Source organism: Castanea sativa, chromosome 3, assembly GCF_040712315.1.
Source record: "Castanea sativa cultivar Marrone di Chiusa Pesio chromosome 3, ASM4071231v1".
NCBI classification, from domain to species: domain Eukaryota; kingdom Viridiplantae; phylum Streptophyta; class Magnoliopsida; order Fagales; family Fagaceae; genus Castanea; species Castanea sativa.
This window is the reverse complement of record NC_134015.1, coordinates 16,220,856-16,292,944: the sequence shown is the minus strand read 5'-3', so window position 1 is coordinate 16,292,944 and position 72,089 is coordinate 16,220,856. Positions and strand designations below refer to the sequence as shown.

At 33.8% G+C, this 72,089-nt stretch overlaps 3 protein-coding genes and 1 pseudogene across 3 annotated transcripts; 3 read left to right on the top strand and 1 right to left on the bottom strand.

The window, feature by feature from the left end:
- The first annotated feature begins 3,037 nt into the window (after positions 1-3,037).
- LOC142629605 (acetylajmalan esterase 1-like) lies at positions 3,038-5,546 on the top strand. Its single transcript, XM_075803618.1, has 5 exons — positions 3,038-3,390; positions 4,083-4,301; positions 4,406-4,554; positions 4,663-4,936; positions 5,033-5,546. The coding sequence occupies exons 1-5, from the start codon at positions 3,108-3,110 to the stop codon at positions 5,242-5,244; spliced, it is 1,137 nt and encodes a 378-aa protein (XP_075659733.1). The 5' UTR covers positions 3,038-3,107; the 3' UTR covers positions 5,245-5,546.
- Positions 5,547-11,956: 6,410 nt separating this feature from the next.
- LOC142629965 (pro-hevein-like) lies at positions 11,957-13,825 on the bottom strand (annotated as a pseudogene).
- Positions 13,826-35,223: 21,398 nt separating this feature from the next.
- On the top strand, positions 35,224-38,312 carry LOC142628594 (uncharacterized). The gene is made up of 4 exons (XM_075802658.1): positions 35,224-35,676; positions 35,729-36,403; positions 36,974-37,506; positions 38,012-38,312. The coding sequence occupies exons 1-4, from the start codon at positions 35,224-35,226 to the stop codon at positions 38,310-38,312; spliced, it is 1,962 nt and encodes a 653-aa protein (XP_075658773.1).
- A 29,638-nt stretch (positions 38,313-67,950) lies between these two features.
- Positions 67,951-70,979, top strand: LOC142629740 (chitinase-like protein 1). Its single transcript, XM_075803777.1, has 3 exons — positions 67,951-68,473; positions 70,050-70,209; positions 70,513-70,979. Exons 1-3 carry the CDS (start codon positions 67,963-67,965, stop codon positions 70,919-70,921), a joined length of 1,080 nt encoding a protein of 359 aa, XP_075659892.1. The 5' UTR covers positions 67,951-67,962; the 3' UTR covers positions 70,922-70,979.
- The last annotated feature ends 1,110 nt before the right edge of the window (positions 70,980-72,089 follow it).

The window sequence follows — 72,089 nt, the reverse complement described above, 5'->3', positions numbered from 1 at the left end:
TTAGATTTTTTTTTTTGAGAAACCAGACCCACAGGCTTGCTAGATTGATAAAAACAGAGATTACAAAACATCACGAGACACCAGACCTAAAGCTCATTGCCAGACTTAGAATTTCTGGCAAGGAAATGGGCAACTAAATTTCCTAGACGTTTTACATGAACAAAGTTACAAGAGCGAAAACCACGAGCAAGAACAAGGGAGTCCGTAATGACAATACCAAATTCGGGATGGTTAGACCCTCCACCACACAGAGCATTTGTTACTATTTCTGAATCACCCTCAAAAGAAGCATCAAAGATACTCAATTCCTTAGCGAACAGGACAGCTCATCTACAGGCAAGAGCTTCCACCGTGGCCACAACGAGAGGGAGGGGAATTCTCTCCATTAACGCACCAATCACGCTACCCTCAACTTCACAGATGACCACACCCAAACCCGCCGCCCCAATTTCCTTGAAGATCGCCCCATCATAATTGACTTTGTAGCTCGGGGAGATGGAAGGGATCCACCTAAGTCGCCTAGCTGGCACAGAGGGGAAATGGGTTTTATTTGGTAACTGGGCAGCAGAGAAATCACGGATTAGCCGTATGCCCTTTGGTCAAATATCTTGGTAGCAAAAGGTGTTGTCTCGCATACGGTCCGCATTTCTTTTCTCCCATAGCAACTAGAAAATCACTGCCAAAAGGTCCTTGTTGGAACTACCTTGGTATGTGAAAACCAATTCAAGTAAGTCTGCAAATTTGGAAAATTTGTACTTGAGCAGATTCTTCCATAAACCATCAGCTTCCCAGACGGTCATAAGAGCAGGGCAACCCCACAATGCATGAATAGTATCCTTACAAGCAGAATTACAACCAGGGCAGGAGACCGATTGGACCACTTGCCGTCTCCACAGATTATATAAAGTAGGGATTGCCTCATTTGCTGCCTTCCACATCAGGTGCTTGATCTTGTGAGGTACCTGAAGGGACCAAATACGCTAATTTAACACTATTTTCTTAGAAGAATTCAGCACTCTTTGAAGCTTTAAAAATCATATATATGGTTTTTTTTTTTTAATGTAACAAGTTTTTAGTGAAAATATTTTTGGTCAAAACATTTTCAAGTGTTTGGTGTAACATAAAATTTTGGATAAAATACTATTTTGGTTCCTAAACTTTAACAAAATTTTGTTTTTCATCCTTAAACTTAAAAAGTTCTTTCTACAAAGTTTAAAGACAAAAATAGGGGTAAAAAAAGTAATTTTTCAATAGTTTTGGGACCAAAAACAAGTTGTTAGTAAAGTTTAAAGATATAAATAAAATATTTTTATTAGTTTAGTGACAAAAGATAAACTTTTCAATAGTTTAGGAATTATAAAAGAATTTCTTGAAGTTTAAGAATTAAAAACAAACTTTAGGTAAAATTTAGAGTTTAAAATAGTATTTTATCCTAAAATAATAATAATAATAATAATAATAATAATAATAATAATAATAATAATAATAATAATAATAGTATTTGATAAACATAAAAATTGCTAAAATTACTTTTGGTGAAAGTCAAAATTAGTATTTCCTCCGAGTTTAACCAAAATTACTATGACCGAGTTTAACTATAATTGAAATAATTATGTTCGAATTTAACTATAAATAAATGGGTTTAGCTTAACTCCAATACTTTTTTAAAGAATTTGGCTTACGTCAAATACTTTTTTAACTGAATGTCTCATTTTGTTTTAAATACACAATGACAAGTGGCAGTGAATTTTAATTTCCACATTTTATTTATTTAGTGGGTAATGTGACAGTTTTTCAATAAAACAAAAGGAGATCCTATTAAAAAGTACTGGAGATAAATCATACCGTTTTTTAAAAGGAATCTCATTTTTTTTGTGAGAGATGCTACTGTAGGAGGCAAAAATTATCAAACCAATTACAAATTATGCCACATCAAAAGTTTAATGACAGATTCTAAATTAATATATTATTAAATTAACTGAGTCAAATGATGGCATGTGTAATTCGAATTTATATTACATTGGCATATTGAAATTTGCCATGTGTCACTAAAGCTGTCTTTGCTTCCTTCTTCACATATGATTACAATGGCCATCTTGCGAAAGCATTTTGTGAATGTTGGAGTCCAATGACAAATACTTTGCATACTTTTGGTTGGAGAAATTTCTATTACAACGTGGGATTTGCATAAGCTTGGTGGGCTTCCCATTAAAGGACTTTTTGTTGATGAAGTGGTTCCCACTGCAAAGGAGCTTGAAGGAGTTAATGATCAAGGGATAAATTACTTGCCTCGAAGTTGTCGCTATTTGTTTATAGTCTACCATCATCTCCAACATCGAATGGAGAGGCAAAGTAAAGTAAATGTCAATAATTGGATTGCTTTTCGGTTTAAAGGAGATGAAAGACATCCTACTCCGAAGAAACAAGTAAAGAAAGTACCCCATCCAAAACGGTGCCAAAATCCATTGGGCCTTATTCTTGACCGTGGGCCTTGGAAAGACAAAGAACACACAGCTCTTTTTGATCTTTGGGTTCCTGAAGATCTTAAGAAAGAAACTTATTTGGCAGCTTTTCTTGCTTGCTGGGACCGTTCAGTCCATCTTCCAACTAAAGTCATGAAGATTCTTTATTCGAGTCAAGTTTAATGAAAATAGGATCAGAGGATATTTTTTTGTAAAAGAATTGAAATAGAGATTGTACTCATTATTCATCAATACAAATTTATATTTGCAACCCATATTTCTTTTTAATTGTTTAATTTTTTTGCAATTAGAAAATTTTGTGTTTACAGCTACGTCCACCATATTTTCATATCTACTGCTGACTAAATAAAATATACGGATTAAAATTCACTACTACTTACCATGGTATATTTAAAATAAAAATATATATTCAGTAAAAAAAAAAAATTTACTTAAGCCAAACGCTAACTAAATTACTATCGATAAAGTCAAAATGTCATTCAAAACTAGAGAATCAGAGTTAACAGAAGCTAGCATTTTTTTTTCCTTTTTTTTTTTTTCTGACGTGAGAAGCTAGCATTAGTAGCATAGCCTAGCATTTATAATCCTCATAGTTTCATAACCGAGTAATTCTGTTCTTGAGCAATGGCTAACACCGTTGCAGTTTTCTCTTTGCTTTTCACTCTCAGTACTACTTTCTCTCTTCTTCTTCTTCTTCTTCTTCTTCTTCCTCATTGCATTGATGCTCATCCCCTTAAGGTTTGCAAGTTTGATGCAATATATCAACTCGGGGACTCGCTCTCTGACACTGGCAATTTAATTCGTGAGGTCCCAACTTCGATGTGTGCTCGGCTTCCTTATGGCCAAAACTTTGTCAACAATGCCACTGGCCGGTGCTCCAATGGGATGCTAATGATTGATTATTTTGGTAAGAATCTAACTTCTTGTTGTTGATGTTTATTTATTTAATTTTGTTCTCTTTTACTTCTTGTTGGATTTTTTCAAAAGAACACAGAAATTATTTTGTTCCTTATATGTATGGATATAAAGGCCAAACTTGTTGATTTTTTTTTGGGTTCTTTTTATTAGTTGCCGTTGGCTTTCAAAAGAACCCCAAAAACAATACTGTTTAGAAAGTTTTCAAGCTCCATATATTTCAGAAAGAATGTTTTCCTCTCTCTCTCTCTCTCTCTCTCTCTCTCTATTCTTTAGAATGTCATTCAATACTGTTTCAATGACCCATATATAAGAATTTTTCTCTCCCAATCCTGTTTTGATTATATCTGAGTTCTATCATTATCATACAGGATATAAGTGGGGTGGGGGATTAGTTTGTGATGCTTCTTCCTTGTTGATTGCTCACTATAAAGTTTATACTACATGCATGTTTGAGCCTTGAAAAAAATCCTCTGTTCTGTGTTTTCCGCCTAAGTATTATTTCTTATGGTTGAATTTTTTACTGGTTGTGTACATTATGGCATTATGCAAGTTGATTTTAGTCTTTTGTTTGACTTGATTGCATATGTTAGAATTCAGAACCACCTTATTAACCAATATTAGTGTCAAAGTAATGTTACACTAATTTTTTTGTTGTTGTTGTTATGTTCTATAATTTCACAGCTCAAGCAGCTGGACTTCCTTTTCTCCCTCCCTACTTGGATCGGAACACATTGGTTAATGGCAGTCATGGGAAGAATTTTGCAGTAGCTGGTGCAGCTGCTTTGCCCACAGAGATTCTTGTAAAAAAGAATATTTCAGTCGTAGCTACTAATAGCTCTCTCAATGTTCAACTGGATTGGATGTCCACATATTTCAATGGGATCTGTCTCAATGCTGAAGGTTAGCCTCTCATTTGAAGCATATATAATACCAAGTAAAATTTATTGTCTTCATATTTTCAACTTTTTTTTCTTAAAAAAAAAGTTTCTTTTGATGTTGAATAGATTGTGCTGAGAAGCTTAAAACAGCCCTATTCATGGTTGGAGAAATTGGAGGGAATGATTTTAACTTTGCATTGGCTCAAGGAAAACCAATTGAGGAGGTCAGAAACCTGGTTCCAGAAGTTCTCAAAGCAATAAAGGATGCTGTTACAGTACGTTTTATTAGTAAACAAAATAAATTCCTTTTTTATATATATATTTTTCATTCAAAATGACTTGATTGATTATTGAGTCCTAATTGTCTATAATATTGGTTCCAGACGGTCATTGGTTATGGTGCTACCCGAGTGGTTGTTCCTGGTAACTTCCCAATAGGCTGCTTACCAATCTATCTTACGGCATTACAGACCAACAATTCTGCAGCTTATGACGAATTTCATTGCCTAAAGGGATTGAACGATTTCGCAATATATTACAATGATCAACTCAAAGAAGTCCTTGAAGGTTTGAGAAAAGAAAACCCTAAAGTTATTGTAGCATATGGTGATTATTACAATGCTTTCCAATCGGTTTACCGTAATGCTTCACTTGTTGGTGAGTCTCTCTCTACTTCTAATAAACTTCAAGGATATTAATAATAAGATAAATCTGATGGAGATTTTTTTTTTTTGGTTTGCATCCAATGTATAGGATTTGATATTGAATCTTTGCAAAAAGCTTGCTGTGGTGCTGGAGGTGATTATGACTTTACATTTATAAAAGGGTGTGGAGATCCAGATGTACCAGTTTGTCCAAATCCAGATAAACGCATCATCTGGGATGGAATTCATTTGACACAACAGGCGTACAAGTATATTTCTGACTGGCTCATCCGTGACATCTTGCCCAACCTTCATTGCTAATTTTAATTTGGTTTAGTTTTGTGAGGCTTGCATAGAGTTAGCAAGTAATATAGTTCTTCTTACTTGGTTCTTGTAGAGAGTTTTATTATTTCAAGTTCTGTTTGTTCGACTAATGTTATACAATAAAATAAAGCATTAATGTGCGGCAATTGCCGAATTCACTTTGAGCATTGTGACTGTAATAGAGCAAGGAAATTAATCAAATTTCCTATTTGGTGCATCATGTAATGCCATAGACTGTCAATGGGGATATCTGTATGACAGTATCAGAAATCAAATTTATTTGTTTGCCTTTACTTTGATTAGAAGTGTTTATACTTTTCTTTGTTGAAAACTAATAGCAAGTCGTTTGTACAGTGATAATAATAACTCTTTTTCTTGATTCTGTTTTTCTTACTCTGAACTTTGTGATTTTTACTTTGTTTAAATACATTGGACCATTCAATTAAGAGTAATATAAACCTAAGGGTACTCTCTCATGCCTTAATGAGTCCTCCCTATGTTCTGAATACATGGGCTACTGAAGTGTGAGCCTAAGTAGTAAATGGGGCCTGAGGTAGAGGTCTTTTAGACCAAGTTTGAACTAGACCAAACTTATAGAACATCTCAATATGAAACCCCCGTTTAGAACCAAACCAAGTTCCCTTTTCCAATATGCATCTTTTAAACTAGTGGAAACCAGAGTCTTCATTGCACATAGTGGGATCTTTTATCTTAAGCTAGTCGCAACCCCGCATATTTAATTATTTTGTAATGAAATATAATATATAATTTATTTTATAAAATATTCATAAAATCATATATTAAGATTAGTAATTTGTAATAAAGCGTTTTCTCATAAGATAATTTAATTTTAGATGTATTAAACTATTAATTAAGAAATTATATATATATATATATATATATATATATATATATAACTCATTACCAAGCCAAAAAAGGGCAAGGATTTTTTTTTTTTAAAATAAAAAAAAAATCATATTGCTTTCCTTTTCATAGTAATGAATTTTGTGTTCTCTATGAATAAAAAATTATATGAATTTTTTACTTTTTTTTATATTAAAATTTTCGTCTACTCATATTATGAACTAATTTGCTAGTGATAGAATACATAAGGGGTTTTAAGTTTTTTCCAATAATGATAGTTAGAAATGAATGATAAAAATAGAGTTTTCCCACCATAAAAAAAATAATAAATAACTTTTTTTTTTAGAGAAATAATTACAATACGCTGCTAACTCCGCAGCTCGAACTCTTTCCCTTCTAGACCCCCAAGCACTTTGTACATGAGGAGGTGCCAATTCAACTACAAGAACTTTGACAATTTAACTTATTCTTCATTCCAAACCAATCTATCTCTTTTGAAGTATACAAAATAGGACCTTGATTTCTCTTCTTGCATACAATGCTTATATCATTACATTCATAAATATATACCAAATCAAAACATACCCATATGAAGATGCTTTGCAAGAAAACAAAATGTTATATCAATCATCGCTTAACAATGATTAATTAGACTGATTAGGAAAAAAAGTTGTTATTGATAATATATATATATATATATATATATATATATTGAGATAAATTTCTCTTGAAAATTGTAAAATTGTCCACCCAAAAAGATTACAAACAAACAATTATTAGCAAAATCTCCTAATTAAGTTTCTATATGCACCCTTATAATAATAATAATAATAATAATAATAATAATAATAATAATAATAATAATTGTAGGGAGGTCAGCGTTGATGAATAAAGAAAGAGGTTAAGTTACAATGGTCTGAGGACGTGGTCCAATGATAGATGTCTCCTCAGCTGAACGAAGCAGAGGTCAGAAGATATGGTCTGCCACTCAGAAGCAACGTTCTAGAAGATTCTATTGATAAGGATATGCATCGTGAGAATACAAGACAAAAGAAAGTTATGAAATCTCTAAGAGAAAGTTGCTACCACCGCATTAAATACTCTGTAGCTAATTCTCTGGCCGCATTAATGAGGAAGTGGTACTTGAACAGTAGTTTTTCAGCCTTACAGCTATTCTCAAATACTTCAGAAAGGTGCTGATGAAACAAAGATTAACACCAACAATCTGAGCTATATGTGGTGGGTAGAGATAGAGGGGGAAGATAGTATAAAATAGAGAAAAGATCTAGAGAAAGGGGGATCGGAGAAAAACACTGTAGAGTCAAGAACAATACTTGTAATCAGTCCCAAAAAAATCAAATATAAGAATTAACCATTTTGGATTGTGTCTGAGGACGATTTTCTTTTGATAACATCAGTTTATTCTATTGTCATTTTTTACTCACTATGATCATTGTCTTAGCTTACTAGAACCTAGTTTTCTAATCCACTCTCTACAAAATCATTGTATTGGGCTCTTTGGGCCTATTCCCTTTCTTACTTTGGGCTTAGGTACAAAAACTGTGTCCTTATAATAATAATAATAGTAATAATAATAATACAATTGCAAAAGCTAAAATATGTCATTCATCCAATTATTTTTGTTTGCTTAATCTTTGCTTTTGTCTAAATAGGTGGTAATATAGGGTACTTCTAATACAACTATTAAGAGCATTTTCTCTACAAAAACTACAAATTTGTTCACCCAAAATTATTAAAAAATAAACAAAATTTAAGTCTCATAGTTTAACATCTAAATAGATTACTAAAAAAATCAAATTCTAACTTGCAAAACAACTAATTATTAACCCAAATTAAATCAAACCAATGGGATAAAGAAAAGGAACTTGTGATTGGGAATTGGAATACCAAAATACATAAATATGCATAAAAGTTGTCAAAAAAAGAAACAAATGTGATGTGACAATTAAATTAATAATAACAAAAAGTACCATTACTTGAAAAAAAAAATGGTTGGAACAATAAAAGAATCCACCAAAAGAGAAACAAAATGAGAGAGAGAGAGAGAGAGAGAATTGACATTTTTTGTCATGAACAACTTGGAAGGAATATGGTTGAGTGGTGGAAATGAACTAAAAAGAAATTTATAAGAAAATTAAGATGGAATAGGAAGGTTGAAGTAGATGAAAGGTTGAAAATTTCAAATGATAATGATTGAGAAAATTTAGAATCGGTAGAATCTAGAAAATTGAGAAAATTTAAAAATTTATTAAGGAATCAAATGAAAATTTTAAAAATACAATGATTGGAGGAGATGAAAGATTGAACTAAAAAGACAATGAAAGAAGATGAAATGTTGAATAAAGTAAAAAAAAAAAAGAAAAAGAAATGATGAAGAGATTTGTAAAATTTATTGCAAAACTTCCATATTATATAGAGTATAGATAGATATGTATAGATATTGTTTTTGGCTTTTGATTATTTATTGATATTTTTTTAGTTAAAAAATATAAATTAAGGTAGATGAATATGTAAAGACAAAATTATATGTAAAGTTATAACCGTACAATACGAATGCGTAAAATCAAATTATTTATATATTTAATATTGTCAATAAAATTTAGGAATAAAAAAAATAAATAGATACAAAATTGTCAAAAAATAAATAAATGTGGTGTGACAATTAAATCAATAATAACAAAAAGCACCATTAGTTGGAAAAATGGCTGAAACAATAAAAAAAATCCATCAAAAGTGAAACAAAATTGGAGAGAGAGAGAGAGAGAGAGAGTGTTGAACTTTTTTGCTATGAACAACTTGGAAGAGGTGGAAATGAACTAAAAATAATTTTATAAGAAAATTAAGATGGAAGAGAAAGGGTTGAAGTAGATGAAAGGTTGAAAATTTCAAATGACAATGATTGAGAAAATTTAGAAATGGTATAATTTAAGAAGATTGAGAAATTTTGAAAATTTATAAAGGAATCAAATGAAAATTTTAAAAAGATAATGATTGAAGGAGATAAAAGATTAAACTAAGAAGATGGTGGTTGAAAATGATGAAAAGTTTTTTTTTTTTTTGAGCAAGGAAAATGATGAAAAGTTGAATAAAGTAAAATTTGCAAAAAATAAAAAATAAGAAAGGATGCTAATAACGTGGTACAAAAAAAAATTTGTAAAATTTATTGCAAAGCTTCTATATTATATATAGTATAGATAGATATGAGTTTATTCATTGATTTTATTTTTTAGTTATAAAAATCTAAATTAAAATAAATGAATATGTAAAGACAAAATTATATGTTAAGTTAAACCATTCAAGATGAATGTGGAAAATTAATCTATTTATATATTTAATATTGTTAACAAGATTTAAAAATAAAATATAAATAAAAAAATAATAATTATATAACTAAGGTAGTACAACATGAGAATAATAATAATAAATATTACGTTTCAAATTTTATATATTATATAAAAATATGAGTAAACACTAAACTGCTTCTACTTGTACTTTGTAGAATGCGCAAAATAACTCTAATTGCACTTATCGTGCAAGTACTACGTCGGTGGCTGTAGATATAGCCATATAGTCCATTAGAACAAAACTACACTAACTCTTGTTTCTTCTCTCTTAATTTCGTCTCTTACACTCACAAAAAATAAAAATAAAAATAAACCGGAGTAGTGATATCGTGATAGGTTTTCTATATTGATGTGTTATAAATCACAAAAAAAATAATTATGATATACTATAATTATATTAAGTAATAAAATTCACTCATCACAATCATTCTCACGTTAGCTTGTCGTCTTTATGTTGAAGTCAATTTTGTAGGAATTTTTCTATAAAAAAAAAAAAATTGTAGGAATTTTAATAATTTAAAATTTTTAACCTACCCTTCTTAGGTGGGCACCATTAAAATAGTGTCGGCAGTCAAAAAAGAAACATTTATTTCTTCTGAACATTTGTTCAAGAAAGTCGAAGGTAAGAAGTATACGAACATCTTGCATTAATCACCGCAACAAGAGGGTAGTTCTTGTCGTACGTAGTTCTTAAATGGCCTTTAGTCTGACCCTTTCCAGGCATCGGTGTATGGTTGTTGGAACATGCCTGCATCATAAATTCATAATCTAGTCCTCTCCGTTGCAACTCTGAAGTCTGATCTACATTAATTCTTACTGTACGTTGCTCGTGCTCTTGTTTTTGTAACTTGAACAAACATGATTTTTTGGAAGAGTTTGGGACTCCCCTAAAAACTAACGTTGAAACCCTTTAGTATAAAGTCAGTTTAGTTGAATTAAATTGTCAATGATCCATGCATCTAGTGCCACTGCTCTATGTTGGAATAAAAGAGATCTTAAACTCTTAATGGACCATGCTAGGAGCTTAAAAAAAAATAAAGGCTAAGTTAGTCGTTATGATATGCATAATAAAGATATGTACATCTCATAATTTAGAGTAAGTTGTTAGAATTTAAGGCATTACAAATTTTATTACAACAAGCCATCCCATGAGTACATTATAAGTTTATATGAGATTATTTTGTAATGAATTATCTTTATAATTCATATATAATAGTAAATAGGTAGTACTATATTTGAGAATTAGTTATATTACATGTCATTAAATAGAAAGAAAAATTGAATTATTATGATTGATATGATTAAGTATGCCGTATGAATGAATTCACAAATGTTTAAGTATTTTGACTAAATTAACCCCATAATTATTTTCTATATTTTTTTTATTGTGTGTATTATTAAGTATACAAGTACATATTGGCTGAACAAACTCACAAATATTTAATTATTTTGACTAACTCAACCGCACAATATTTAATTATTGTGTTTTTTTGTTGAAAATTTTACACTTTTCACATTAACCTTTTATTGTGTGCTCAATTTTCTATATTAATTATTAAAATCAAATGAAGATGAAATTGGAGGATGAAATTGATATATTATTTTTTTTTTTATGACAGAGGGATGAAGTTGATTTGATTTTGAAAGTCTAAATTGATACAAATAATAGTTTTGAGGATTATATTAAATTTTACCCCATAGTTGGAGGACCAAATTAATAATCTAATTAGTATTATTTTTTGTGTTGAGAAGAAACATGCATACTGCATTAATTACTAAAGGCTTTTGGGTTTTTTTTGGTTTTTTTTTTTTTTTGGAGTGAATATCAAGGAAAAGGTAAGGCCCATATGATCTCCCCCACTTATACAGCATGCTTGCGCGGTTGCGCCTCACTATCCATAAACTAAAGAATTATATAACTTCAAGAATATATACGAATGTGAGTGTGATTTAACTTAATTTCTTTATAGTTCATGAAGCTCTGAAAGTTGGATTGCTTTATTTTTTTTTTTTAAGGGACTCTAAAAATGCAATTATGATAGTAATTCTTAAGGATCCAAGTGCATTAAAGTTTAAACTAGGAGACTGAAAATCTTGTTGAGTATATTCACACTAAGCTTTCTTATTATTGTGGCTGGGCTTTTCGTTTTGCCCTATAAGAACAGCAAGTTGTATAGCCCATAATCTTGCAGCCTGTGTTGCATCTCGTACTACCTGGTTGGGCCTTCCCTCATTTCCTCTATTCTTCTCTGGGTCTTCTTTTGGATGGGATGGGTATGGCCCATTGGTCTTTACTTAATTGCTTATCTTCTTTCAATAAAAATATGTGTTCATGAAAAAACAAAAATATAATTGGGTACGCCTAAACTCATCATCATTAGGAGAGGGGATTTTTAAGTGAAAGACTGCTTTTTCATGTTGTGCAATCCACAAGCCCAATAGACCTCTACTAAAGAGAAATACACACATAGCCTTAAAAATAAACAAAACACATGCCAATCGATCTTATACATATATGATTACATTATAATCCTAGCATATGATAAACTTTCAAAATGACTTGAAAGAAATCAAGATGACAATAATTATTAGTTCAATCCAAAATTTCAAAAAGGGAAAATTAAAGATTAACCAATTGCCATCTTATATTTTATAGCTACTCGCACCAAAACACGCTAGCCTTATAGCCATTTGCGCCCTTACTAACAAACCCATTATAAAGTCACCTTCTTACATTTATGCATAAAATCTCTATTGATCATTGATAATAGAAAGTAGAGGGTTAAACCCATCGCCACAATCCACAAACTGGTAATTCACCATAAGGTGGCCTTGAGCATATCCTCTTCCATCTGTGTCCAATCGTTGGAAAACCCCAACATCCAAATCCAACCCTCCATTGCTGCACTGATCCACAATCCTCACTGTTGTCTGTGCCCCGGTCCACGCATTTGTCACCTAAATACAAGTCAAGATAGGATCGAGATCATCAAGTAGTAACCATTATGGATACTCTTGTTCTTATTGAAGTGAAACTTTATGTTGATTACTACAATCAATACTCCAGTTCAACACCAATTACTATTTACTAGTGCCTTTGAATTTGGGTTAATCCTGATTTATTCTAATTGGTGGGCTATCAAGTGAGTATTTAACAATCTATCATCTATGTATTTAGGTTCATGAACTAAGATTCAAAAGGATGATGTTTTTAAAATGCAAATTTCCAAAGGAATAAAGTTTATCTTTAAACATGTTTGGATTTAATTAAATCAGTAATATTTTTAATCATATGGCATATTAAATAGTTACGTGATTTAGTTAAATGATTACATAAGTCATATGATTTAGTAGGAGATAATAAGTTGAAGAAAAATAGAAAAATCCTCCAAACAATTTAGAGGAGATATTTACTCTTTTCAAAGGTAGCAAAAAAGAAGGGTACACAGTAACATAACATAATTCTAACAAACTTGTGTCTCTGGAGTGATAATGCTAGTAGCACACATTTTGCTATAATTATCCTAGCAGGTTGTGATGCTATCACATAAAACTACTATTTTTCTACACCAATCCTAGTCCATTACATAGAACAATTGTATTAAAATATGTGTGAAAATTTTTGGTATTAGCATTAATTATTAGTCTCTATATATAGATATGCCTGAGCAACTGGGGTGTACAGCAGCAAATTAAAAGTAAAAACTAATAAAAGGTTAAGATAGACAAGAAACATCGACCCTTTTTGTGGGTAAGATTCGTTGAATGAAACAATTGAACACGGTTTTGAAACAATTGTCTATCAATAACCCCATTAGCAAATAGCTAGCCTACCCATATTTTAGTATCAAGTTAAAGAATGTTGCAAGAAAAAATCAGTTTCATTTCTTACCTTCAAGCACTTGCCACAAGAGGCCTGGCCACGAGGTCCAGCCGGGCCACAGAAAGCTGTCCATCCATACTTACTACGCCATGCATAGGACTTGCTAGCATCCCAAGTAGAGCAATATGCACTAACAGCATTTAAGTCCCACCCATGTTGCTCAGGATTATAATAATGATATGTTGCACGCACATTAGATGCACTCTCTCCACCACCTCCGCTGCTGCCGCCACCACCTCCACCACCACCACCGCCGCCGCCTTGACAGTTACTTTGGCAGTTCTTGGAGGGTGAGCAGTAGTCATCAGTTGTGCCACAATAGCCATATTGGCTACAACATAGGTTGTTTGAGCAAGTCTTTCCACCTACTTGCCAACCACACTGTTGAGCTATATATTGCATTAGCTACTAGACACAGTAAAACCACCGAACACATACCAAGCCTCTCCATTTTTCTTCAATTAAATTCTTGCACATCATGGTCTAAAGATGGGTTGGGGTTATATATGATAAGGGTGCCCAAGTGAGAATTACCAAAATACCACTAAAATTGGATACACATTAGGACCAAAGTGTAGTTTTGGTGTACTTATGGGAACTACATACTCATCAATTTTGCGCCATAGCAATCCTCAAGATTGGTGGAAAGTGATTATTAAATTGATCAAGTGGCATGGAACTATACGGTGGACTTAGTCAGGAAGATAATCTGAGGCGGCTAAGCCTAAGCGTATGGGTTGTTGTCAAAACACATGTGAGGCGGCCACAAATAAATGTTAATAAAGAGGAAAAGGCCAAACTTTGAAAGTCAGAAGATAAGGTACCTGGCCTGCTTTGTTTCATCATGATTCATGTTTATAGAATTATAGATAAGCTTTCCTACTCACCTTTAAGACTTTTTTGTCTCTCTTGGTGGGAACACAACGAACCTTTGGAAATGAGTAATAAGTAAATTTAGATCTCTGGCATCAAAGAGTGCATGTAGCATATAAATACGAATATTCCACACTTTGTAAATAAATTGGAATACTGTTGTGTTTCTTTAAAAAAGAAAAAAGAAAAAGAAAACTGTCATTATTACGATAATTATTATTATATAGTTATAATGGGATTATGCAAAACAGAAAATGAGAAATACAAATCTAAAAAAAATAGGCAAAAACAATGCATGATGTTAACACTTAACAAAACGGGGTGGAGGTGTTAAGGAGGCAAGTGATGGTTGACCTTGTTCCAATCATTAAGACGAATACCATATGCATTAACAGCTTTTGTTTGGCATAGAGTACAGATGTGAATAAAGTTTCACATTAAATAATAATAAAAAAGAATAAATGATTAATATAACACAATTAGACTCATACACTAATACACATTGGGTTTAAGTTTTTTGATTTTCTATATGTTATAATTTTTTTTATACAAAAAAAAAATTACTATAAAATTTATTATTTTTGTAACTAATTTAGAAATTTACTAAAAATTATTGGGAGCTATACATATCTGTCCGCATACATAGTGAGGGACTAATAAAAGTTTCAAATAAGTTTTTCTAAATTCATTGCGTTTTGCAGCCAATTGAAGGCATAATTGGAACTTGTTCAACAAAAACCCCGTTTTGAATTAATGTCTTAAAAAGTGTAAATGCTATCCCTTAATTTTTTAGTAGCATATGCAGTTGGAACTTTTTTTACATGAAATAATAAGAACAACTTAATTAAATTGGATGTTTAACTTGTATATGAGATTAATTAATAGTATAATATTTCAAGATTATTCTTTTGTTTTTAAAATGGTAATTACATACTATCACATGCTGGGTGATTATCTTGTTAATTTATGCACGTGTACTGTGAAATGCATGTTGATTGTATGCTAGAAAATGTTATAAAACATACTTGAAGAAGAATCACTAAATTTAGGTTTAGTTTAAAAAGATTAGCTAAAATTTTACCCTCACAATTAATATGAAATGCAATATTTTGAGTGGAAGTGCACTTCAATTACACACATGTACAGGTCTTTTTTCTTTTTCTTTTTTTGGGAGGGAGGGGTATAATCTCATTGTTACAAGTGAGATGAGGGATTTAAATCCTGGATGTCATGAAAACAGGTGTCAATTAGTTGAGCTATATTACTCTTGACATGTACAGGTGTTCTTGAGCATGCAAGAAGAGATGTTTCTAGTAAAAATAGAGTTAAAGTGGTGCATAATTATGAAATAAAACAAATAATATTGTCGTCAGTGAATCTTGTTTATTATTGTTAATATTAAGTTCATAATTTAAATAGTATTGCACCCCAAAAACCTGGTAATGGTGAGATTGTACTTAAAGCTTGTGAGAAACATAATAGGAAGTTAGGAGCGAATTTGTGATCCCCGTATATTTTTCTTTTTAATTTTTGCATAAATATTCTGTTCACGTTGATATTGGATGATTTATGCTTTTATTCTCTATTTGTAATTATTTTAAAAGGAAATTAATCTACATAAAACCAAATAGTTTACCCCTGACTCACCCAAGGCTGTGGAGTATTTCTTAGCTGGATTTATATAGGATTTAGAGAAAAAATGTCAATTGATTTGTAGAAAGTTTCAACTATTAATGGACTAATTTAGAGGTCTACAGACTAATAAGCTAGCATGATTCGATAGAATTTTGAAATTAATACATCTGTGCAGAGCAAGCCAACGTGATTGGCTCTTTGTCCCAAACCTTAATTTTTTCCTCAAATTGATAGAGTACTTAATGCTTGAAACATTTTGGAAGACACATGCATATTTGTTAGGAATCACAGATTGCTTATATTCTTCACCCACATGCATGGCCTAGAACCCAGATTTGGACCCTATTTTCACAGATCTTTCTCTTGGTACTGAGGTTTTTCTTGCTCTTAATTAGATCGTAGATTTGCAAAGATCTCTGAACATTTTCTCCAACTTTTGTCATCTTTGACACTAGTGCCACACTGAGACGCAAAGAAAATTTAGAAAAGTTTGGAATACATAAAAAGAGTGAAGTTGATGAACTACGTTGGGGTCCTTGGGACTATGTATATGTGTGAGGATACGTATTACAAAAGGGTTAGGTTTTATGTTCTACCACTGCTAGATCAAATTATATGTAGACTAGATCAAATTATCTCTAAAAACAAAAGGTAATATAACGTATTTATAATATAATATATTTAAGGTGTTATTGTTATTATTATAATAAGGTCTTATCAAATAATAATAATAATAATTTAATGGATACCTTTAGGGCATTGATTTAAGAAATATTTTTAAAAACTTTTTATGAGAGAAAAAAAAAACTGCTTTTTTTTTTTACTGTTTTTATATTTTCCATAAAATTAGAATAAAACTTTCTTAAAATTGTCAATTAACAAATTCTCTAAGGGCACAACTTAACCAAAGACCTCTATTTTCTCATAAAAATCTTGTAATTCAAAGTGAGACTAAATGCATTTATGCGTACCCAAATGATTTTACTGAGCATTAAAAGACTCAAAACACCAAGGAGATATATTTTATGAATGGTTGATGAAAATTGGTGGCGCTACATATGTTGTTCTTCTCTAGTTTATATTTATTAGTATTGGATGGTAGCAGCTCAAATGGAACTTAGCTAAAATAATCCAATTAAACTGTAGATTTATATTGAGGATATGTTTCATTCAATTACTCTAAGGATATGCTCATTATCCATTGTAATTTTTATTAAGTGATATATAAATATAAATCTTAAATTACATCTAGGCTAAATAAGAATTGCAATGTGACTATAACTCATTCATCACAAACCGTGCACTGCATATATGATATATCTAGAATAATTGTGCACTATATTTTGATTTAAATGAAGATAATTTTATCTAAAAAATCTTATCTCCAACGCATTTAATTATATCTTTCCAACTTCTAAAATTCTCACAACTCAACAATAAAAAAAAAAAGTAAAAATTACATGAATTATAAACAAGTAGTTGATATGAGGTAAAAGAAGTTTACGTAAAAATTAATTAGGAAAACACAAATGGCTACTTTATCCACACACAAAAAAAAAAAAGTTGATAAGAACAAAATTTAAGATATATTTTATCAACCTAGAAATTATAGAAGAAGAAATTATATATATTTTTAAAATTTAAAAATCTAAAAAATTTCTGCAATATGGTGAAACCACTTAGCGCAACCACGGCATTTAAACTCAACTTTTATTATATAGTATGTGATTTAAGGTGTTATTGTTATTGTTATTTTTATAATAATAATAATAATACTATCAAATAATAATAACTAGTCGCTAACCCGTGCGATGCACGGGATTGTTTTAGATCAAATGTTAACATGTTCATGTTAAATGTTTCTCTAATTTCAATTATTGAGAGCTTAATAGTCCCCCATATAAGATCGTCCCCAAATCATCAAATTATTGTAATAATATTAATATTTAAACCAAAAAAAAAAAATCAGCAATACAAAAAAACATTCGCTCAGCTAAATCAAAAACTTTCATCCAACCTAATCAAGACATTCCTCCATTTTCATGCACGGCCAAGTCTACCTTAGGTTGAACTCAAAATGATTTCATTTCTTTAAGTGTTGCATAGAATTAAAAAAAAAAAATTTCTCAATATTATTCATTGAACATCAAGGAAAAACAATAATCCTAGTACAATGCTAACTACCTTAAAATTTACTAACAGCTACTAGCTAACTATTACGTTAGATGTACATCAATGATTATTGTATCTCTAAATGTAGAAGCACTTAGTTGATGCAGCCTTAATGCAACAGTAGCTCTTTAACAATACAGTTGAGTATGACAAACTTGTTACCAGGTATTTTTCCTTCTTGGCCTCCTACTTGACATTTTGTTTAGCCTCCTTCCACAAGCTTCTTCCCAATGAACTTTTTGTGTGCCAACAACATCAAAACCTTCAAAGCAAGCAAACATTTTTAGACAAATCCTAGATATCAAAACCTTTAAAAAACAATACAAATGCAACATCTATAAAATTCCATGAGAAAAATATTGACACCTTTTTTTGGATATTAAATAATAAAACTTTAAAATACGGCCTTAGGTACCCGTCCATTAACTTATAGCATTAGTAGCAAAAGTTACAAAGAACAATATGTCAAGCACAAATTATTCTCATATCAAGTCATTGACACAAACCTTAAGCTAAGAAATCACTCTGCACATACCCATCTTTTGCATGCCCATATACAACCTCCTTCACTCTTCAGAGCATAAGGAACCATATAATCGAACTACATAAAATAATAAGGATGATAGTCTGACATCCACCATAACAATGTGCAACTTGCTATCTACTTTCTCCACCACTTTTGCACCTTCTAAAACACAAAAAATACCCAACTTATTAAAATGAAGTTGTTTAATGAAATATCTTTTAAATTAAATTATTAAAACAATAAAAAATGATTGAAAAAGATAACTTTGTGACCAAAAATTCAAACTTTTTAAAAACTCAAACTTTTGCACTCACCAAGGGCCATCAAATTGTTATGTTTTGACTTAGCGTGTAACACCTCTACCGAGTATTGTCTTTATAAAAAGCGCAAATCATGAGTCCAAGGTTGAGGTCGATCTGATAATAGCCTAGATAAACCGCTTTGTGAACCTAAAAACACAAAACAATGAAACAAAGTCAATCATTTTCAAAACAATTAAATAACCAAAAAGAGTCAACAATTTCATTCAAATGAATAAACAACCTTTTGAAAAGGTAGTAGATGAAGAGGAATAGTTCTAAATCAAAACCTTAATTAAAACAAAATCTAACCCAATCACCTAAATCAAAACCAACCGATCAAAATACCAAAAACTAAATCCTATTAAACCCCCCAAATTTAAAATAAAAATTTTACTTTTTAAGCCTCTATATGTTTTGATGAAGATTTGGTCTTTCAAAGATGGAAAACTCATAGCTTGTGTATAATTATCTTATGGGTAACATCTAATACAACAAAACAATAACTAACTGACATTGACACCCAAAAATCTATTATGTATTTAGAACCTTATTCAAAAGTTTTGAATTAAAAGAACACAATTTTAAAATATTAGTAAACCAAAGTGCCAAATTGGACCTAAAAACCACAATTTCACTCTTACTAACAAATAAAGATATCAAGCAAGGGGAAAATCCTAAAATTAAAGTAAAAAAATTGCTAATCATTCTTTAAAGCCCATGTAGAATTTGATCTTCTATGACATTTCCCAAGATTCAAAAAAAAAAAAAAAAAAAGAATAGAGAGGAAAAAGGAGGTTTGGTCATGTTGCTATAATCTCTAGTTTTAATGCCTCTAAATCATGTTACTTGCTGATATTTAGTAGCGTATCATTCTTATCGTCAAAATTAATACCTCTAAATCATGTTACTTGCTAGTGTCACAATTCACATTCTGTACATAAATATACTCTATTCAGTAGAATGGAAAGCTATTGCAATCAATTTTATTCTTTATTTAACCAAAGCTGACATATATAAGCTTTTGGGAGCGTTGACATTATTCAAATATTCTGTGGTACTATGCTGAAAGTTACTGTGCTGAAATTTGAGACTCTAACGTCAAATAGCAGGAGGGACATTCAATTGTGTTCAGGTTGTTTGGTGAGAGAACTGTGAGAAAAAAACAAACTAAATTAAACATCCCCAGGAAACAAACAAAGGCTTACAAAAACATAGCCTACTTACGAAGAAATCACATATTAGTGCATGGCTCATAAAGAGCAGGGTCCCATTATTCCAAGCTTTCTCATTCTGCAAAATAATGAGAAAACACAAACTAAGAAAAATCTTATCTAAAAATAAAATTGAGTTAAAACATAGGTAAAAAAAATTTAAGAACTAATTTTTCAAAATTTAAGGTGTTATTGTTATTGTTATAATAATAATAATAATAATAATAATAATAATAATGTTTATTTCGATTAAAAGCAGATGACACTTCATTGAGATAAGTTAACAAAAATTTTCATAAATTTACTTGACCATAATAAAAGAACTAAATATTGCTTTAACCATAATATGAAAGGAAAATTAAAATAGAGGAAATTCGTATTGTGAGTAATTTTAATTGAGGAGAAAGTTAAAGCAATCTAAGTTGAATAATTTTAACTTAAATGATTTTTGAACACTATATATTTATTTTAATGAATTTAGCTTTTAATAATAAAAAAATTCATCAATTTTTGCGCAGGAAAATTTGTTTCTTTTGTTCAATGGGTGCAAGAAATATAAATACATATCGTATTCAAAATTTTCACATAATAATAATAACAATAATAATTATTGTTATTGTTATGATGATAATGATGTAGTTGTAGTTATAACATTTCATGTGAATTTTTTTATCTACTTTTGGGAAAAAAAAAATATTGAGCCATTTCATTATTGTTTCATTGTTTTGGACAACATTTCAATAATTGGTAAATAGATTGCAATATTTCAATGTCAAAGTATGTTTTAAACTTATTGCAATACTAGTTACTAAAATGCACAAGAATAGCTAATAGATAATTTTCAAGAAAAAAAAAAGGGCCATTATTTTTGAGTTAGAGTAATAAGTAAAAATGCATGAAATTAAAAGAAAATGATATTGAAAGAAATAGCATAAAAGTTTTATTAGTTAAGCAGTAGAAAACAAAGTTGTTTTATTTATTAGTTTTTGTAGGAAGGAATAAGAGACAAAATGTGTTTATTGAAAGATCATAACTCCTCAATATAGATATTCCAAAATGTTCCTATTGAATGAAAATATATCTATTGAATAAAAAGGTGTTTACTGAAGGGTTATAATCATTTTATTATAAATAATGGTTCATATTCATTTGGTAAATTTTTTTCAACTTCTACTTTTTCATCTTTCTTAGAAACACAAGAAACTTGTGGGTCTTCTTCGTAATTGCTATTTGTAAATCATAATAAACTTGGTTGTATCATGGGGCCAAATTTGTAATAACCCTTTAACAACTCTTGTGTTGGGGAAAATATTTTCTAAGAATAACATTCAATTGTGCCACCAAGTCAATCAAATTTTATGTTTTTCTATTAGATTATTTTGTTATTTCATTATATTAGTTATCTAAAAATTCCAACTATTTGGACAATTGATTTTTTTGTAAGTCATTTTTTTTTGGTTAAGCAGTGAAAAGGTCCAAGAATCAAGTCACACTAACGGTAACAACAATAATACTAAACTATTTCCTAAAATGTCTTACGAATGCTTTTTGATCCTCTCATATTTCTCAATGTCTTCCATATGCCTTACTGAGTTTTTCTTCTCAATGACAATTTTTTGTTTTAATATATACATCCTATGTGAAACACTAAGTAGATACAGAACTTTAATGGACAAAATGAAAAACACAACTGTTCGGTGTTTTTAAATATATACATGACATAAATTGTATAATCACGTGACACAATAAGGAGTGATCAACAAAAATCAAACGTTTTGTTTTTATATTATATATAAATATATTACTTAGAATAGTTTTATCTAATTTGTTATTGTGAGAGATCATGCCCAAGGCTCGTTAAAATTTTAAAATTATTTCAAACACAAGAGATTGAAATACTCTTTTATCTCTTAAATTCTCCATTTATAGTAAATGTTGGATATTATTGTGCAGAAACTTTTACAAAAATAAATAACTAAATAAAAAAGAAACTCGTCTAATTGAAATGGCTATTAAGAAGATTTCCACACATGCAAACTAATTGTCATCATAATACAAAATAACAACACTCTAGCTAGTTTTTTACTCCAAAACAAACAAAATAAACTTAGGGCATTGAAAGGAAAGAACTAAAAAATTAAACAATAAAACTTCCTAGTTCCTATAGTATACCAATTAAATTTGTTAGTATTGAAAACAACATGGGGAGCATTCCTTAACTTCTTCTTCATTAGCCGACTTCTCTTCCTTGACGAGTTGTAGTATCGACTCAAACAACCATGTAGAGTAAGGCAAAGTGATTGGCTCTTTGTTCCCAACCTCAATCTTCTCCTCCTCCTTAAGTTGACAGAGTAATGCTTGAAACATTATGGAAGACAAGTATTGGTCAGGAATCACATATAGTTTACGCTTTTCACCCACATGCATAGCCGTGAGGTTTTTCTTGCTCTTCATTTGTAGATTTGCAAAGAGTCGCTGAACTTTTTCTATAACTTTCGTCATCTTCAACCCTAGTGCCACACTCAAACGCAATGAAAATTTAGAAAAGATCAGAATTCTTAAAAAGTACGAAGTTGATGAACTACGTTGGGGTCCTGGACTCCTGGGGACTATATATATATGTGTGTGTGTGTGTGAGAGAGAATACGTATTACAATAGGATTAGGTCTTGTGTTATACCGTTGCTAGAGCCTATATGTCGGTTTATATCTTTTTTTTTTTTTAATGATAAATGAGATTAATTGCCATGTAATATATGTTTTATTTTATTATTTTAAAAAAAAAATATGCAATTTTATCATTGTGGTTTTGATGACAACCGCCTAATCATGCAAAAAGACATAAAAACCTAGAAGCTTCAGACATAAAAACGTAAATCTTTTATTATTTATAAGTGAAAAGGAAAACAAAATACATACAAAAAATAAAATGATTTTGTATTTGTTGGCACTAGACCATATGCTTTAAGCCTAATAGGCTCGTACACAAACAACCAGGGGCGGAGCTATAGCAATGGCCTCCCAAAATTTTAAAAAATTATTTTATATTAAGTATAAGTATTAAAAACTTTAAATATTTAGGTACAAAAATAGAAGTTGACCTTCCTAAATGTTGAGAAATTATAAGGTCCTTATGGTGGACAAGTAACGTGGTCCATCATTCCACTAAAACACTCTCACCTGTTTAAAATTACTGAATTAGAAAAAAAAATTAAATTAAAACTGATTACTAACTTAGCAATTATAAACAAGTGGGGTTTTTTTAATGGAATGGTGAGCAAGTGACGTGGTCTACCAGAGAACTTTATAATTTCTCCTAAATGTTTGAGTTAGTCCAATGATGCTCTTAAAACCCAATAAAATTTATCAATTAGTCTAGTAGTTATAGAGACAATGTAGTTTTTGTTTTCTCTAATTTATTTTTTGTACATGTTTAATATCAAACTAAACAGCTTTTGTATACTTGTTGGAGTTTAAAAGATGCTAAGTTCCCCTAAAAAATTATCTTGCGAATATACATATGTGAAAATTGTTAATTTTATATACAATATATTTATAAGTTATGACCTACTCTAGTATCAAAAAATTAATGTTTATATTTGTGTATGTTCATTTAAGCACGTGTGTGATAGTTTATCTTGACTCGAGACTAATATATTAATACCAAAATTTGGCTCCCCCTAAACAAAAAATCCTAGCTCCACCCCTGCAAATAACCCAGTACTAGAAAAACTCAAACTAGATTTTATTGTAGGAGGCTATTTAAACGTGTTTTTCTAAGCAAAAAGTATTGACAAGTGTGCCTTCTTTCGCTACATATATATGGATCTAGGTTCCGTTTGGTTGAGGGATGGGAAAATTGAAGAATGATTAACTCATTTGTTTGGTTGTGAAGAAGAAATTAGATGATGGAAACATTAATTTATATAAATTTATCATTATATCCATTTAAAATAACACAAAAGTAATATATTATATTTCTATAAAAGAATTGTGTATGAATGGGCGCTTCATTTTATTTTTAAAATAATGAGAGTATGAGAAAAAGAGAAAAATGCAAAGAAGAAAAAGACTTTTTTGTCCAAAATACATATTAGTTTTTGCTTCTCTTTTCTCTCTTATTTTCTCCCCCATTTGGGAAGATTATGTTTTAGTGGCTTTGAGGAGAAAGCATACGGACTCCACCAAAATCTCATTCTTTCTCCTCTCTACAAAACAACTAAACATACAATTTTCTCTCCACTTTTCTCTCACTCATTTTCCATTCCCCAATAATCATTCCATCGAAATAGGGCCTAAAGTTTTTGTCCAAACTAAAAGGTAATTGTAGTCAAGTATGCAACTATATAATCATAAGGGCATATTTTCATATTTTGCTTCATTGGTATTAGAGCCACAGGGCTCTCTGTTGGGATTTTTTTTTTTTTGAAATTGAAATTGAATTGTCAATTAATCAAAGACAGAATAGGTACAGAGCAGAAATAAAAACACCACAAACCAACAGCAGGACAAAGCTCCAACATAGACCATAGGCAGCAAAGCCAAAGAGAAAAGGAAAAACCAATAAAATAAAAACACTAGATCCCTTCTAGACTACACAAGTTTGCTAGACTCTCGGGGACCACACCAATCCATTTGCTTTCCTCTCCTGATCTTTTGGCTTGTTGACCTAGCTCATGGGCTATTTTGTTGCTATTCCTGCAAATGTATCTAGCTTCTGCATAATTAAAGCCATTCATTCCTTGCAAAATGCCATGAATTATATGACCTGCAACTCACCACACATCTTTGCTGCAGATTGCTTGAACTGTTTGCATTGAATCTCCTTCCAAAATGATTTGATTTAATCCAAGCTCCTTCGCAAGAACAATGCCTTGCTCCATAGCAATTGCCTCAGTCTCTTCCACTGCAAATCTACCCGAAAGGGGCATGCTCAAAGCTACAATGACTTGATTATCCAATCTCTAATTATAACTCCAACTCCTGAGTTACCTTCGATTGTTGGTACTACCCCATCCACATTTATAAGATAAACATCTTTAGGAGGAGGTTTCTAGGCCCTATCCTTTGTCCCTTTTGGCTTTATTAATTGAATATTTGCCTCCTTGAAGTCTTCTATCAGATGGATAGCCAATCCCCAGACATGCTCAGCAACTGCACCACAATTCTCATTCACCACCTGGTTCCTGTTATATCAAATTGACCAAGCCACCCTAAAGAATTTCTCCAGGTCACTTTGAGTTCCTTAGCTCATTAAGTTAAGAGCCAAATCAGTGACATCCAAGCTACAATCAAGAATTCTGATAGGGCAGTCAATTCATTTAGCTCACACTACCATAGCAGAAACACAACTTAGAATGGCATGCTCAACTGTCTTAGGATCTTTTTTGTAGATGGGGCACTTGACATCCATTTGGATTCCTTTTTTGAACAAATTTGTCAATGTGGAGATTGCATTCATATGTAATCTCCAAGCAAATATTCTAATTCTCTCCGAAATATTCAAATGCCACATCCTCTTCCATAGCAGAGCACATGTCACCCAAAGAGGATTCACACCAGTCTTCTTTTTCTAGGATCCTTCTAGCCACATAGTAGAAACTTTTCACTGAAAATGACCCTTTTTTATTTCCCACCCAAATTATAGAGTCCTCGGGAAGATGATAACTAATGGGGATGTTAAGTGTTGTTTCCACCTCAAAAGGTAGGAAAATATTTTTCAGTCTATCCCTCCTCCATCTTTTTGTGTCCGTATCTATGAGTGCGGATACCATGGGAAAATCTCCAAAGTCTTTTCGTGGGAAAACAACCTTGTATGTTGAAGGAGTTGGCAACCACTTGTCATCCCAGATATGGATCAACTTCCCATTTCCAACTCTCCACCTTGTACCTTGTCTCAAGACTTCTAGACTTTGATGTATGCTTCTCCAATTATAGGATGGGTTGCTCCCTATTTTTGCACTTAGGACATCACTATCAGGGAAGTACTTTGCTTTGTACAATCAGGTCATGAGTGAGCATGGTTCTGCTAACATTCTCCACCCTTGTTTTGCCAACATCGCCAGGTTGAAAGCGTGGAGATCCTTAAAACCCATATCACCTTCCCATTTTGATTTGCACATCTTAGACCATCCAACCCATGCAATCTTAGGCTCTTGCTACCTTTGTCCCCACCAGAATTTTCTCATCATTCATTCAATGTCTTCACATAACCCTTTTAGGAGCAAAAAACATCTCATTGTATATGTTGGTACTGCCTAGGCTATTGCTTTTATCAGAATCTCCCTTCCACCTATGTATAGCATTTTTTCTTTCCATCCCATTAGCTTCTTTCCCACTCTCTCCTTTACTTCATTGAAAATTTGTTTCTTTGATGTACCAATTGAGGATGGAAGTCCCAGGTATTTTTTCGGATGGGCATCAAGCATTGGGCCAAGAATTTCCTTCACTTCACTTCTTGTTCCTTCATTTGCATCTTGACTGAAAAAGACAGATGACTTGTCTGTGTTTATTTTCTAACCCGACACCTCTTCATACCTCTAAAGGATGTTACTAGCTCCCTACTTTCCATTCCTGATGCTTTGCAATATAAGATGCTATCGTCAGCAAACAGAAGGTGGGTTATTCTTAGGCTGCCTCTACATATTGAGATTCCAAAAAGCTTTTTGTTCCTGGCTGCCTCCATTATCAAGCCTGTAAAACCTTCAGAACAAAGGAGGAATAAGTATGGGAAAATGGGATCTCCCTGACACAAACTCTTGTAGGGGTTATACATCCGTGAGCCACCCCATTGATAAGCACAGCATAACAAATAGTAGATATGCACTTCATAATTAGATTAATCCATTTATCGTTAAAGCTCATTTTCTTCATTATTTTTTCTAGAAATCCCCACTCAACCCGATCATAAGCTTTGCTCATGTCGAGTTTTACTGCCATATAGTTGTCCTTCCCCTCCTTTCTTTTCTTTAAATAGTGCATAATTTCAAAAGCTACAAGAACATTATCAGTTATAATTCTGCCAGGAACAAAAACACTCTTTATTTTATGAAATAATGGTAGATAGAATAGGTTTAAGCTTATTAGCAAGAACCTCGGATATTATCTTATATGAAACATTGCATAGGTTGATGGGTCAAAAATCACTCATTTTGGTTGGGTTTTTTATTTTGGGGATGAGGGCTATATTCGTTTGATTCAAATCTGCCATTGGTGCATTTGAATTAAGAATTTAAGGATTTTTTTAAACATATTGTCACCAATGATATCCCAATACTTTTGATAAAAGATAGCAGGCATACCGTTGGGTCCTGGGGCTTTTGTTGGATGTATACTGTGGATGGCTTGGAAATTTTCCTCCTTGTGGAATTCTTTTGTAAGGTGCTCATTCATCTCTTCAATGATTTTCCTTGGCATCAGTTCTACCACCTCATTATCTCTAGTTGGGGATCAAGTTGTGAATGACTCCCTGAAGTAGTCAATTGCTACATTAGCAATGCCCCTCATTCCTTCACACCATTTTCCTTCTTTGTCCCATAGCCCTTTAATTTCATTCTTCTTCTTGCGCTGGGATGCTTTGTGGTGGAAGAATTGGGTGTTCCTATCCCCATTTTTGGTACCACTAAACCCTTGATCTTGGATGCCACTTTGTTTCTTCCACATTTGAGCTCATTAATTTCCTTGCTAAGCCTGTCTATTTCTATTATGTACTTATTGGTTTCTCAAAAAAAGTTAATGGTTAAAGACAATCTATAGTTGATGGCCTTTCCCATACATGCCTGCTAGTACGTGGGGCCCTCTTGACTATCGTTGGTTGCTCAGTTTCCGTTGTTTTGCCATAGATAATTAATTAAAACCTTTCATTAGTTTTTTTACGCATTTTAAAAATTACTGCAAGTTTTTTTTTTATTTTATAAAAACAATATAGAAAAAATTAATGAAAATTAATGATATTGGGAGTTGAGAGAAAACCATTGGTATATGGATTATGATATTTTTACGCTCTAAATTTTATTAGTTTCGGTAATTAATAGAAAAAATTAGTGAAAATTACCATAAATTATTAAAAATATATAAAAGCATTACATATATTTAGGTGATAATTTTATAAACAAAGTACATTTATATTACCAATATCCATTGAGCAAACAATACATTATTCCAAACAACAAGGTATAAATTCTTATTGAACCAAAAGTAAGCAAGTAAGAAGAAAAAAGAATGGAAAAATGCTATGGTGAATAATTCCAATTTGTGAAAAAGTCCAAGCAATATAAGCTATCATATTTTTAACCAAAGTATTCTAAAGCACTACACGTTTTACTCAAATGAATTTTTGTGGCTTTGCTAAAAAAAAAATTTGTGGCTGATAAAAAAATTCGTAAATTTACCCAAGAAGATTTTTCGTCTATTCAATGGGGTATAGGTAATATAACGTATATCCCTAAAAAAGAAATATAACGTATTTATAATATATAATAATATATTTAAGGTGTTATTGTTATTGTTATTTTTATTATTATTATACCAATAATTCTAAGGGTCTCAAAAATAATAATAATAATAATAATAATAATAATAATAATAATAATAATAAGAGAAAATTTAACAAATTCCTTAAGAGCATTGGTTTAAGAAATATTTAAAAAAAAATATTTTTAGTAAATAAAAACATAACAGATATAGAAACAAACCTACGTGTAAGTCCTACGTTTTTGGTAACACTAAAAACAATAGAATTAGCTGAAGTTGCCTTATGATCCACTTATTCAGTGATTCGTCTCACTATTTAGTTTAATTGAAGGTTTATAGGTATTGATAGAAGTACAATATTTTTTCATGCTCATAGTTTTCAAGCTCATTTTCATTTCATCCATCTTTTACTATCTGCGACCCAATCTCCATATCAAATATGTATAATAGATAATCTTTGTTTCAATTGGAAGCAGAGAGCCTCATTGAGATAAGTCAACAAAAATTTTCATAAATTTCTTTGACCATAAAAAAATAACTAAATATTGCTTAACCAAAATATGAAATGTAAATTAAAATAGAGAAAATTCCTATGGTGAGTAATTTTAATTGAGGAGAAAGCTAAAGCAATCTATGTTAACTAATTCTTACTTAATTATTTTTGAACACTATATAATTATTTTAATGAATTTAGCTCTTAATCTAAGGGCTTTGCTTCTCCTTCTTCACACTCTTAACACTTAACAGTTTCACACAGATGGTTTAGATTGTGAATGGTTAGGTGGTTGCCCCTCTTTGAACCCAATGATTTCTATCAACTCAGCCCTTTAAATCAGCCACCCATGACCCTTCTCTTCTAAACCCTATACCCAAAGATCGATATTAAAATAAAAGAAAAAGAATTTAGCTCTTAATGAAAAAAAATTTCTTCAAATTTACACAGGAAAACTTGTTTATTTTTCTCAATGGTTACAGGGTCAGGTAATAATATTTCATATTGATATTTTTTTTTATTATATCATGTTTATTGTTATTGGTACAGGGTCAAATTCACGAAGGAAAACTTGTTTATTGTTGTTGTTATTATTATGATGATGATGTAGTTAATTATAACATTTCATATTGATTTTTTTTTATCTACTTTAGAAAAAAAAATTATAGAGCCATTTCTAGAGTACATTCTTTGTTTTGGGCGACATTTCAGTTTAATAAATAGATTGCAATATTTCAATGTTAAAGTATGTTTTCAACTAATTGCATGTGTATGTGTGTGTGTGTATATATATATATATGTTCGTGCGTAATGGCTATCTGGATTGATAATATTTGTGATAATATTATGCAAATAGGAATAACACATGAACACACAAATATTTATGTGAAAATCCTTTCTTCTTGAAGCAAAAAATCACGGGATAAACTTCGAATCAACTTTACTATCATCAAATCAATTACAATATCTCTTGTGTATGTCTCACGGCTAAAGAAAAATCTCTCTTATTTTTCTTTGTTCTCACATAGACTCTTTTTGTGCTTTGTGTCTCACAGCCAAAGAAAAATCTCTTTATTTTTCTTTGCTCTCACACACACTCTCTTTGTGTCTCACGGCTTATCTCTCATACACACTAATTATTTATCTAGAGGGCAGCAACACTTTGCTCTCTCCTCTCTACCTTTCTTTTCTTCTTCTTTTTCTTCTCCCTATAGCTCTTCTTGGCTATTTTCTCAAAGGCTGCAACATTTTACTGTCTCCTCCTTAGCTATCATCTCGAAAGTGGAAACACTTTACTCTCTCTCCTCCTTAGCTATCTTCTTGAAGACGGCAACTCTTGCTCTCTCCTCCTTAGCTATATTCTTGAATATGGCAACACTTTGTTCTCTCCTTTTTGGTTATCTCCCAAGCGGAAATCCATTTTTTCTTTCTTGATTTCAAGATCAATTTTCCCTCTCTCAATAGGGAGGACTCTTGGGCCAAAGACTTTCTCCTATTCTCTCTTGGATTAGGAATACATTACTTTTTTAACAAGAAATAGACTTAATTTCCACACCAAGAAATAGTCTTTCCTTCTACATAATAGAAACCCAAATTAATTTTTTCTTCTTCAACTAGGAAACCTAATTGATTTTTCAAGTCACAATTGGATTTGAGGCAATTTCCCAACACACACTCGTTAAATTAAATTTTAAAATTATTTCACACACAAGAAATTGAAATACTCTTTTATCTCTTAGATTCTCCATTCCTAGTAAATGTTGGATATTATTGTGCAGAAAATTTTACAAAAATAAATAACTAAATAAAAGAAACTCGTCTAATTGAAATGGCTATTAAGAAAATTTCCATACATGCAAACTAATTGTCATCATAATGCGAAATAACTACATAAAAGCTAGTTTTTAACTCCAAAACAAACTAAATAAACTTAGGGTATTGAATGGAAAGAACTAACAAATTAAAAAACAAAACTTCTATGATAGCTAGTATACGAATTAAAATTGGTACACCTGCTATGTTAATATTGAAAACAACATGGGGAGCATTCCTTGACTTCTTCGTTAGCAGACTTCTTTTCCTTGACGAGTTGTAGTATCGACTCAAACAACCATGTAGAGTAAGGCAACGTGATTGGCTCTTTGTTCCCAACCTCGATCTTCTCCTCCTCCTTAAGTTGACAAAGTAATGCTTGAAATATTATGGAAGACAAGTATTGGTTAGGAATCACATATAGTTTACGCTTTTCACCCACAAGCATGGCCGTGAGGTTTTTCTTGCTCTTTATTCGTAGATTTGCAAAGAGTTGCTGAACTTTTTCTGTAACTTTCGTCATCTTCAAAACTTAGTACCACACTTAGCGCAAAGAAAATTTAGAAAAGATAGGAATTCTTAAAAAGTATGAAGTTGATGAACTACGTTGGGGTCCTGGGGACTATATATATATATATATATATATATATATGTGTGTGTGTGTGTGTGTGTGTGTGTGTGTGTGTGAATACTTATTATAATAGGATTAGGTTTTGTGTTAAACAACTGCTAGAGCCTATATGTCGGTTTATATCTTTTTTATTGATAATTAAGATTAATTTCCAAGTGATAATTTTTATTATATTAAAAAAAAAGAAATTTGCAATTACATCATTGTGGTTTTGATATAGCACTCCAATTAGCGTGGTTTAATGAGTTTGATGACAACCACCCGATCATGCAAAGAGAGATAAAAACGTAGAAGGTTCGGATCTACACTCCTACTAGGTATAGGATTAGTACTTACAAGCTTGAAGAGGATGCTGAATTGACTCGGTGAGTCCAAGTCCATTGAGGATTGTAAAGATATGATTCGAATAGTGGTGGCTCCAGGAATTTTTTTCAAGGTGTTCCTCAACAAGCATAAATTACACAATCTAATAAAAAGAAAATTTTATATGAAGAGGGTATATTTAGAGTAGACGGTCCGAATTTGCAAGACCTATGATAGGAAGAGTTACTAGGACGACGGATAAGAGCGTGAGACAACGAGGCTCCTTAAGCATGAACGGGTGACCTAAGGTGAACAGATCACCTTCAACAGATGGACGGTCTAGGATGGACGAATCGTCCATCAATGGAAGGATGACCTGCAATAAACGGATAGGGCTCCGAACGAGCACTAATGACGATGGTCTCGAGATGGGCCACGTGGCAGTGACATGGCTTACTTGGTCTCCAAGGGAATTTCAAATAGCAACAACTTGAGTTCCACGATTAATCAAACCCTTATATGGAAAGGGTCCCTTAAATCACGTATGTTTATAAAGATCTTCTCTACAAGAAAATATTCCTCTTCTCCAAGGAACCAAGGTCGGTTCTTCATCACTATAAAAAGGCCATAACCTACAAAAAACAAGTACGCATAATTCACCCCAGCTCTAGCACTCTAGAGTTGTGACAATCTCTCTAACTTAATCTTCGGAGGGTATTTGGCCGGTACCATACCAGCACTCTCTTAAGGTCTTTTTTCTTTCTTGGTGTTGTGAAGGTGTTGTCGCAAGCACGTGAGAACCATGTAGTCTACTGACGATTTTCAGCATCATCAGTTGGCGCCGTCTGTGGAAAACCTAGGAATAGATAAGTCGTGCTACTGTTTCCCGGACAAAAGGTTGCATGGTGCTTACCCATTCGATGACAACCAACAACAACACCCAAGGAGACGAACCACGTACCGCGGTTCTTAAGAAAAAGATCCAAATACTAGCAGCGGCAGTTGAACGCCTTACCAAGCAAAACCATGACTTGGAAGAGCAACTGCGCCAAAGGGACGCCAAGCCTTAGGACCAAAAGGGGGAGCAGGAAGGAAACAGCCGCTAGCGCAATGACACCAGGCAAAATCGAGAAGGGCCGGAAGGCAGTAATGTTATGAGCTGGCCAACAGCCACGGATGTTGCCCCGCCAAACCTAGTCACAGACATGCAGATAATGAGATAGTAGATGGACTTGATGATGCACGCCCTCAAAGGGCGGTGTCTAATGATCTCGACGATCTAGTACATAAGACGGATTCGCCTTTTATCACACCTGTTACTTCGTTCCCTCTACCGCCAAAGTTTCATATGCCACAAATAGAGGCCTACGACGGGCCAAAAGACCCCTTAGACCACCTAGAGACGTTCAAGACCCTCATGCATCTACAGGGTGTAGCGGATGAAATCATGTACAGGGCCTTTCCAACCATTTTGAGGGGTCCTGCAAGGGTGTGGTTTAGCTGGCTGAAACCAAACTCCATCAGCACTTTCAAGGAGTTAAACGCCTAGTTCGCCTCGCACTTTATTGGCGGACACAGGTACAAGAAGTCAATCGCGTGCCTGTTGAACATTAAGCAGCAAGAGGATCAGACGCTAAGGTCTTACATCACCCGTTTCAACAAAGAAGCATTCTCGATTGATGAAGCTGACAACAAGATACTCATGGCAGCGTTCAGTAACGGACTACAGAAGGGTAAGTTTTTGTTTTCTCTATACAAGAACGATCCAAAGACTATGTCGAATGTGCTTTACAGGGATACCAAGTACATGGACGCGGAAGACGCCCTACTTGCGTGAGAAGAAAAGCCTAGAAAAAGAGAAAGATAGGAAGATACAAGACTGGAGAGAGGGCGGAAGGTCAGGAAGACTAAAGACGGGCGAGAAGATAGACGCTCCAAGACCCCCTCGGCGAGATTTGCAAATTTCACTCCTCTGAACGTTCCGATAGATCAGGTACTAATGCAGAAAAAGGACGAAGGATCGCTAACGTTTCTTGGCAAGCTGAAGGGTGATCCTAACAAGAGGTCCAAGGACAAATTCTGTCACTTCCATCGTGACCATGGCCATGATACTTTCGAGTGTTACGATTTGAAGCAGCAGATAGAAGCCCTAATCAAGCAGGGGAAGTTGCAGAGGTTCGTAAGTAAAGAGAAGACAGACCAGCCGCAAGAGCAAGGCCCTAGAAGGGAGAGTGAGCGCCCCAAGCCACCCGTCGGGGATATAAGAATGATTGTATGGGGCACAACAACTCCCTATTCAACCAAGAAGGCATACAAGACGTACCTCCGAATGGTCTAAAATGTCTAGCTGACAGGATTGGTCCTAAGGATGGCACGCACGGACGACCTGGCGATCAGGTTCTCAGAAGAAGACGCTTGATGCCTCTATCACCCACACGACGATGTGCTTGTCGTAAGTATATGAATTGGCAACTACAACACTCACAGGGTCTTGGTAGATAACGGCAGCTCCGCTGACATACTCTATTACCCAGCATTTCAACAAATGAGGATTGGGAGAGAATGACTGATCCCGACTGACGCGCCACTCATTGGCTTTGGAGGTACAAAGGTATACCCACTAGGCGCGGTCACCTTATCCATTATGGTTGGCGATTACCCCCAGCAAATCACCAAAGATGTTACATTCCTAGTAGTAGACTGCTCATCAACTTACAATGCTATTTTGGGCCGCCTTACCCTCAATTCGTGGAAGGCTCTAACCTCTACCTACCACCTGATGCTCAAGTTCCCGACCGAAAACGGGGTAAGGGAGTTACGCGGTGATCAGATAGCAGCACGCGAATGCTACATTGCCATACTCGAAATACACGACCATTTGCCAACGATGTGTATAGAGGAACGGCGGGCAGCGGCAGAGTCAATAGAAGGAATCAAAGAGGTGCCTCTTGAAGATACCAAGCCCGAACGGACGACAAAAATAGGTACTCTTGCTAGCCTATCAGTTCGTCAGGACATAAAGTCATTCCTAAGAGATAACCAGGACGTCTTCGCATGGAGCCATGAGGACATACCAGGAATCGACCCTTCCGTCATTGTTCACAAGCTAAACGTTTTACCTACTTTCTCTCCTGTTCACCAAAAACAAGTGTGTGTTCGCTCAAGAAAGGGACAGGGCCATAGTTGAAGAAGTTCGCAAGTTGCAGGAAGCAAGGTTCATACGACGACGCGCCACTCGTTGTCGTAAGTATACGAATTGGCAACTACAACACTCACAGGGTCTTGGTAGATAACGGCAGCTCCGCTGACATACTCTATTACCCAGCATTTCAACAAATGAGGATTGGGAGAGAATGACTGATCCCGACTGACGCGCCACTCGTTGGCTTTGGAGGTACAAAGGTATACCCACTAGGCGCGGTCACCTTATCCATTATGGTTGGCGATTACCCCCAGCAAATCACCAAAGATGTTACATTCCTAGTAGTAGACTGCTCATCAGCTTACAATGCTATTTTGGGCCGCCTTACCCTCAATTCGTGGAAGGCTCTAACCTCTACCTACCACCTGATGCTCAAGTTCCCGACCGAAAACGGGGTAAGGGAGTTACGCGGTGATCAGATAGCAGCACGCGAATGCTACATTGCCATACTCGAAATACACGACCATTTGCCAGCGATGTGTATAGAGGAACGGCGGGCAGCGGCAGAGTCAGTAGAAGGAATCAAAGAGGTGCCTCTTGACGATACCAAGCCCGAACGGACGACAAAAATAGGTACTCTTGCTAGCCTATCAGTTCGTCAGGACATAAAGTCATTCCTAAGAGATAACCAGGACGTCTTCGCATGGAGCCATGAGGACATACCAGGAATCGACCCTTCCGTCATTGTTCACAAGCTAAACGTTTTACCTACTTTCTCTCCTGTTCACCAAAAAAAAGTGTGTGTTCGCTCAAGAAAGGGATAGGGCCATAGTTGAAGAAGTTCGCAAGTTGCAGGAAGCAAGGTTCATACGAGAAGTGTACTACCCCGACTGGCTGGCCAACATAGTAATGGTGAAGAAAACCAACGGAAAGTGGAGGATGTGCGTTGACTTCACAGATTTGAACAGAGTATGTCCCAAGGACAGCTACCCGCTCCCAAGGATCGATGTCTTGGTAGATTCATCGGCAAGGCACCAACTATTAAGCTTAATGGATGCATTTTCTGGATATAACCAAATAAAGCTAGACGAAGCTGATCAGGAGAAGACCTCTTTCATCACAAGCCAGGGACTCTTCTATTATAAGGTGATGTCGTTTGGCCTCAAGAATGCAGGCGCGACATATCAGAGGCTTATGAACAGAATGTTTGCACACCAGATTGGGAGGAATGTTGAGGTGTACGTAGATGATATGCTGATAAAAAGTGTACGGGAGGATGACCACCTCAACGACCTGAGGGAGACCTTTGAGATGCTTAGGCTCTATAACATGAAATTGAATCCCAGGAAATGTATGTTCAGAGTAACGACTGGAAAGTTCCTCGGATTCATGGTGATCCAGAGGGATATCGAGGTCAGTCCAGACAAGGTTCGGGCTATCATGGAGTTGGCACCACCAAAAACCATCAAGGAGGTATAGAGTTTGAATGGTAAGATTGCAGCCTTGAATAGGTTTGTTTCAAGAGCAATGGATAAGTGCCTCCCCTTCTTTCGCACATTAAAGAAGGCTTTTGAATGGACGACTGAGTGTCAGCAAGCGTTTGAGGATCTAAAGGTGTACCTCTCTTCCCCACCCTTGCTATGTCCGCCCAAACCAGGAGAGGAGTTTTTCCTCTATTTGGTCGTTTCCTCAACCACTATCAGCGCAGCTCTAGTTAAAGAGGAGGATGGAGCCTAGAAGCCAATGTACTTCACAAGCCAAGCACTATAAGGGGCAAAAGAAAGGTACCCATCTAGGGAAAAGCTCGCCTTTGCATTAGTGATTGCAGCGCGCAAGCTCAAACCGTACTTTCAGGCCCACACCATAGTCATCTTGACGTAAAAGCTACTATGGAGAGCAATGAGTAGTCCAGAGGCAGCTAAATGAATGGCGTTATGGGCGATCGAGCTAAGTGAGTTTGATGTGCAATATCGACCACGCACGGCCACCAAAGGGCAAGTTATTGCAAACTTCATTGCCAAATTCGCCTGACCAAATGAACAGGAGGCAGAAGGAAACTACCAGTGGATGATATACACGGACGGGTCGGCGATAAAACACACAGGAGGAGCTGGTATAGTGCTTTTCACCCCAGAGGGAGACGAGGTTCAGTGCATGATCAGACTCAATTTCCCCGTAACAAACAACGAGGCCGAGTATGAAGCTCTAATAGCAAGACTAGATCTCGCACGAGCAGCAGGAGCCACGAGTGCAATGGTACACTGCGATTCTCGAGTAGTTACTAGTCAGAATACCAGTTGTTGCGAATGCAGAGGAGAATGGATGAAGGAATACCTCGAACAGGTAAAGAGAAGGATGCACAACATGAATGTAGAGTTTGTTCAAATCCCAAGGGAGGAGAACGAACAGGCCTTCCTCGACTTGCCAAGGCAGCATCAGCAGATAACATGCCTTCCTCGAGCCAAGTACTCCTCTTTGTTCGCCCATAATAAACGTAGTCAACGTGCAAGAGATAGGAATCGAGGAAAACTGGACAACACCGATCATCTCCTACCTGAAGGATGGATTGTTGACTTGTGAAAAAGGAGCCGCAAGGAAATTGAGAGTATGCGTTGCGCAGTTCATATTGATTAAAGATGTCTTATATAAGAGAGGTTTCTCCTGGCCTTATCTAAGGTGCTTTGTCCCCGAAGAAGCAAACTACTTCATGAGGGAAGTAGACGAAGGAATTTGCGGGAATCACTCGGGGTCACGATCCTTAGTCCATAAGCTGATTAGGGCCGGATACTACTTGCCCACTATGTAGAAGAATGCCTAAGCATACGTTAGGAAGTGTGACAAGTGTCAGAGGTTCGGTAACTTCATATGGCAACCGATAGAAGAACTCACTCCAATGACGGCCTCATGGCCATTTGCTCAATTAGGTCTTGACATCATCGGCCCGTTCCTTATAGTGGTCAAGCAGCTGAAATTTCTACTAGTCGGCATAGACTACTTCACTAAGTAGGTAGAGGACGAAGCATTAGGCAACATCACAAAGAATAATGTACACAATTTTGTATAGAGAAACATCATTTGCAGATACGGAATACCTATGGTCCTGGTCTCGGACAATAAGAAACAATCCGATAACGATGCATTCAGGGACTTCTGCTCACAGCTCAGGATCAAGAACCATTATTCGTCTCCTTCCCACCCACAGGCCAACGGTCAGGTTGAGGTCACAAACCGAACCTTGCTGAAAATCATCAAGACTCGGCTCGAGGAGGCAAAAGAAATCTGGCCGGAAGAGTTACCCAGTGTACTATGGGCTTATAGGACGACGGTGAGGACACCTACAAGAGAGACACCGTTTCGGCAGCGAGGTAGTCATTCCAGCTGAGGTAGGTCTCACCAGTTATAGGGTAGCAAACCACGACATGCAGAAAAATGACGAGGTGATGCGCTTACAACTCGATCTAATAGTTGAGATAAGAGCGACGGCTGAACAAAGGCTAGCGCGATATCAAAGCCTGATGGCCAGACACTATAACTCTCGAGTTAAGCACAGGGATTTCAAGAAAGGAGATCTCGTCTTAAGGAAGATAACGGGCGCCACCAAGGACCAGTCTCATGGAAAGTTAAGACCCAACTGGGAAGGACAATAAAGGATCGCGTCATGGAATAGGAAGGGCACATACTATCTTGAGACACTGAACGGAAAAAAGCTATAACATCCCTAGAATGCGAAGCACCTGAAGAAATACTACCAGTAGATAGAGGCGCAAACGCCGGCACTCCTCATTTCTAGTTTATTTTTTCAACACACTGTTAGGATTAGTGCCCTTAAATACTATTGTATGATGTTATGTATGATATTATGTATGACATTATGTATGATATGATGTATGACTTAATATTGTGATTGATAAAGTTATTTTATTATTATCTAAAATAACGGTAACATGAATATGGGACATTATCATATAGTCCATGAGATGCATTGTATGTGATTTATGTGAAAAGTCACGGAAGATATAAATCACAAGTTCTTTGTAAACTCAAAATTTATAGTTCGTAGTCGGTGATGAAATTGGGCATTTCATCTGCGAAGACTATAACGTATCAACTAAGATGATTTGTCTTGATCATGGAAGTGAAAACTTCTAATTGATATGTTGATATGTTTTAAGAGTTAAGACATATTGAACAGGACCATTGTGAGATTTATTATTCTTCTAACGACTATCAAATGAATAATAAATCTCACGACTTCTATTTGCATGAACTCTTAATCTGAGAGAATAATGGACCTGATCATGAGGTGTAGGTTGCTTTGATATATCAGGAGTGAGATCTAAAGTGACGGTCAAAACCTCAGTATGTTGGGCAGCCACATTTAGTGTTGATGGAACATATATTTTCAAGATGGAATTCATAGTCTCTTGATGGAAATATAAAATATCCACTTGAGATAAGTTTAATGGGTTTAGTTATTCAGAGAGTTAGGCCTAACCACTTTAGTAAGAAATTACTAAAGTATATATTTATGAAATTGGATTTCATAAATATATAATGAATAAATTTAAAGAATTAAACCGGGTACTCAAGGATAAGATGTAGTAATTTACAAAGTGACAGTCTACATTTATGACTTTGTGTTACTACGAATATTTTATGAAGGGGTTGCATGTATAATAAAGTCTTGGGATATAATTTATTAATAAGGCATAGAGTGCAATTATATTTATATAGTGGTATTAAATATAATTAATGGTAACTTTGGACTTGTCAAGAGTTGACGAAAAAGCCCAAAGCCCATTGGAGCTAATGTCTTATTGGTCTCTTTTGGTCCCACTCCAAGCCACACACTAAAGCCCAATTGGAAAGACTCAATAGGCCAACCCAATTAGATAATCATTTAGTTATAAAGGGAGAAATATACAGAATTTTTATCAGTGAGATATAAGAAACGGTGTGTGAGAGAGTGTGAGACACACTTTCATTCTCCCTTTGAAAACTGATTGAGAGACCACACATCTTGGACGTAAAGTGGAATTGGAGTGAAGATTAAAAGTGTTCCCAAGTGCTTCTAATCTTTGTTTTGAATTTCTCCACACCAACGTACGCCATCTTCTTCTTAAATTCTGAAATTTACATAGTGCACATTATCAATCATGAATGAAATAGATCCTTATTTGTTGCTTCCGCTATGTGTTTTGTATGAGATACAAAACCAAAATTTTTCCTTCAATTGGTATTAGAGCCAGGTTTTCATCTCATGATTGTATAGCGTGTGATTGAATTTTAGAATTTAAAAAAAAAAACCATTATCTTTGTGTTTCAATTTTCTACATCATAAAGTAATGGTGCTGTGTCTTAATAGTTATTGCATCATTTGGATATAATGAAGAGAATTACTTCACTTGTATATATTATTATTGATCAAGTGTCGTGTATGGTTATGGCCTAGAGGATACAGTTATTGAATAAAACGAATAACGGTCAAGTGCGATGGGATGTATAATAAGACAATTTGATGGTAATTGTCTTGATGTCCCACGGATTGCATTGATTTATGGTTATTGTTGATTGTTGGAGTAACTGTCATATGCTTGCACCGCTTGGAATTCAATTGCATGGTTTGAATGTCTTTGCATGGCTTGGACTTAATGCAATTGCATGGATTGCATGGCTTGGCTATTCAAGGATTCTTTTGTCTTGCATATTTTATGGCCATGGAAAAGATCAATCCGTATATATATATTGCAAGTGGAACCCAATAGATATTATTGTAAATATGGAATCCTTGACTTCATGAATTAATTAATATATATATATATATATATATTTTTTTTTTAAATGTGGAATCCGTATGACATAAGCAATGAAATACCTTATATCTATTGATATAAGGTTGATATGTTTTATATGTTAATAAGGATTCAAGGGCTAACTTCATGAATTGATTAATATATATATATATATATATATATATATATATATATATATATATATATATCTTAATATATATTTATATATGTTAATGCTAGTTTAATGAAATTTATTCCTAATGAGATTAGGATTATATTTTCAACGTGTCTAATATTATTATGGTTCTTCATCTTAAAAACCTTTAATTTAAAATATCTAGTGGGAGAGAGATACAAGGGTTGGATCTCACAACCTTCATTGTTGGTTCATAGTAGTGTGAAATATATACTTTGTCTTTGCCTCGAGCTTAGCATTCCATGTGGAGAGTATTTATTTCATGGTCCTACAAGATTGAATTTCCTAGTTTATAGTGGTTTGATAAACACCTTGTCTTAGCTTCGAGCTTTGCATTCCATGCGGAGGGTGTTTTATCATGGTACTACAAAATAAGCCTGTTAAAGGGATGAAATGTGGTTACACATGATTCTAGACAATGGTATATACTAGACTAAGTATTATAGTATCTTCTATGCTGAGTTCTTACTATTATTACTTAGAGGCTAAATGTAAAACGGCATATTATTAGTGTTTGATAAGAGTTATCATGATAGCACTAATAATGAGAATAGTTCTCAATCAATCATAGTATTTTATGTTCACTCTATGCTGAGGGATATTGAATATGAGATTAGGTTGTGGTTGCATATATTATTTTATAGTTTTATTAAGGTTTCATATTATATGCTTATATGCTAAATTGATAATGTCCAGTTTACTTATTATATTCATGTTTATTATTTTTAGATTTTATCATGCCATCATTTAGCCCACTTGTTTCTATTCTTAATCAAAACAAGCTGACTGAATCCAGCTATGTTGACTGGAAAAGAAATTTGGACATTGTTCTTACTGCTGAAGAGCACAAATATGTGCTTACTCAACCATGTCCTAGCTTTCCTTCATTAGATGCTCATTTCGAGGAAAAATAATAATATGATCGTTGGTAGAAATCTAATGAAATGGCCAAGTGCTACATTCTATCATCTATTTCAAATGTTCTACAGCATCAAATGCAGGATGTAGAACTTGCTTCGGATATAATGCATAGTCTAAAGGAGATGTTTGGTGAGTAAGGCCGTTCTGCAAGGCAAGAAACCATGAGGCAAATTTAAAATACCAAAATGGCTGCAGGAAGTTCAGTGAGGGAGCATTGTCTTAGGATGATTGCTAATCTGAACACATTAGAAGTTTTAGGTACCGACATTGATGGAGAATTCCAAGTGGATATGATACTTCAGTCACTACCAGAATCATTCAAGGAATTTAGACTCAATTATAATATGAACAAAAAGATTTAATCTTTGTCTGAATTAATGAATGAGTTAGTGGCGACAGAAGGCATCCTTGGTACTTCTAGTGTTGAAGCCAATATGGGTGAAGCTTCTACTTCTCAACCTAAGTCGAAAGGCAAGGGTAAGAAGAAGAAGAAGAAGAAGAAGAAGGACTTTACTAAGAAAGATGGTAAACAAATTTCCTTAGGGGTTGCCAACAAAGGAAAGAAAACCAAAGGAAAGTGTTTCCATTGTGGTGAGAAAGGACATTGGAAGAGGAATTGTCCAACATTCAAGGCTGCCAAGAATAAGGGTATGAAAAGTTCATTTCTTCTTGAAATATGTTCGGTATAGAATCCAACGAATTCCTGGTGTGTGGATTCAGGTTGTACTAATCATATCTGCAATTCTTTGCAGGGTTCCAGGAGACCAGAAAGTTGAATGAGGGAGAACTATTTCTTACTTTGGCTGATAGGAGCAAGATTCCGGCTGTAGCTGTTGGAGTGTTTAATTTATGTTTTAAGTCTAGAATTTTAATATTGGAAGACTGTTTGTATGTACCTAATGTTCGTAGGAATTTAATTTCTGCAACTTACTTAGGTAAACATGGATATTGTGTTATCCTGAAAGACAATGTTGTAATAAAGAAGGATAATGTGTTTATCTGTTCTGGCAATATTGTGGATGGTCTTTATATTTTAACTCCTGATAAGTATGAATTATACAATTCTGAATTAGATAGTAGCTCTCATGTAAAATCATTAAAGAGAAAGTTTCCTTCTATTAGTGATGCATATCTATGGCACTTGCGTTTAGGTCATATTAATTCAAGTAGGATTCAAAGATTAATCAAAGATGGACTTTTACAGCCCATGGACTTTGATGGTTTTCCAGTTTGCAAATCTTGTTTGGAAGGTAAGATGACCAAACGACTTTTTAATGCAAAGGGTAAAAGAGCCCAAGATTTGCTAGAACTAGTACATTCAGATGTATGTGGTCCTATGTCAATCCAAGAAAGAGGTGGCTATGAGTATTTCATTACTTTCATTGATGATTATTCTAAATTTGGTTATGTGTACCTAATGAAACGGAAGTTCGAAACCTTTGAAAAGTTCAAAGAGTTTAGGGCTGAAGTTGAGAATCAATTGGGTAAACACATAAAGGCCATTCGATTTGATCGAGGTGGCGAATACCTTCTTGGTGATTTTAAGAATTACTTGACTGAAAATGGGATTATATCCCAGTTAACTGCACCTGGAACTCCACAACAAAATGGTGTAGCAGAAATAAGGAATATGACTCTTTTAGATATGGTTAGGTCCATGTTGAGTTATTTGAATCTACCAATTTCTTTTTGGGGATATGTCTTAAATACTGCAATGTATCTTCTGAATTTAGTACCTTCGAAGTCTATTTCTAAAACACCTGTAGAGTTGTGGAATGGGCGTAAGCCTGGTATGAGACATCTCCACATTTGGGGTTGTCCAGCACATGTGTTGAAAGGAAAGTTTGACAAGTTACAGTCTAAAATAGAATTGGTATTTTTTGTAGGGTACCCAAAAGAAACAGTTGGAGGTTTATTTAATGGTCATAAGGATAATAAAGTGTTAGCACAAATGCCAAATTCTTGGAAAATGACTATATGAATAATTTTACTCCTAGAAGTAGAGTTGTTTTGGCTGAAATGAATGAACCTATAGTTGAACAACCAATGGATGAAACTAGGGATGATGTGGCTATATTAGATACATCACAAGATACTACTCATGAGATGTCTAGTACATAGGTGCCTCGTCGTAGTGGGAGAATTGTTCGGCCTCCTATAAGATTCATAGGTTTGGGAGAAACTTATGAGGCTATCTCAGAAAAGGCTTAATCGGATCCTTACACTTATGATGAACCAATAAATGATATAAATGCACATCATTGGGTCTAAACTATGAAATCTGAATTGGATTCTATGTATTCCAATCATATATGAGATCTCGTAGAGGCGCCTAACGGCATTAAACCTGTTGGTTGCAAATGGGTTTACAAGAGGAAGAGATGGATAGATGGAAAGGTTGAAACCTTTAAAGTAAGATTAGTGGCGAAAGGGTATACACAAAAAGAAGGTATTGATTATGATGAAACTTTTTCGCCAGTAGCCATGCTTAAATCTATCAGAATTCTCTTATCCATTGCTGCTCATTATGATTATGAGATTTGGCAAATGGATGTCAAGACTGCATTTCTTAATGGCAATCTTGAAGAAAAAATATATATGTTGCAACCGGAAGGTTTCATAGCAAAGAACCAAGAGCATATGGTATGCAAGTTGTATAGGTCCATTTATGGACTTAAACAAGTATCTAGGTCATGGAACATCAAATTTGATCAAGCAATCAAGTCATTTGGTTTTGAACAAAATCTTGATGAACCATGTGTGTACAAAAGACATCGAAACAAAGTAGTAATGTTCCTAGTACTTTATGTTGATGATATTCTACTCATTGGGAATGATGTAGGGGTAATGTCATCGGTTAAAGTTTGGTTGTCAAGCCAATTTGATATGAAGGACTAGGGTGAGGCTAACTTTATTCTAGGGATCAAGCTTTGGCGAGATCGCAAGAATAAGATGTTAGGCTTATCACAAGCTAGATATACAGATAAGGTCCTATAACGGTTTAACATACAAAACTCCAAGAAATGATTACTTCCTTTCAGACATGAAGTTCCTCTGTCTAATGACCAAAGGCCTAAACTCAAGAGGAAGAAAATATGATGAGACAAGTTCCTTATACTTCTGCAGTGGGAAGTCTCATGTATGCCATGCTTTGTACTAGACCAGATATTTGTTATTCAGTTGGCATGGTCAGCCGATATCAATTAAATCCAGGACCAAAACATTGGCAAGCTGTAAAGCATATTCTCAAGTATCTTAGGAGAACGATAGATTACATGCTTGTTTACCGATGTGAGGATTTAATTCCCATTGGTTATACAGATTCAGATTTTCAATCAGATCTAGATTTCAGAAAGTCCACTTCAGGATGTGTTTTCACCTTGAGAGGTGGAGCCATAAGTTGGAGAAGTGTTAAGCAATCTTGTATTGCGGACTCCACCATGGAAGCCAAGTACGTTGCTGCTTGTGAAGCAACAAAGGAAGTTGTTTGACTCAAGAAATTCCTTTCTGATCTTGGTATTATGAGAATAGAGCAAGTTCACATCACATTGTTTTGCGACAATAGTGGAGCGGTTGCACAATCCAAAGATTCAAGGAATCACAAGAAAGGAAAGCACATTGAGAGGAAGTACCACATCATTCAAGACATTGTTGCTCGTGGGGATGTTGTGGTAAAAAAGATTGAAAGTGCAAATAATCTAGCACATCCTTTTACCAAAACCTTGCCTCAAAGGACTTTCGAGTCACATTTGGAAGCAATGTGAGTTAGATTAGTGCACAATAGTCTTTAGGGCAAGTGGGAGATTGTTAGGATTAGTGCCCTTAAATCCTATTGTATGATGCTATGTATGATATTATGTATGACATGATGTTTGACTTAATATTGTGATTGATAAAGTTATTTTATTATTATCTAAAATAACGGTAACATGAATATGGGACATTATCATATAGTCCATGAGATGCATTGTATATGATTTATGTGAAAAGTCACAGAAGATATAAATCACAAGTTCTTTGTAAACTCAAAATTTATAGTTCGTAGTTAGTGATGAAATTGGGCATTTCATCTGCGAAGACTATAACGTATCAACTAAGATGATTTGTCTTGATCATGGAAGTAGAGACTTCTAGTTGATATGTTGATATGTTTTAAGAGTTAAGACATATTGAACAGGACCGCTGTGAGATTTATTATTCTCCTAACGACTGTCAAATGAATAATAAATCTCATGACTTCTATTTGCATGAACTCTTTATCCTAAGAGAATAATGGACCTGATTATGAGGTGTAGGTTGCTTTGATATATCAGGAGTGAGATCTAAAGTGACGGTCAAAACCTCAGTATGTTGGGCAGCCACATTTAGTGTTGATGGAACATATATTCTCAAGATGGAATTCATAGTCTCTTGATGAAGATATAAAATATTCCCTTGAGATAAGTTTAATAGGTTTAGTTATTCAGAGAGTTAGGCCTAACCACTTTAGTAAGAAATTACTAAAGTATATATTTATGAAATTGGATTTCATAAATATATAATGAATAACTTTAAAGAATTAAACCGGGTACTAAAAGATAAGATGTAGTAATTTACAAAGTGGCAGTCTACATTTATGACTTTGTGTTACTAAGAATATTTTATGAAGGGGTTGCATGTATAATAAAGTCTTGGGATATAATTTATTAATAAGACATAGAGTGCAATTATATTTATATAGTGGTATTAAATATAATTAATGGTAACTTTGGACTTGTCAAGAGTTGACGGAAAAGCCCAAGGCCCATTGGAGCTAGTGTCTTATTGGTCCCTTTTGGTCCCACTCCAAGCCACACACTAAAGCTCAATTGGAAATGCCCAATAGGCCAGCCTAATTAGATAATCAGTTAGTTATAAAGGAAGAAACATACAAAATTTTTATCAGTGAGATATAAGAAACGGTGTGTGAGAGAGTGTGAGACACACTTTCATTATCCCTTTGAAAACTGGAGTGAAGATTAAAAGTGTTCCTAAGTGCTTCTAATCTTTATTTTGAATTTCTCCACACCAAGGTACACCATCTTATTCTTAAATTCTGAAATTTACATAGTGCACGTTATCAATCATGAATGAAATAGATCCTTGTTTGTTGTTTCCGCTATGTGTCTTGTATGAGATACAAAACCAGAATTTTTCCTTCACATACAATTTTAGTTTTTATTATCCTCTACAGTACTTTAGAGCCCAAAGGGCAATTCTTTTTTATAAACAATATTCTTCTTGCTTATCCATCATAATAAGAGAAGTTTATTCTAAACATATTGAATGTTTTCTACTAAGATTCATTTACTAAGTCCACAAACTAGACAGATCATCCCATGAAGGATGAGATTTATTTAATAAAGTCCATAAACTGGACGGATCATCCCATAAAGGATGAAATTTATTTACTAAGTCCATAAATTGGACGGATCATCCCATGAAGGATGAAATTTATTTACTAAGTTCACAAATAGGACGGGTCATCCCATGAAGGATGAAATTCATTTACTAAGTCCATAATGTGGACGGATCATTCCTAAATCCAAAATGTGGACGAATCATCCTAAGAATGATAAGATTCATTTATTAAGTCATAATATGGATGGATCATCCTAGGAAGGATGAGGTTCATTCCCTATGTCTATAAGGTGAACGGATCTTCCTAAGAAGGATGGGATTCATTCGCTAAGTCCATAATGTTCAATAAGTCCATAAACTGGATGATGAGATTTATTTGTGGTCCAAGAACTGGACAGTTCACCATACGAAGGACTGTTTTGAAAAAAACGTTACGTGAATAAATCACCCTATAAATAACACATAGTCTATAAAATGGACGGAGGGGAAAACTCATTCAAGTTATAAAAAAAAACTTCATATGGAAAATAGACGGGCGTACATTACACATACAATTAAAGTACAATAAATGTCTACATAAGAAACCAACCAAAGGCAACGGTTGAAACAAGTCCACCGTAATGTTCTCCTATACATTCCCAAACTTAAGGTTGACGGGCCTAAGTTGAAGGTTGACGGGCCTCACCCTCAACAGACCCCTTCACATCAACCTTTTGAGCTTCGCCATCGCTGTGGTTTTCACCAAAGAGTTCATCCGTCCCCTCAGTGTCAACGAGGTGAGCTGGAGTCTGGCCCTCAGGGTCGATGGTGATGTGTGAAAGGTTCAAGTTCGGAAAAGAAGCCTTAACCTGACGAAGGCAGTCGTCAAAGTCGTCGGCAAAAGAGGTACCCAATTCACTTAGAAGTGTGACAGAATCTCAGTACTCTCGAATAGCATCAGCCTTTGCCTGACAGAGACTATCCTCTTTGTCCTCCAACATTTCTTTCAGCGACTCTACTTGTTTCTCCAACTCACCACGGACCTGCTCGGATAGCTTCAGTTTCTCTTTATGACAGAGCCTCTAGGCCTTTAGCTCCGATAGCTCTTCCTCCGTTGCACTTGCCTTTGCATGGACACGCTCCAGCGTCTTCTCATGAGAAAGGCAATGTTCCATCAATCCCTTTGCCATCAGGACCCCCTACACCAACAACAAGTTAGTACAAAATAATGAAAATACGATGAAACATGTAGCGACGAATCCAAACCTGTGTAAGGTTAAACAGTATCGTCTCCCCCATTGCTTCAGTAGCATGATTGCTCAGGTCCTTGTAGTCCTTGTCCTTGATGATGGAGGTGATTTGCTTAAGGGTGTACTAGGAATCCTCTCAGAGAAGGACGGGAGGTTTCTCCTTGACAAGATCTAGGTTGATCATTAGACCCTTGCCCTTCCCCAAGCCAAGTTTAGGGGGCAGCTTAAAACCGCCAGAAGCTTAACCAGCAGCCAGTCCCGTCACCACCTTCTGCTTTTCTGATGGTGGCCTTTTCACGGATGAGTTGAACCCGTCTTAGGGGGAAGACCTCCCTCTAGCTTCTTCTTAGCAACAGCTTGCTGCTTAATGTATGCCCTTTTCCTAGCCATTTCCATTTCCACAAAAAAGTGGATGGGTGAGAATGGTAATTAAAAAACAAACACACACAACAAACAACGGACTTACGTCTGCGAATTCATGCGTCGTATCGACGGGCAACAGTGGTAGGTTCTGGACCGTCACAATACCAGTGAAGGGTATCCAAGGCAACGAGCTTTATCCAAGTCCTCTCCGACAACCTAGTAGTCTTAAAAAATTTCTTCAGAAAACCGAACTGCTCAGTGGTAACCTAGGACGGTCACGAGCTGCAAAAAAGACAGTTAGGACAATTGAACAAATATAAAGGATTGAGCACAATAAGGATGGACACATACCAGACGGAGGCATTATACCCCATGTCGTATCAACAAGCATGTACTCATGATCATTTGGATGACACATCCAATTATCACCACGGAGGAAAAAGTAACGACCCTTCCAGTTCCTATTAGAGTCCAAGGTCTCATATACTAGCCTAAGCACCGGACTCCGTGGAAGAAAACTATACATTCCCTTGGATTGGGCAATCTCAAAAGTACAGTAACAATGGAAAATTTCTTCAACTGTCAACCGTCGCGCCCCATTAGACATCACCCCATACAAGACTTCTACACCTAGGAAAACCCTCCAAGCGTTCAGAGAGATCTGGGAGACGGCCAACCCTAGGTATTGAAGAAGACGATGGTGAAGGGCACTCAACAGGAAATGAAGCCCAGCTTTCAGCATCTGCTAGTATACCCTGACGTTTTCAAGACCCCTATAGTAGCACTTCTCTGACTTAAAGGATAGACGGATAGATATGTTGTCGAGTATTTGGTACTTCTCGCTAAGTGTGTTGAAGTGCAGTGTTTTAATGGTAGAGACGAAATCATTTACCGTCCATAAGGGAAGTATGATGAATTCCCTGAATCCATTAAGACTTATGACGGATTGGATGGGAGGGTCTATGCCATCTAGGTTATCATTTGAGTCATACTCTGACCCGTCCTCATCTTGCATCTCATCCTCTATATTGGGAGGAGAGTTGGCTAACGGTTCCTTCTCCTGGCTGGAGGTGCCGGGGTCTGCTTGACCTGACGGAAACACCTCATTGTAGCCCGCTCCATCGCGGACATATGATTGACGACTTGACACCTCACTAGATATCTGACCTACAAGTGACGGATAAAAAACCCTAAGACTCTATGTCTACATTGACGACGGACAAGCGAACGCAATAAATAAAGAAAAAAAAAAACTTGAGATAAGGGAAAGAATACTCATAGTTGACGGTATGAGAAGGACGACGGGAGTTCGAAAAGAACGGTAATACAAAACCAACAAGACAATAGTCAGAGAAGAGTGGACGGAAGCGTTCTGATCAGTAAATTTTTTTCCAAAAGGTAAAAATGAAAGAAGCATGCAACATATATATAGAGGGAACAGTGCAAAAGACGAAGGGACGCTTCGATTCGAGCAAACAACCTCTAAAAGCTAGCCACGTGTCACTATAACATTAATAACCCTAGGCTAGCCTGTCAATCAACATGCTTCTCAAGGATAAAGGTAAACCGTCACTCAATAGATCCGTTCAAAGCAGACGACAGATCCATGGAGTGAGGGGACAACTGAAGATGGTATATTTAGAGTAGAAGGTCTGAATTTGCAAGACCTACGATAGGAAGAGTTACTAGGGCAACAGATAAGAGCGTACGATGACAAGTCTCCTTAAGCATGAGCGAGTGACCTAAGGTGAACGAATCACCTTCAACATATGGACGGTCTAAGATGGATGAATCGTCCATCAGTGGACGGATGACCTGTAATAAACGAATAGGGCTCCAAACGGGCACTGATGACGACGGTCTCGAGATAAGCCATGTGGCAGTGACATGGCTTACTTGGTCTCCAAGGAAATTTCAAATAGCAACAACTTGAGTTCCACGATTAACCAAACCCTTATATGGAAAGGTTCCCTTAAATCACGTACGTTTATGAAAATCTTCTTTACAGGGAAATATTCATCTTCTCCAAGGAACCAAGGTCAGTTCTTCATCACTATAAAAAGGCCATAACCTATAGGAAACGGGTACGCATAACTCTGGCACTCTAGAGTTGTAACAATCTCTCTAACTTAACCTTCGGAGGGTATTTGATCGGTACCACACCGGTACTCTCTTGAGGTCTTTTTCTATCTTAGTGTTGTGCAGATGTTGTCGTGAGTAAGTGAGAACCATGTAGCCTACTAACGATTTTCGGCATCATCATTATATACTGACAATAACAACAATCAAATATTGTGGTTTTCTTATCAAATATTTGTCCATAATTCTAGCAAAAGAATAAATAATAAACTATAAGTTCATTTTAAATATTAATAAAATTATTAACTATTGTTGTTTAGTTATTTCATTAATTTGTTTGTCTTTTAAAAACTATAATTTGTTATATTGTTGTTTTATTAATTATAAAATTATTAATTGTTGTTTAGCCTAACATAATTTAATTTGTTTGTCTTTTATAATGTATTGGTTAATTAAATTATTAATTATTGTTTATTAGTTGCTTCATTATTATTTTTTACTAACTATTAGCACACATCTCACTGTGCACTAGCACACACCAACACCAAGAGCTAATCAGATGATAAATTCACAATCACAAATCACAATAGACAATACACTAAGGACAAACTCAGTAACTCACCAACACCAACGGATGAAGTCAAAACAATGACAAATATTAATAAAGTTAAAATAAAGCTAAGCAATTACAGTTCAATTAAGCTAAGCAATTTCACCAAAAAAAGAGAGAATCAGCCAATCAAATAAAGTCTTTAGTCTTAAAGAGAGAGAGAGACTCTCATTTCACTTAAATCACTTTCAGACTTTCAATCTTCAGATAAAAGAGAGAGAGACAGAGACAGAGACAGAGAGAAGTAAGAGTCTAAGAGAGAAAACCCATTAGAGAAAAAGAGAGTCAGAGAGAAGAAAAAATGAAATACCTTGAGGTTGAGGGAGCAGGTAGCCTTGAGGCTGAGAGGTGGGCCAGGAGACGCCGTCGGGCTGGGTAGCACGTCGAGGCGACTAGCGAGGTCCGCGAGGAAGGAATCTCTGATCCAATCTGTGCTTTTTTGATCTCCGATCCGACTAGCGAGTGGCGAGGCGATGACTGATCTCCTATCTGACTGGTGATGACCGATGAGCTTTGTTGCTCGAGTTTGAGGCAGAGGTGCCGTCGATTGGTCTTTGATGACTAATGAGATTTTTTGAGGTAGAGGTGTTAGGTTTCTCCTTTTTTGATTTCAGTTTTTGCTTTACTTGATAAATCGCAGACGGTATATTGGGTTTTATTTTATTATTATTTTTTTTTTTTTGAGAATCCGTGGAGTTGGTACCATCTGTTGGGTTTGCCATATGTTGTTTTTTTCTTTAGATTGGGTTTGCTTTCCCTTAGGATTGATGTTGGGCTTTGAGCAATGGGCTTGCTCTGTTACAAATTTTTTTGGGGTTTTTTTTTTTTTTTTTTTGCTTGAAAGTAGACAGATAATTTTTTTTGTTATTTGAGGGTATTCTTGATTTTGCTTAAGGGTGTTCCTATTTTTTTTTTGTTAAGGGTAAACAAATAAAAAAATTTAAATTATTATATATAATTTTTTTTTTCAGTTTAGCGTGTTCTTGGGAACACCCTGCAGTCAACGTGGCGCCGCCACTGGATTCGAATGTTTGATCTCAATGGAGACGGTGTCCTAAGCTTTGATGAGTTCCAATCTATGATGCGTTGATTAATTCATATCCATTGCTGTTCACCGTAAATATTTGCACGATTCCTTTGGTGATCGGTTTTTGTTTTGTTAACACTTCATTCTTTTGCTTGTTACACATTTGTAAGGAAAATATTTCCATAATCTTGTAGAATAATCAGCTTATATTTTTCAAACTTTGTTTATATTGATGTATTATACAATATACCATATATCTAATTTTGAACTTAATAAAAAAAAATGTAATTTTGAACTAGTTTAATTTTTTAATAATTCCACTTTTGGTATTAGTCTTTTTTTTTTTTTTTTTACTGAAATGATAGAGGTATTTAGGGTCCATTTGGATACATCTTATTTTGCTGAAAACTAAAAATACTATAGCAAAATAATTTTTAAACATGTAAGACCCATTTTTAATATTATTTTCTGAATAAAGTGGTTATGGGTCCTGTGAATAGTGCACTTTGTCACCTAAAAGCTGAAATGCGTGCATAAAAAAAAAAAAAAAAAAAAAAAACACACACACACACACACAAAACACAAAACGCTAGACGCAAGATTCCTAACGCTATCCAAACGCTCATTTAGTATTAGTCTTTTTTTGAGAAGATTTTGGTATTTAGAGTTTAAATAAAACTCTACTAATATTTTTGTTTCCTTAATAAAACTAATACTCTAGTTGATAGTTGATACAAGTTACGAGAGTTAAACTATATATTTATCTCCAATTTCTCAAATGGTTTATTTATTTATTTATTATTTACCCGGATCAAATGATTTCTTAGTGTCAATAATACTCCCACCATTATACCATCCATATTCCCAGCCATGTTGCTTGATACCAAAGCTAAGAGAGAGTACAGCACATACCAATAATATTAAAATAGTCGTATCTTTAAATGCATCAAACACAATTCTTAGAAACTCTTTTGGTGGTGGTTTTTGGTATTGTTGGCACCAAAAACATTTTGTCTATGAATAAGATCAACCTCACAGCCATTGATACCGTTTTTTACATCAGTTTCAAGAATTAAAGCAAGTTCTTTAACCCCTCCAAACTCACTCAAAGACTCAAAGTTTTTATCCCTTACCGAAGCTTCTTCGGATCAATAGTAAGCAAAAAAACTAACATACCAAAACAAAATACAAATTTCCATAGAGCATAAATCAAAGAGTTATCAAACGTATTTGCAGCACACACAAACCAAAATCGAAAGTCGTCGCACTACCAAGAGATCTCTAATCTAGGGCAAAGCCGCATTGCTTTATATATATAAGAGAGAGTCCTAACAGAAGTCTCTCTCTTTTTTTCTTAATCCTAAAGTTTTTTTTAGGTGATTTTTTTAATTAAATCAAATTAAAAAAGATAAATAAAAAATATTGATGTGGAAAATTATAGACGTCAACCAAAAGTCAAAAACTTAGGGTTTATGTTTAGAGGTTGTATGAAATTACACTACGTTCCCCTCCTGTTTTTAGTTACGTATTAACTATTTTTTTCGTTTTTTTCTTTTTCGGAGGTGAAAGTATATCCTACCCTGTTTTTTTAGAACAAGTACTAACCTATTTTGAATAACTAACAGAATATTTATCTAAAGTAAAAGACATTAAGAAATTTGTTAAAATGTTTAAATAAACAAGACATGTGTTTGCATCTCTTAGCACTACAAAAAATGCATTTTTTAGCTGCGTTTTTTTAAGCCGCGTTTACAAAAACGCGACTATAGAGTGGCTTTGACCTCCTTTTCCGAAAAATGCAACTACACCACTAGATGTATAGCTGCGTTTACTACACGCGGCTTTTGACTAGCTCTGTAGTCGCGTTTTGTGATTTTTTCATTTGACTTTCAACTAGGGTTGTGTATTCACAACACCAATCTAACGAACTCGATTCATCCAAATACAATGTCTTGAATTGTCTTTTTGTGGGTAAATAATTTGGGTTGGCTTCTCTCTAGCTTTCTTTTCTTTTCTCTTCTTTTTATTTATTTATTTATTTTTTTTTTTGAAACTTGGGTTTGACAAAATTTTCAACCCAACTAACTTGACACAATTAACATTGTTAGCAGTTTTATATATATATTTCTTAGTTTAATTTATTTTTTATTTAAGATTTACTTTAAATTTGTTAGTTAGATTTTTTTTTTTAACTTTTTAAGACATAATAGTAATGAAATTGAAATATTATGTCAAATTGTGTATATTAGAATAATTTATTGAATAATGCAGTTGAATGTTTGAATAGAATTTTTTTTCATTAGGTTGAAGATTTTTCAAAACAAAGAGATCGGTTCAGATTAGAAAATACCCCAACTTAACCCATTCACACAGGCTTTACTTTCAACCTCTATATTTCATCACTATGCAAGATTTGAAGCAGAAACATGTAACATCAAATAATTAAATCCATCATGCTTTAATGGAAATTATCAACGAATTTTTTTTCTAATAAAAAACAAAAGATTTGATTTATTTTTCACAAAATCTAAGGTTCAAATTTACCCACACATCATAATCCAAATGTTATATTTACAAAACCCATAATCAATATATATAACTGAAGCTTTGACCTCTCCACAATTTTCCACATAAGCATTTCTTTTTTAATTTTTAAATCTGATTTATTTCTTTTTATTAAATATATATACTCTCCTTTCTCTACCTAATACTCTTCCCCAATATAATTTTGAAACCATAACACTCTGAAACCAAAACGCCACCTCTCCTTTCGACATTACTCACCAAACACAGAACCTATACACTCTCTCAAACGCAGATCCAAGCTATTTCACAAAAAGCTTGCAAGGGCACAACCATGGGAGCCAACGTTTTCAATCTCCAACCCAGCCTCCATATCAGAGCATTCTCTCTCGGTATCTCTTAATTAATCAATGAATAAACTCTTTTCCTATTGTCTTTAATTAGGGTTTTTTGTCAATTTAAGGATTTCATCTTTAATTAGGTTTTTTTTGTCAATTTAGGGATTTCAATTCCTAACCCCTTTTTCTCTCTATTCTTATTTGTTGAAGTCAGGGAAACACTCATAGAAAATCAAATTGTACAAGTTTTGTAAGAAAGTGGAGATGTATTGAAGAGCCTCCCAACCTTCAAAATCTGACAACAATCCTACAGGTTTTGCTTTACCTTCAAGTTGTGCTTTATTTTGCTATCTAGGTTTTTTAGCACATCTGATTTAGCTTAGCTTAATCATTTGTTTGATTGAATAATTATTTGGGCACCTAAAACGCCAGCCTTCTTTGTCTCCACTTAGTCGCCTGTTTTTTTTTTTTCCCAAACCTTCTACCTCTTCTGTACAAGTTCATGTCTTTTTTAATCAAATTTGTCAAATTTGTTTAGAATTCTGTAACTATAAACAAATTTAATTAGGACTATATAATGATTATCTTATAAATAGTTTTGGCAATAGTGTTTATTCCTTTTAAAAAAAAAAAAATATTTTTTGTGCACCAAACCAATTCACAGCTGTTCAATTTATAATTCTTTGTACATTTGTGTTGTTCCTTCCTTGCAACAGATTTAAAATAGCAGATTTCAATGAATACCAAACAGCAATAGATTTAATTCTTTGTACATTCGTTTGCTATTTTAAAGCAGGTTTCATTCTTAATTTTTGCTCTTCCATTCACTTTTATTTAGATTTAATATTCCTGATTAATTTCTACTTTTTTATTGCCTTTCTCTTCAGCCTTTTCCTCCATTCGAATCAGTATCATTTGCCTCTGTACTAAATTGCTGAATTATTAGATATTGTTGTATAAAACAATACTAGGGATTATGACATGTTCTAATTCTGCACCTAATATGACTATTTATGTTTTCTACGTTGGTGTTTAACTTTGCTTGAAGCTTCAAGAAAAGTTAATTTCAGAGATCTCTTAAGACAAGGCTTGCATCTAGAAGGTATAATTTTTCCTTTTCCTTCCAGTGGGATCTAAACATATTTATTTATATTAGTTTTGTTTACAAGTTTATGCTTTAAGGTAGAAGAAAGTGATGCACATTCTAGAATGTTAATTTCACGTTCAAAACTTCGGTAGGCAAGAGGACTAGAAACTCTTTTATAATATTTTGTCTACAATATTTTAGATCCTTATTTTGTCTATAATATTTCAGATCCTTATTTTGTCATATTTTCCCCTATTGTGTTCTAATGCTTAACCACATTAAAATTTGACGGTTCTTTCCCTTGAAAGTTGTTTATTTTCAATCTTTAAAGCAAATATTTTTAATAATCAACAAAGTGGCATAAGATAATGGGGTGGCAGATTTTTTATTGATATGAAAAAAAGTATAGAGAAATTGTCATAGCAAGTCTTAATGACAACTTATGTTTGTTTATTAAAAAGTGTATTTTCTTTCTTTCAAGAGACAGACTGAACTTTGGTGAGATGTAGCTTTATTTAATTAAATTCCTAGAACCATTGTTTTTTGTCAGTTTTTTTTTATGAAGTTTGTCTACAAAACTTTCTACAAGTAAATTAATAGAGAGATTGAAAAATTGAATTGGAACTTAAGCAAACTTATCTGTCATTCCCATATTTGATAAAATTGTGGATTAGGAGCCTCATTAAAAATCTGAAAGGATTATCAAATAGTCATAATACAATTGTAGGATAGTTTATGTACCTTAATTGAGTACTGATCTTACGTTATGAGATTCCGAAAATTTTGATACTAGGATTTGTTTTAGGTTTCAATTTTAAGTAAAAGTTGAGTCTAATCTTGATGTCAAATATGTATTCTTGTATGATTAATTTTCTTTACTTTTAGATGAATTGCATGAGGTTGATTAATAATCTTTCTCTAATTGTATGTCTTAAATAATTATATATATGATCAAAGTGTATTCTCAATTGGTATTGTGAGTAGTATTTTTTGCTTCCAATATGTTTCCCATGTTTTCTTTATTTCAGAATTCCTTTCTTTTTTGGTTTTCAAGAAACACATGTCTCTTCTCACGAAAGCCTACAACAGGAAGTCTTTCCAACACAAATTCTAATATGTACTTCTCTTTTCTTTTTAAATTTTCTTTTTGGAATTTGTTTCCTCAATTAATCCAATTTATAACTCTCTTAACCAAGGAAGTCAATACCGTACCGGAGGCTGTACCGGTTTGGCCAGCGGTACGATATATTTCGGATACCGGTCAATACCGGAGTACCGTTTTGGATTTATCGCTAAGTATTAAATATATATATATATATATATATATATATATATATATATATATATATATTAATTGCATATCCATTAGTCAAGGCCCATATAATTTGTTTATAATATTTAAAATTATCAACTCATATCTTATTTAATAATTTAAACTCTAGCTAAAATGTTAATTCATTATACTAGTAATATATAATATATAGTATTCTTGGCAAAAAAGAAATAATATATAATATTTATAATAGAATTGATATTGATATTTATAAATAAATAGAAAATATTGATATTGATGTATTAAAATACTAAAATAGGCCTCTAATAAGTAGTCTAGTCATTGTACTTGTAGTGGCAGTGTTCTGATGTGTGGGGCAGAGCACACATAAGTGGGTAAAATGTTATATTAAAAAAAAAAAGGGTAGAGTTTGAATTTTTGATTGATGTTCACGTGTGTTACCAATGACTAGTCACTTGTCAAGCACACAAAATAGCATAAACTTAAAAGATTAAAATAAAAAGAATCATAAACGACAGAAAGAAGAAGAAACGTATGTACTGAGAACTCTAAGCAAACAAAGAAGAAGAAGCAGCAGTAGCAAGAGCTAAAGAGAACATCGCCAAATGAGATGCTATAGGCAATGTGGTGGCGACAACGACAACGTGTTAGCGACGGCAATGACCCAAGAGCAAGAGCAAGTCAGTAAGTTATTGAGAAAGGAGAGAGATTATTAGATCTAAAAAATTTTTGTTTGTTATTTCGGTCCGGTATGAAGTTTCCGGCCGAAATCCGATTTGTTTCCCAGTATAACCGAAACGACCCGGTATAGCCAATATTTAAAACGGTACGAAACAAACACATTTTTGTACCGTCTCAGGCGCCGGTACGAAATATTCCAACCATACCGGCCGGTACGGTACAAGATTGACTCCACTGCTCTTAACACATTATTATTCTCAACTTTATTCCCATCATCTACAGGGTTTTTGGTTTGAATTTGTTGTTGATTCAAACCCTATATGTAAATCAAAAGAAAATGCAAATTGTTTGATGAATTACATTAGTTTTTTGTTCTTTTTTCCACAATTTGATTTTGTACAATGTCCCTTTTTCAAGTTTAATAAGTAGACATATATACTTAATGCTTACTCAAATTTGCGTATAAAAAAGGTATAATATACTCTCTTCTATTTTTGCATTGTCTCTTTGAGACCATGGGTTCTCCCAATGGCTACTCTATCTTATGAAATTAAGATTAAAAAAAAAACAGAAAAATAAATTACATAATTGTGACAATAACTAAAGAAAAGAAGCTATTGAAGATCAATATTAAACTCAAGTTCTCACTTGAAGTGAAGCTACAGCCTACATTTAGAGTTCAAAATGCTTTATTGTGCACAAGGGCCTTAAGAATTGGATTTGTTAGGACTAAGGAGGGGTTATTTAAAATATGATGATATGACCTTCTTGGCTAATTAGCATTAGCAAGAGGACTATTTTCTTCATATTCAAGTTGTAGCTTATCATGTAAAATTATGCATGATGGTCCCTTCTTAGGCTCACACCATGAAATTTCTATCCAAAAAACTGTATGTTTTAGTTTTACCTAAGAATGATATGATATTCTTTTTCATTTCCATCAAATTTGATAATAGTTTTCCCTCTCATCATATCTTGAACCTCTAGGAGAATATATCTCTTTCCAATTTACAATAGATTATAATATGTAGGATTTTGTGGTTGGGAGAGTGGAAAAGAAGACTAGCTGATTGGAAGCATGGTAGACTAATGGAGTATATTCCATCTCATTCTTTATTGTGATGTCTTTGTGATCTTCTTTCAAAGCAAAGTTGGTAATATCATATTAAATTTGGTACTTTTCTGTAGAGTTTTTTGATATGTTAGATAGAGAGGTTTTTCTGTTCTTTTGTTGTTGGAATTCTCGATTTTAAGTTTCATTCTTGAAATTTGATCTCAAAGTAAGCAAAAATAGAAATACATGTTTGATTTGATTCTCTCTCTTATATACCTACAACTGTTTTTGTTGTCTCTTTGGGCTTTTGTTATAATATGTAACATTGATTACACATTTTTGGATTGGATATTAGCTTTAGGATGTTGATTATAATGACAAAATTTTGTATAACCTTATACACATTCTTATGCAGTGACCGCATGACACTTCTTAAAGCTTTTGAAGGATAAAATGATGCAAACCGTAATCAAAAGAGTCCTTTCACCTTGCAAATGACCGAGAATATGATAATGCAATTTGTAGATCTATTTAGCATTAGCTTTGTAAACAAATTGATGAGTGCTAATGTAAGTTCTTTAAGATTTTCAAATTTTAAGGCATTTGATTTGCTAAAATCTTATAGTTACTAAAAACTTTCCCGTGCATCGCACAGGTTAGCGACTAGTATTTGTTAAAGCTCCAATATGGTGGATCCACTTTTAAGCCAAGAGAACGAAAATGGCAAGTATATATCTAAATTTCATTCTCAGTCACCTTCCAAATTCAAATGCTGACATTTACTATAGACTTCCTTCCAATAGTTAAGTTCTTTTCTTATTCTTATTCAAGAAGCACTACACTACAAAAAAATCGTCCTGTCCCAGCGTTTTTTTCCCAGCGCTTTTAAAAAACACCGTAATAGATAAGCCTGTACCACCGCTTTTTAAAAGCGCTGGTATAGAAAACCCTATTACAGCAGCTCAAAACCGACGCTTTATAAATCGCTGCAATAGGAGACCTATAGCGGCGGTTTTTAAAAACGCTGGTATAGGATGCCATATTGTAGCATTTTATAACCGCCGCTATAGGTTAGGGTAATTTTTTTTTTTAATTAATTTAAATTTTGAAATTATCCTATCCTGGCGCTTTTTGAAGTGCTGGAATAGGGTCACCCTATTCCAGCGCGTCAAAAAGCGCTGGGATAGGGACCTTCCATAAGGGAATGGAGAGAGGCCTATCCCAGCGCTTTCTGAAGCGTTGGAATAGGGTGACCCTATTCCAGCGCTTCAAAAAGCGCTGGGATAGGGTCACTCCATAAGGGAATGGAGAGAGGCTTATCCCAGCGCTTCAAAAAGCGCTGGGATAGGGTCAAAAAACGCTAAAATAGGTCCTTCGTACCACTGAAAAAATTTCAGACTTCCCTCTTATTTTTTTTAGCTTGGCACCACTTTGGCTTCTTATTTTTGGTCTCCCACTTCTTTCCTTCAGACATTTCCCTCTAACCCACCCTTTTCTTCCTCATTTTCATGTTGGTCTCTCTCTCTCTCTCTCTCTTGTTTTTCTTGTGTTACAACCTCTCCCTTCCTCTCACCCAAATCTTAGTCCCTCTTCATCTCTCATGAACAGCCACCATTAGATCATCCCTCTAGCCTCCATATACTCCTTCATTTGTGCCTTTTCCCAACAAGATTTTAAGGTAAAAATCTAAGCTTTTTGCTCAATTTCTTTTATGAAATCCTTTGGGTTTTGCTATTCAATGATTATTATAGTAAATACTTGATGGGTTTCGGTGAATAATGCTAGATTAGAGGGTTAAGATGATTTGGGTACCAATAGCTTTGTTAAAATCCGAAAATTTTATATTATCTGAAGAGTTTTTGCTTTGATAAAAGGTTTGGTTGATTAGTTTCCTAATGGGTATTTGAGGGTTGGTTTGCTAGATCAACTATATGGGCTTGTTGTTGCATATGTTGATATGAGTTGATTTTTGGAATTTATTTTTTGCATTTTAAATGACTTTGGCAAATGTGGGTGTGAGTGAAGTGATAATTTTTTATGGGGTTTCCATCTTTGTCGATGGTTTCATGGTTCCTTCCAGTCAGGTTCAATCGCTTTTTATAATAATTTTCTGTTGAACTGTGCTTGGTTGCTGAGAAAATTAAACAAGAATAGTAAAAAAGAGATATGAAAGTTGGACACTTAGACCTTATATTAAATTTGTTCTAGTTCTTGGTCTGAACTCTGAACCTTTTGAATTATTTAAAAAACAAGACAATGACTTTAAAAATTCTTCTTGGGTTCGATTGGGGATTAGTTTGTCTATATTTTTTGGGGATTGGATAAGAATTTCATATGGTTGAATCAAGAGACATGGATGTGAATGTGGGATAAGAATGTGTATGTTCATGCTCAAACTATATACCTTTTTATCTTGTTTAAGTCTAAGCTTTCGTAAAATTTATAGCTGTATTACACCTCCAACTGAAATGGAGGCCTTCCTTAAAGTATTATATTAGAACTCAAAGCCATAGTGGTTGTATTTTTAATTTTATTTTTCTACCAAGAGGGTTTTTGAGAATTATGTGATTATGTGTAGTTGTAAGTTGTAATTGATTAGATGTGCTCAGTTGTAAATTTTATAATGCACATTGTGATATAGATGGTTGCTAATTTCCAATTATTTGGTTTATAGCCTCAATACTAAAGAAACTTTGTCATGAAAATGGTCTGGATAGGTGGCCATAGAGGAAGGTAGACTTTTAAGGTCCCCTAATTTGTGCTCATGTTTTGAATTGCTTGGCTATACTAAAAATAGATCTTTCATTCATTTTCTCTATGTTTTATCATTTGTACATATTTGTATCTCCTTTTTGCAAGTGGTGAGATTTATTTGTGAATCACATAGCAATAGTGCAGGTTGTGTATATTTTATCTCATCAGTGATTGCTATTTGTACTTGTGTGTGTGTGTGTACGCGCGCGCGCGCGCGTGTATGTGAGGTGAATTACTAATGCATTAGCTTCACAAGCTCTGCAATTTACCAATTCTGATATTGTATGTCCATAAATTATTACCCCAAGACCAACTGGTTGGCATGTCCGTAATTTCTGAGTTTAGAGGTGAATGTTGGTTTGCTTAAAATAAAATAATTTTGTAGATGGTTAATGAGATGAAGAAACATGTAGAAACATTGACTGACACTTCTTTTGTTTTTATACTTAAAAATAGTAAATGGCAGCAAGAAATGTTAGTTCAAAACTTCAAATGCTTATCTATGAAGTAGCTAAGTTTATCACATGTACTGTTATTGTCTAAGATGTTTACAATTATTGTAAAATAAATCAATTCTTTTAATTTATCAAAAAGAAAAAAAGAAAAGAAAAGGAAATTACATCTTTTTCTATTACCTTTTCATTTTCATCCCCAATATGATTGTAAACCCTGTGTTTGAAATCAAATTGGACTGGACGGTTAAATCTAATATGGTTCATCCTTAGCAGTAGTAATATACTAATATGCATCTCAGAACAATCTCAAATGTAACATGTTACACTATGAGTAGTATAATTGTTATGCATGTCTTGGACTGATATCTGGTTGGCATGTCCCCAGGGGTACCAATGGCTTTGCAAATTTCCTATTTTAAATAATCTAGTTCATTGATTTTGTAGCATTTTGCAATATCTTTTCATTTCTAGTTACAGAATCACTTTATTTAATATTGATTTTGGGAATTGTTGATGTCATGTCTTTGTTGTATTCCTTGAAAATTGACCTACCTATTGTGCTTATACTTTTCTTCTGCATTTTATGTGCAGTTTTGAAGGATCTTAAATATCTTGACTCTCATGAGTGGATTAACGTGGAGGGGAATTTTGATACTATTGGCATAACCAACCATGCTTAGGCTTATTTAGGTGATGTTGTTTGTTGAAATCCTAAATGGGGTCTCCTTTTTGAATCAAGCAAGCGCCTTTAACCATAAGATATGCATTAATCTTTCCACTCAGTTTGGTTGATAATTTTATTTTGCTTTGCCATTTTATTTTTCTTTGCCATTTTATTTTTTATTAAAATAAAAAAAATTCAATTCTGATTGTTGGATTTGTTATTGCCAGATTAAACATTTAGTGACTGCTGCAATAGTATTGAAGGGTCTTGGAGTTCTTCTTTTCATCTTTGGCATCTCCCTTGGAGCAAAGCAAGGTAGCAACTAGTAAGTTAACCTCTTATTCTCTGACTATGTATGATTAAATTATTAAATAGCTCATGTCTACTTGCGGAACAAATGCAAACTAGCAAAAATATTGGAGCTTATCTTTTGGTTTGTGCATCTTTGCACACCTCTCCCTATTTTAGTTTATAGTTTGTTCTCTCGGTGTGCTTAGTTTAGTAGTGTCTTCTCCTTTACATCATTTTGGACGTGAAGTCACCTAATTTACGTCTTTAAGTTATCTTAATAGTCTATAATTTAGACTTAGATTTTGCAGGATTAGCAGCTTGCTTTAAGTTTGACTTCCTCTTTCCATGAGCAAACCAGTGAATTGCGAAAGGGTGAGTAAAGTTTGCTTCATAATACCCTACTAGTCTATAATTATATGTTAAAAATTCTGTTGTGGTGGATTGTTGGTTTGGAGTAAGCGGGTGGCTTGCATGGTGATATAAGGTGGTCTACTTTTCATTATTGGGAGTGTTGATTGTCTTGTGAATGTTGTGATATTATTGTTCAACTATGTGTGAATTTATTTTATCAACTACTAGTAAATTCAAATATTCTACTGTGGTGGGTTGTTGATTTTGAGCAAGTTGGTGGCTTGCATGGAGATATAAGGCCAATTAATGCAAATTTGACCTAACAGTAACCAATGTATGTGTTGTGAATATTGTAAAGTGGGTATGCCATCATTCTGCTTTGTCCTGATTTAATCTAGTAGCGGTTTTCTTTAATAAATTACGCGACCTTAAGATTATCCTAGTTAGACATTTCACATTAAAATATAGATATAATGCTAGTCTAGTTGTAAACTTAGCCCCCAAACAAAAAGGCCTCCATATTTCTTACTGTCTTTGCCTAATCAACTTAATCCCTTCTACTCTCTTTCAATGGGAAAATTAACTTTTAACACATAGTTTTTAAGTACTTTATTTCCTAATTGCACATGCAAATGGTAGTCACAAGTAGGCTTAAAATAAATAGAAGAGGGGAAAATTTGCAAACCAAATCTTGGAAGAGAATGTCAAATGATTTTAATGTCATTATTTTATTAAGACACGTTTACTATTTGCAAGTGATTATAAAATGGGATACAGATGAATCTCCCATAGTTGATAGTTGATAGTTCCATTCTCAAATGTACTTAGAGAAAGGCATCAACGACTTACCTAACCTGAGTTGTTCACATCTTTCTTTCCATTTTCTTATTTGTCATTTGATTTTCTTGTTATTTTCTATTTTGGGCTGTTTCTAGAATTCTGATTGAAAGTGGGATTTTTCTGCATGAAGATCCCTATAGATTCTCTTGGTAAGATTTATAAGCGAAGTCAGTAAAAAAAAAGAAGAAAAAAAAAAAGGATCTTATTCACTGCCCTTTCCTTCTTTCAAAAAGTTAGGCTTACCAGGGGACCATGATAAGTAAAATACTTATACATGAAGGCCCATCAACTTGGGAGATCTCTAAAAGACAAAAAGTCAGCCTGTCTTATTCTCTGCCTCTTAAGGCTTTGTATACTACTTGTGTGTTCGCGTGGGTATTCTAGTTCTCCATAAAATCTAATATTATTGAGACCATTTCAAACATATTGAGGTAAGTCACTAAGAATTTGCATATAGTATAAACAACCAAGAAAAAGAAAATTAGAGAGAACTAGGAATAATAAATACACCCACTTAAAACTATTGTCCTTGAACTTACTTTCCTATCCCATGTTGCAGGTATCCTTGTAGAATTCGCGCTACTATCAAAAGATTGATGACATATTTTTGATCCTCCTCACCGTGCCACTGCCGACGAAGCCTAGGACTTCTAACAGTAAGTTTTTAAAATTTTTTGTTTTGATTTTTGGTTGAGGGTTTCGATTTTGGGTTTAATTGGATTTTGTTTTTAGGGTTTTGCTTCATGGGGTTTTTATATTTTGTTGTTTTCTTTCAGGAACAAAAGGGCCTCTCTCTCAATCTCACTCGAACCTCTCTTCATTACCATTTGATTTTGTTTCAGGTGTCGATTCTTGACTTTTAGTTGCTTTTAGCTCAAGTTGTAGCTTTTAGTTGCTTTTACCCGTTTTTTAAGGGTGATGTGTAATGGCAGTTAGAGGATTGAACCACATGTATCCAAGGTACTAGTTTTCATACCATAGATAAGTAATGTGTAATTGTCTCACATTACAAGTGGACAAAGTATAATTATCTCTAAAATGTTTATTAGTTTTGATCATCCCCAAGTATGATTCATCACTTTTGAACCTTTGATATATAATAAACTACACCTACCATTGTTGATGTTTAATCACCAAAGATTTCATTTTTATGTAATGGTCACCTATCATAGTAGTGAGTAATGGTCAGTTCGCTTTTGCAGGAGTGGTAGCTTGTTTGAAGTTTACCTTCTTCTTTCTGTGGTCAAACACTAGGATTGCTAAAGGGTGAGTAAGATCTGCTTCTTAATTCCCTTAAATTGTAAAATAATGTGTCTACATTACTGCCGTGGTAGGTTGTTGTTTTGGAGCAAGCGGGTGGCTTGCATGGAGAGAAAAGGTAGAGTATTTTCTATTAGGAGTGTGGTTTGTTTTGTGACTTACATTTTTGAAACTCAATGTGCAATGGTGAAATCATAGTGTAGGTGTGCCTCATAACATTCTAGACACTTGGGATGTATTATTTTATGTATAACATTCTAGACATTTGGGATGTAATTATTGATATGGTGTAATTAAATATATTTAGTTTCTTGGTTTAATGTGGTATGGTATTTTCTATTGGAAATATGAATTATGGCTCATTATAGTTGCTATAAAATAGGTATTGGAAAATATGTATTGGAAAATATGTATTTTAGGTACACTACAGGTGCTAAAAATATTTTTTTTTTTAAAATGACCTATACCAGCGCTTTTGAAACGCTGGCAGAGGTCCTTTTAAATTTTGGTCATTCAAGACCTATCCCAGCACTTTTGGGAACGCTAGAATAGGCACAGCCTATCCCAGCACTTTCAAAAACGCTGGTATAGGTCTTTTAAATTATATTCATTTATGACCTATACCAGCGCTTTTGAAAGCGCTGGCATAGGTAGTACCTATTCCAGCGCTTCCAAAAGCGCTAGTATAGGTCTTGAATGCATATAATTTAAAAGGCCTATAACAGCGTTTTTAAAAGCGCTGGGATAGGGCGTATGCCTTTCCTGGCGCTTTTGAAAAACGCTGGTATAGGTCTAGCGACCCTATACCGACCATCACTGCGCGGCAGATTGAAGCGCTGGGAAAAAAAAACGCCGGGATAGGAATTTTGACCCTATCCCAGCGCTTTTTGGGGCTATCCCAGCGGTTTTGAAAACGCTGGGATAGCCCCATTTTTTTGTAGTGAATGTTTGGGGTTTGGAAGATATATCTCAGTAAGGGTTTGGGTTTGTAAGAGGAAGATACAGTGGTTATTGGTGGGTGGGTGGTTGGTTTCATAAATACTATTGTGAACCTAACTGGCGAGCAGAGTAGTAAATATTGAGTCAGTACTGCTTGAAGAAAACCTTGAACGTAGATGTAGTCCTTGGGGTCCCATTAGTAACAAGTGGAAGTATAGGTTTCACACAAGAGTATCTCCACGAAGATATCAACTTCTTCTTGGATCCTTGAAAAAAAGTCATATGCCCATTTTAGAATGCAAAATTCACGTGTTTTTAACTAATTATACCATTTTTTTTTTTTTTTTGAGAAACAACTTATATCATTTTCAAGTAAAAAAGAATCTACAAAAGTTAAACATTCTGAAGTGAGGACTCAAGGTCCAAAAGGAAGTCAAGTTAGTTTATAAATTAAGCATATCTCTATTTATACATTAAGCATATCTATACTATAAATTTCATGTCATCCCAAATAATCGTTTTTACTCTATCCTCTAAATTGCCATTATCCAATTATCAATATTTATATATATTAATTTATGACAAATCCATAAATGGATGGACCCATTGTAGATATAGTATAGTCAAAAAAAGTTTAATCAAATTTACTATAAAAAAAAAACGATGTCTTTATTGATCAGATAAAAGTGCCAAAAGGATAAAGATATTATAATTAGGTTAGTATAGTGACAAAAATAAATAAATAATTTATGACTTTCACTATCTTTCCTTTTCCTTCTTTCAGCAGCCAATACAGTTCTGAGTTTACAGGCAGCAACTTCTGAGAGCCTCTTAAATATATAGTGAAGTTACAGACCTTTTTCCAGTCATCACCATTAATTGTTTAATTGGTGTTACATGCAAAAATGGAGTATAAACGGTCTGTCCTCTTTACAATATTGGCTTTTATAGTAGTGCTTGTGAATTGCGATGAGTACTCTTCGTCGAAATCGAATGGGGCATACAATAGACAAGGTCCGAACACCTGTCCTTATTGCAACACGCTTCCGCCACCGAAACGGGGCACGCCGGGAACCCAATCATGCTGTGATAATTCATCTAAAGGAGTTGAAAGTGTCGAATTAGTGGGACAGGGTGGGCGAAGTGTATACGTTAAGCCAAACAATCCAGCAAGATGCTGTCGCGGTGCCGTTCGGAACTACTTCAAGACGGACCTGTTTGAGAACATCTTCTCCAACCGCAACTCCCTTGAGGTTGAGGACCATGCAAATAAGGGATTTTTGGACTACCAGTCTTTTATCTCTGCGTCTGCTCTCTACCAGCCCTATGGCTTTGGTACTACCTACATGAATTGGACGTTCTTTGGGACCAGGGAAGTTGCAGCTTTTCTCGCCCATGTTGCCACCAAAATCTCCTGTGAGTACTTCAGACTTTCTATTGTGTGAAATTTGGGTTGTTGCCTTGTTGGTATTGTTTTAAAAATCTAAACAGTCAAAAAAAAAAAAAAATGGTCTGAGCTTTAAAATTTTTTTAGAACCAAGTTAGAATCCGATTTTTAAACCATACCTTTTGGTTTGGTTTGGTGCTTTTTTTTTTTGGAGGGGGGGGGGGGGGGGGGGTTTAATATAAATTTGAAGATTCAAATTTTGTAAGAGTTTAAGTATAAAATATATCATAGTGTGTCCTATGTTTAAATTTATTTGAAACTTAATTTTATTATATTGAAGACATAGGGTTCAAAACCCTCCCCTAATTACTGAGTTTATATATATATATACATATATATATATATACATATATATATATATATATAGACACACATACACACACACAAGCCTCATCACACATGCTACACACATGTGATGATGCTCTTTTTTTATTTTGAGTTTAATGTAATTTTTCAATTTAAATTGATTTATTGCTAGTGTGGTTACACAAAAAGAAATTTTTAAGAAACTAAAAATTTAAGATTTGAAATGAAATAAGATTTAGAGTGTGCTAGTTTTAGGAAAAAATTTATCAAACGTGTGTGTGATATATTTAAATAAAGAGATTGCTAATTTTAGGAAAAAAAAATTTCTGGTAGTTATTTTTTTTGTCGAATTACAATTTTAACCCCATTTTTATTTTTTAAGAATAAGGATTATCTAATTAGATTATGGATATTTTTGACATTTTTTAAGCTATAACTAACTTTTTCAATCCTTTTAATATATATATATCAAAAATCAAGTTTTAATTTGATGAAGTTGGAAATGGATTTTAATGTTTTAATTCTTTTATATCATTTAGTTATTTAATCTCTTATGTATTCGATGTTATAGGGTATAATTTGGGCTTTGTATAAATTTATTTGATTAAAATGGTTTAACTGAAAATAAATCTTATAAAAGAAAATGTTTAATCAATAATTTGGTTTTTCAACTATAGGGTAAAATTCAATTTGCTCCCTCAATTGTATTTATATAGTCCTTCAAAAATTAATTGTGCCAATTTAATTCCTCAACTTTCAAAATTTATTACAAAAAAATTCAAAATCGAATTTACTTCATCCTTGAATATTCTCTTCGTTTAAATTTTAACAAGGATAATAAAACACATATTAGAAGATTATTATAGAAAATGTAAATTTTTTAAAATCAAATCAATTTCGACTCTTAATTATGTTAATATTTAAACATACATTAGACCAAAGTATGAAGTTGACTTAATTTTAAAGTTGAATGACTAAATTGATAGAATTCATAGTTGAAGGATCAAATTGAAATTTTTTCAATAATTGGAGGATTAGCTTTGTAATTTAACCTAAAAATTTATATTGTATTTTCACCAAATGAATGAAAAGTGTTGGCTTGTAAGTGAGTCTAATCATGTAGTGATTTAACTAAATTCTTTTTCTCCAAAGAACAATTTAAGTTGGAACTAAACTAATTTGGAGCACAACATATCCATGCAAAGTAAAAGTGATTTTTTTTTTTTTTTTTTTTTTTAGGTGGAAATAAATTGGCCACCATGGATCAATTAGCATGGGGTACATGCTATAACAAGAAAATGAATTCCAACTCGAATTATTGTGATGAGCACTACAAAAAAGCTTATCCATGTGCTCCTGGAGTTGCATACTTTGGTCGTGGTCCTCTACCTATCTATTGGTACCTACTTTATCATTTACACTAACATTGATCATACATCATATATATCTTTGCATCTGAATTATTTTTTTATCATCTTATGTCAATTAATCTTATCCAAAGTTGAAATTTCGTCCAAAGTTTTATGTTTATCTATTAAGAAGAACATCATGAAAATGTGATTATTTTCTAGCATAATTCAAATATGAGTATCTAAGTGATACATTCTTCAAACAAATTTAGTGTAGATCAATTCATATTGCATGCCTCAATTCAATTTTTATTTATTATTTTATTTTTTTTGTTTACTTATGCTTTCAATAGGAACTACAATTATGGAGAAGTAGGTAAAGATTTGAAGGTGGATTTGTTAAACCATCCAGAATACATTGAGCAAAATGCTACCTTGGCCTTCCAAGTTGCGATTTGGAGGTGGATGATGCCCATTAAGAAACATCAGCCTTCAGCACATGATATCTTTCTTGGCACCTGGACACCCACCAAAAATGACACTCTAGCCAAGCGAGTTTCTGGATTTGGTACTACCATGAATGTGCTCTATGGAGATCTTGTTTGTGGTCATGGTGATAATGAGTCCATGGACAACATTATCTCCCATTACCTATATTACCTTGATCTTATGGGTGTTGGCAGAGAAGAAGCTGGGCCTCAAGAAATGCTTAGTTGTGCTAAGCAAGTTGCTTTCAATCCATCTTTTTCTTCATCTCCTTGAGCTTTGTTTGGTTTTGGTGGATAGTTTGCCCTTTGTTGAACTAATCATTTTGTTAAGGAGGTGCAGTTATAAGGTTCTCTGAACCTATCAAGTAACAAAAAGGAAATGATCAAACATTAAGGGAGAGTAATTGTTCGTGTAAACTATGTGTGTATGTGTCTCCATGTGATGCTATACTTGCTTGAAGGTCAAGAGTTTGTATTTAGTGATTTGTAACTGCCTTTTGCTAGTGTTGTGCGGCTATTAAGATATAATTTTTGTTTTCAAGTTCTTAATATTTTGTAACTATTTAGCGTGGATTGTATATGAAAGTTTCTAGGCCTGTATGGTATGCATTTTAGTTGTGAAATCTTGGAATATCCTAATTTTGCCCTTCCATTTTTTTTTAACAAGCATTACGTACATAAAAAATGTGCAATTATTTTGGACTAAGATTAACAGAAATGAAAGAAATATGTTGTTAATTGAAACTTCGTAGATGCCAAGATCAAATTAATACAATTTGAGATATAATTTTTTTTTTTTTTTGAGAAGAAAGTTGGTCTAAGAAATTAATTTTTGAATATGAAAAATGATAAAATCATATTTAAAATTGACCATGTCGCAAAGGCAATTAAGTGGATTAACTATAGCGCCAATTGAAAAAATAAATGTTAGCAAAATTTTAATGATAGCTCTACCTATTGTGGCAGCTTCTTAAAGCTCTGTAGTAGAGTATCTATAGCAGAGATTTAAAAAGTGCCGGCTTTAAACTGTCTTAATAGGTTAACTTTTAATGGAAGTTTCCAAAAGACTTGTATTAGGTCTCCTATAGTGGTAGTTTTCAAAGCCGGTGAGGAAAAAAAAAAAAAGCGACTGTAAAACTAGTTTTTTGTAATGCAAACACATACTTAGCATTTTTGCATCTTGAAAAGTTAGAAAAAAAATATATTTTTAAATAAAAAAATCAAATTATAAATATTATGCAACTAATATTTAAATATAACAAAAAAAAAAAAAAACCACCTAAAATATTCACTTTAGACCCCACAATGAGTTGAGCCGAACTTGACTAAAAGAGATGCAATTATTTAGGTCCAGCTAAACATAAAAGAAAGGAAGTTGTTATTGGATTTCCTTACACACTCAGCGTGTACGGTGTATTCATGGTTGGACTTGGAATTGTGTG

What these genes read in the sequence shown, in the direction of transcription:
- LOC142629740 (XM_075803777.1), top strand. Translation starts at nt 67,963, where the DNA reads ATGGAGTATAAACGGTCTGTCCTCTTTACAATATTGGCTTTTATAGTA. An exon ending in TGTTGCCACCAAAATCTCCT is followed by an intron (nt 68,474 to 70,049) that starts GTGAGTACTTCA and finishes TTTTTTTTTTAG; the next exon opens with GTGGAAATAAATTGGCCACC. An exon ending in GGTCCTCTACCTATCTATTG is followed by an intron (nt 70,210 to 70,512) that starts GTACCTACTTTA and finishes TGCTTTCAATAG; the next exon opens with GAACTACAATTATGGAGAAG.
- LOC142629605 (XM_075803618.1), top strand. Translation starts at nt 3,108, where the DNA reads ATGGCTAACACCGTTGCAGTTTTCTCTTTGCTTTTCACTCTCAGTACT. An exon ending in GCTAATGATTGATTATTTTG is followed by an intron (nt 3,391 to 4,082) that starts GTAAGAATCTAA and finishes ATAATTTCACAG; the next exon opens with CTCAAGCAGCTGGACTTCCT. An exon ending in GATCTGTCTCAATGCTGAAG is followed by an intron (nt 4,302 to 4,405) that starts GTTAGCCTCTCA and finishes GATGTTGAATAG; the next exon opens with ATTGTGCTGAGAAGCTTAAA.
- LOC142628594 (XM_075802658.1), top strand. Translation starts at nt 35,224, where the DNA reads ATGGTTGGCGATTACCCCCAGCAAATCACCAAAGATGTTACATTCCTA. An exon ending in CACCAAAAACCATCAAGGAG is followed by an intron (nt 36,404 to 36,973) that starts GTATAGAGTTTG and finishes CCAAATGAACAG; the next exon opens with GAGGCAGAAGGAAACTACCA. An exon ending in GAAGGATGGATTGTTGACTT is followed by an intron (nt 37,507 to 38,011) that starts GTGAAAAAGGAG and finishes CATCATTTGCAG; the next exon opens with ATACGGAATACCTATGGTCC.